General features: G+C 43.0%; 2 protein-coding genes and 3 long non-coding RNA genes across 7 annotated transcripts in view; 4 read left to right on the top strand and 1 right to left on the bottom strand.

Moving 5' to 3' along the window:
• The first annotated feature begins 28,414 nt into the window (after positions 1-28,414).
• On the top strand, positions 28,415-36,053 carry plek (pleckstrin). 2 transcript variants are annotated; one of them, XM_060072930.1, is made up of 9 exons: positions 28,415-28,573; positions 29,243-29,398; positions 29,697-29,878; positions 30,609-30,700; positions 34,482-34,666; positions 34,911-35,015; positions 35,365-35,448; positions 35,606-35,678; positions 35,789-36,053. In XM_060072930.1, exons 1-9 carry the CDS (start codon positions 28,532-28,534, stop codon positions 35,938-35,940), a joined length of 1,071 nt encoding a protein of 356 aa, XP_059928913.1. In that variant the 5' UTR covers positions 28,415-28,531; the 3' UTR covers positions 35,941-36,053. The 2 variants fall into 2 exon arrangements, with proteins under 2 accessions (XP_059928913.1, XP_059928914.1); XM_060072931.1 differs by having other exon boundaries at positions 28,416-28,573; positions 35,801-36,053.
• A 543-nt stretch (positions 36,054-36,596) lies between these two features.
• Positions 36,597-38,175, top strand: LOC132473014 (uncharacterized). Its single transcript, XR_009529239.1, has 2 exons — positions 36,597-37,462; positions 37,864-38,175. It is a non-coding gene; the product is annotated as an uncharacterized LOC132473014 (long non-coding RNA).
• Positions 38,176-43,617: 5,442 nt separating this feature from the next.
• On the top strand, positions 43,618-46,235 carry LOC132473390 (uncharacterized). Of its 2 annotated transcripts, none has more exons than XR_009529360.1 (3): positions 43,618-43,731; positions 43,935-45,542; positions 45,828-46,235. It is a non-coding gene; the product is annotated as an uncharacterized LOC132473390 (long non-coding RNA). The 2 variants fall into 2 exon arrangements; XR_009529359.1 differs by having other exon boundaries at positions 45,831-45,926.
• A 718-nt stretch (positions 46,236-46,953) lies between these two features.
• On the top strand, positions 46,954-47,938 carry LOC132473127 (uncharacterized). The gene is made up of 3 exons (XR_009529258.1): positions 46,954-47,217; positions 47,745-47,813; positions 47,893-47,938. It is a non-coding gene; the product is annotated as an uncharacterized LOC132473127 (long non-coding RNA).
• Positions 47,939-69,818: 21,880 nt separating this feature from the next.
• prokr1b (prokineticin receptor 1b) overlaps positions 69,819-72,089 on the bottom strand; it is a 4,333-nt gene continuing 2,062 nt past the window's right edge. The window contains exons 2-3 of the mRNA XM_060073587.1: positions 71,955-72,089; positions 69,819-70,554 (exon numbers count right to left, since the gene is read on the bottom strand). The exon at positions 71,955-72,089 is cut by the window's right edge and continues 609 nt beyond it. Of these exons, the coding sequence (XP_059929570.1) occupies positions 69,849-70,554; positions 71,955-72,089 (841 nt within the window). The 3' untranslated portion in view covers positions 69,819-69,848. The remainder of the gene's footprint in view (positions 70,555-71,954) is intronic.

The raw sequence follows: 72,089 nt of genomic DNA, 5'->3' as shown, positions 1-72,089 counted from the left end.
CTGTGGCCCTGAATCACCATGTCTCCCCCTGCCTCCCTGCCCTCTCCCCAGGGGAGCACCTGTTCACGTCAGGGCTCCCACGTGTAATTTAGTGACAGCCAGTATGTTTGCGCGCCTTACAGCCGTGACTCAGTTCATGGTGCCGGCTTTTTTTGTTTTACACGTCCCTTGAAGGGCTGTTATTTGGACAGATATAGCCACAAAAGAGCGAGGGCCGCAGACATGGGGAATCGGTCAATGACAATGACAGAGGGGCCCCAAGAGCCACTGAACTTTTACGGTCGGAGCCTGTTGAGTCGAAAATGTCCCTTTCAATAGAGGCCACAGGTAAATAAAAGCCACGAGGTAAGAGACTGCTGAATGACAAAGTGCTTTGTTGGGAGGGAAGGTCGAGAGGGGGGAGGGGGTGTGCTTTATTGGCCGGACGTGGAAAAATTACCCATGGGAGATTTAATTAATAAATGTGTTACAATTAACAACTTGACATTTTCAACAAATAAACTGTGCTTGACGGACATAAATGGATTTTAAACTGCTTAGGGTTGCAGAGAAATAAAGTCGAATTTTTCAAAATGAGGATAAGTTTAGTATGAACATTGTGTCATTAGCAGCAAAGAAGTTTTGACAAGTACTAAAAGCTAACATTACCTACCACAGCTCGACTTACTGTCTCCAATCCGTGTGATTTTGTTTGCAATGCCTATCAACGAAACAAAACTTGTTTTAAAGAAATGATTACCTGTTGGTCATCGAAGGTAAAGCCTCAATGTCATTGTTATTTCTACCGTACCACAACCTCCAACAAGGTGGACCAGACAATTCTTTACGAAAAACCTTAACATAAACAGAGAAACAAACAACCCCTGTAAAATATGACTCAAACCGACATTGAAGGATAAAGTGTAAGACAAATCAATCAATAAATAGATAAATATGTCTCCCATTGAACTTAAAAATAAATATAAAAGGCTTGACAAATACAGGAATAACTCATTTAAAAGATACTGAACTCTCATCTTACACTCACATTTTAAGACAAGTTTTGATGAAAGATAAATTGTGCACCAAATTACAATTGTTAAGCAATCAATCATTTCTCAGCCAAAATCAATGCTACTTAAGCGTCAGTCAATAAGTCACATAAATGAAACACTTCAATTTAAATGTCTAAAATGAAAATAATGGGCTCATTGGCTCTTCTCTAGGTGCAGACAGTTTCTTGTTGCAATGATCTTAGGTAATTGAACCACTACGTTGGTTGACTACTGTACTTGAGACTTGAGTTGTCATTGCAGTTAATTTCATGATATTGACAGAGTTGCAATTTATAGTCTCAATATTTATTCCCTTCTATTATCATATAATTGCAAACATCATTTTATAAAGTTCTTTGTAAAAAATGAAGACTCCAGTTCTTTGTGTATAATATGTGTGACTTATCTTTTTGCTTGCAAATAGCAGAGAGCATGTTAGCATGTTGTAAGATAGGCTATCCTAAAGAGCCATTAGACTGTGCTGCGAATCCGAATATTTAAATTTGCCATTACAAAAGTCAGAAAACTAGGGGCTAGAACTCTAAACTAGAGCTTAACTAAGGCTAGAAATTTTTCTAGGATTCTAGGGGCTAGAAGCCCTTTAAAAACAATGGGCATGGATAATGTCTCTATTAAAGCAATGCCTAGGAGGTATATGTAACAAATGTATTATATAAAATCATAAAATGACTATGGTAGGTCATCAGAGATTAAGGAAACATGCCGAGTTGAATTACTGGCTTCTCAGATAACAACGCGACAGCCAGTCAATGCCATTCCTGGTCGGAACATTTTTGTTTTGGCCTGTGTTATGTTTCACTATTCTCTGAGTACCCCGGGTTGCCAGATATAAAACAAATTGGCATACACAAATCCAGCACGCTGCAGCCAATGAAGCACGCAAACTAACTGCATCAACTGAGGTTGTACTAGAGTCTTCCCAACATAAAAAAAGCCTTGCCTTCTTTCGAAAAGGCTCACTGACCAGAGCCGCGCTGAAACACGTGTAATTCTTGGAGTTTAATTTTAATTATGGAGAGACGGCTTAGAGCCCAGAAGGATTTCAAGACGGATGCCAAATTAGCTGCTGCATAATTGCAATAAATAAATTGCCAAAGTATACATAGAAGATCAACTTACAGCGTAGGATTGGAGCCGATTGTCGTTATCAAAATAGAATTATTGTGCTCGTCTCAAAACACAATGTAGCCCTCGGGTCTGCTTACGCTCGTGTTTGATCAGTGTCCTCAACCTGGCCTCCCATGTAAGCTTTTGAGTCTGGGAGGAGGGGGGGACGGAGGGGAGACAAATCTCTTCAATATTGTTAATTTGGTCTGCAGTACCTCTTCTAAATGTGCAGTGTCAATGTAACATATGGTACCTTTAATCATCCACATCAGACAAAGTGCTACTGAAAGATGATTGCACCAGTGATGTGTGAAGTGGTCACATAGGGACGGACATGGGATAATACGTTGGCCAATTTGAGGCTGTCAGATCTGTGTTAAACGAATGTCAGCTTCATCGTAAGCCGTCTGTCTGTCGTATAAAAATATAACCTAACAATTAATTTGAATAATAATATCCATCAAACTAGGCATCCAATTATCATTATTGTTGTTATTATTATTATAGTTCATTTTCATATGTGAAGAGAGTACTGTATGCATTCATGTATTCATTCTGTGAATATTGGTATCATTAGCCTATATTATATACTGTTCATATATATTATAAGATATGATGCCTACATCCAAACGTAGACAGTTGCACGGGGACACATAAAAAATAAAACCCTTATTGAAGATTGGAATAATGTTTCTAAATGACATAACACACCTTTAATGCTTCAGAGGATATGCAAAGAGAATTACCGTGTCATTGAACATCGGGGCATAACAAAGTCGTTTCCATTGATTTAAACTAACGCTTTGGAATTTCTTGCAGAGAACATTCTATAATAGGTCATTGTGTGTGTTTGTGATAATGTCAGTGTCTGTGTGTGTGTCTGTATTCGTGTGTCTGTCTGTTTGTCTTGAGGTATTTACAGGGATACATCCATATCCTCCTAGTAGTACCATTACAGTCCAAGCAGTTTGGGGAAAGATCAACGCTTCCCACTGTGCCACTTGTTTCCCAGCTGAAACTGCAGCATTGCTTTCTGGGACTGAGTGACATGAGCTGCCTCAATGCGCTCCGTGCATGAATATCCTCATATCGTTACCAGGCGGAAATGGCATTCAAGCAGGCCGAGATTAAGTGTCGCGCCATGCAACAGATAGTCCATGACACCTTCTGGAGCCTCGTTATTGTACAAGATAACGGGTGGCACTTTGGATGGTAGCATGAGTACCTGTTCGATTTTTAATTGTTGTAGAAAAAATGAATAAATTGAATAAGGATTCACTTTCAAATAAAAGGCATTCAGAAATTGCATTTAATGGCCGTTTATTCAATTCTCTCACTTATGTTAGCTCACTTACAAGGACACCATCATTCCATATATTCTCTGATGGAACAACAGCTTCTACAATACATGTTTTTCCACAGCCCTTTCTTGCAGCATGACTGCAAACAGTCCCATACACACGCCTCAACGCTTTAAAAGCCGCTGATTGCTGTAGATTACATTGGGTTCACAGGGCACCGCTGTGCTCCAGCCTTTCTCATTTCTCATGGGTGTTTGTTGAGCCTTTTCAGGACAATATGCAATCACTATCACAGGGCCGCGCTGTTGCTTGCACAGTCCACAACGACATCTGTTTATGGCTCTCTCACGATATGACGAGCGCCACACCAGAAGCGTCCCTCTGCTTCTTGTCTGCAGAGGACATACATTATCCTCTTGAGGAACTATCTATTTTTCTTATTTGCCCCCAGAGGGTGATATGTTGAATGAATATGTTTGAAAGACGCAAGCAACCAAGTCCCCAAGGCTGAAAATAAGAAGATGAGCAGCCTTCTTTCAGTACTAAAGGCGAGACCTAACCTTGTAACCAGGCCGTTCCTCTCACAACAGAACACACGGATGAGGGTGATTTGAGGTTGCCTTATCAGCTGGACAGAGGGAGGGACATCCGGGCAAGCTTTGCAGGGGGCAATATCCGTTTCAGTACCACGGGTTTAGCGACAATAGGCAGGAGTTACGAAGGGACTCCTGATCAAGGGATATCCTTTTCTGTTCCATATGTAGGATAGTGCTTTACAAATTCTTGGTCAGAAAACTCTGGATCGTCCGTGTTTTTGTTATTCTTCTCCTGTTACTTCTCTTCTCGCTCCGGGACTCAACTGGCGTTCACAGCTCATGGGAAATTAGAGAATGTAAATTTGTTGCAGTACACCGGGATAACGCTACAATTCATGACCCTCTCTCTGCCTAATCAGTACTACAAGGTCGTTGCTGGCCAGAAATATTTATGTGGAGGCAGGATAATGTAGCAGAGGCTAGGGTTTTCCGACTCAAAAAGCTACCGGGTTTGATCCCCAATGTCACTAGCCTACACTGCATGAATCCTCGGGCAAGATGCCCTAACCGACTGCTCCTTACGGCCCAAAAAAGGCATCCCCCCCCCATTGACAATCAAGTGCCACCCCAAATATAAGACTGGCCCGAGCTGGCCACCACAGTAATACAATTCTGGCAACGCCCCTGTATCTGGGCTATGTGGATGAAAACATTTTCCTTCTTGGGGTGCCCTCAATATATGGAGCCACCACACTCTATGTGGTATCACATGCTATGATCGACTGTATTAGGCTCTTCTTGACTCTGAGAAGAGGGAGTTAGGAGACGAAGAGAACATCAGTGTTTCTACAGTGAACATTACTGATGTTAATCTCTCCCACTGTTCATTGCAAAGGGTCTCCAGATGACTTTGTTGTGGTGGAGCCAGGGGTAAGAGATGATTTAGATGCAGAATTCTCCTCATGGATTTAAAACTTAAGGAGATGGGTGAATGGTGTCTTCCGTCCCCTCGTTGCATGGGATGGAGGTCAGCTTCTGTCCGTCTCTACCATCTGGACAAATTGACGATTGTCTGATTGACAATTTGTCTACACATTCTAAGTTGACTCTGAGGATGACAGAGCAATAGGAATGGATGCAACAGAAGTCTGTGTGTTGATAGTCTCGAATCCAGGAGTCCTTCTATCCTTATTTGAGTGGGCGGAGTCAAGCCTTGTTCCTGTTTTGTTACGGAGACATTCTACCAAAGACGACAAATTTGCATGACTTGTTAAAGCTATGTGAAGTGTATTTCAACAGTGGCTTTTTAATAGTTTTCTTCTGTTGGCTAAGTTTGTGTTTGCCAATTAAGTGCTCACGGATAAGTATAAGAAAGTGAAACGCTCCGTTCCCCCACGTTTCAGCTTGTCTGCCATCAGACTTTAGATTTGAAACACAGTTCAGATTTGTGATACTAGTGTGGTGATAGAATCTTCATCCCTGTGATACGGGGCGCACCTTGTGACCTCACACCTGTCTGCCACCGGCTTTCAGGCCACTTCTGCTCTGCTGCCAAAGACAGTGGCTGAGCAGATGAAATAGACGGTGGTCTTCTCTCGGCTCTACCTGACTTGTTCTCAAAACCAACGTCTTAAAGGTGACATATTATACCAACAGGGGTGTGTGTGATTAGCCGTTACAAGCCATTTTGAAATCAGCCTCTTCTCACATCACAAGTGGGCGTGTCCACCTAGTTGTGTGCTGGATAGATCAGTCTACCAGCCTACCCAGTGGACTGTAGCAAACGTTGCTCATCCATCCGTCTTACATCTAGGTGGACACGCCCACTTGTGAAGTCAGAAGAGGCAGATTTCCAAACGGCTTGTAACGGCTAATCACACTCGCACCTGGTGGTTTAATATGTCACCTTGAAACCCTACCTGTAGTTGTCTTGTTTTGATTCATATTGAACGTATTGGACCGGCTATACCACTTTTGGGGGGTATACTCCAGCACTGAAACGGTTACAACCACATTGATGTTTTTTGCTCTTCTCAGGGTTTTTCTCCTGCTGTGACCAGACAGATGAGAGCATGGCCTGCAGGACAATGCTGCGGCGCGCCAGACACATCTCTGGACAGGATACACGATTCCAGCATCGTCTCTTTGATCTTCCATCTTCTCTGCCCTCTTTCATCTTAAATACGGTACTCAGCAAATTAAGTATTCCTGCTTGTCGTTCGACTTGTTGCAAAGCGAACAGCGGGTCATCTGTATCGCTTTACCCGCTGCTGACGCTGCTCGCTTGGGTTCTGATCGTACTGTTGCTTTTTGCCCACAACTTGTCTTGACTGCAAGTGCCTTGATTCAGCCTTGCTCTGGGGTCGATCGCTAAAAGAGCTTTGATAAGACACACCCTCAAAGCTGAATCAAACTAGTAATTTATTCAAATATAGATTCCCCTTGTTGCTTGGCGTCTGTGCACTCTCACGCGCACACGCACACGCACCTTAAAGTGAATTATTCATGTTTGACTAAATACGATGCTACTATTTAAATAAATGCACTAGTTGAGCTTTAAGGGGTTCACACATTCACTCAGAAAGGGGCTGACCAGGGCTGTCTGCCTCACATATTCGAGCAACACTTTGCAAATTTTGAAAAATGGGAAAAATGCAATGACATTCACAGCTGCAACGCATGCATGTCTGGTGAGGCTGGAGTTTGAAAACACAACAGTCTGTAGATAACAACCCCGTCCATCATCCACAAACTGGTCGTCCTGGGTTAATTAACAACAGGGACTCTGAATACGAGGGGACCTGTAATACACTGTGCCCGTGCTACAACAACAATAATAACTTTAACAACAAATAACAGGGGATTAACCGTCTGTAGGACCGGTGACAGGTGAAATATGACTGCGTGGCGTTGGGATTACACTGATGAATACGTCCGTTAAACTCCTGATGTATCCTAGCCGTAATAACAATACATCATCACACGGGATTCAGGCTAAGCACAAAACAGTCCGCGTTGGAGCGAGGAGACGACCGGGACGGAGAAATAAGGCAAGGCACTACGCTCAATAATTAATCGACGAAAGAGAAGCGAGAAGATGTGATTAGTACGAGTGACGCCTCCGCACAACAGCTTTTTTTTTTTTTTTCTTTTCAACTTTGCAATCTCCTCCTCTTCTTATCCCTATTAATTTTGGAACGCAGCCACCGCCGGGTGGATAGGACTTGCATGCAATCATCGTCTCTCCTTCACGCTTCACTGGAGGCCTCCAGACAGACAACCCGCCGCGACGGGCCACGCGGTACGCCGAGACACATGACCACGCGGTTGATCTGACGCCGCGTGGTGTGTACGGCGCTCCGGGCGGAGTCAAGTGACTGCCTCTTCCTGCGTTGCATTTGATTACGTCTCAAAGCCGGCTTTGAACACACAGTCTTGGAAATACTTGAGGGACGCGAGCGCCCTGGCTGGGGCCACAGGATTGTATGGTAACCCGACGGAGCCAGGCAGGAGATTGGCTCCACCCGTTCCATCTGTGCGGAGGAGTGGAAGGCAAATCGATGGACTGGAATTATGTGAGATTGCAATGGGTTTCTTGGAACATTCTTTTCTGATGCATAGTGCACACCTTGATAACCAATTATAACATAATTGAACTTAAAGACAGATTTCTGTTGTCCATCACTTTAAGTATGCTCTCTTTCCACCCTCATTCAAGTGAACAACAATGATCTATTCGCTGTGCCCGTGCTACAACAACAATAATAACTATAACAACAAATAACAGGGGATTAACCGACTGTAGGACAGGTGACAGGTGAAATATGACTACGTGGCGGTGGGATTACACTGATGAATACGTCCGTTAAACTCCTGATGTGTCCTAGCCGTAATAACAATACATCATCGATGGACTGGAATTATGTGAGATTGCAATGGGTTTCGTGGAGCATAATTTTCTGATGCATAGTGCACACCTTGATAACCAATTATAACATAATTGAAGTCAAAGATAGATTTCTCTTGTCCATCACTTTAAGTATGCTTTCTGTCCATCCTCATTCAAGTGAACAACAACCATCTCTTCCCACATAACACCATCAGGCGTAACCAAATGACCACAGGTTGCCAAGTCGGACCAGACTCCCATGGCCCCCTGTCCTCGGAGAGGACCTGATGGAGGTCAGTATCAAGTGCTGCCCTTAATGTGTCCCATGAAAGACGGGAGCGGGAGAGGCCACCGCCCGCTGTGATTATGAACCTATGAGATGCTCACCTCCCACCCAAAGAGAGGGAGTGTTTCAGGCAGAAGGGAAATTAAAGGGCAGATATTGCCCGTAATCAAAAGAAGAAAATAGTACTGCCAGCGTTTTATAGTTACTCAGAACACAATTATAGTACACCAGGCTCGAAAAACACAATAGCAATGAAAGTAGCAGTAATTAGAGTGTCAAGGCCAAAAATGTATCCCACCTACACAATGCTACTCTAAATGGATAGCTTGTAGTGTAATTCAAACTCCATCTGCCGTGACATTAAAGTCTGTAGTGTAAAGATGGGATTGTATTTGTATATTGCTGTGGTTTAGGGACTAATCCCAGGAATGATACGACTAACAATTGGCAAGGGAGCCACAAGCATCAATGACTGGCAACCTTCTGTATTTAAAAGTCTAAATGGAATTAGAACTAGGATCAGGAAAAAGTTTCCTGCTTGCATTTTAATCACAAGATAGCAATGGCAGCGGAAACTTTAAGGTTGAATCTTTGAGAGCGTTGTATCTGCTTAACGACTCTGTGAAATGGGTGAATTGGAAGTGGAGGATTGATTTGTAGAAGAACACACAGGGGTAACAAATAAGCCCAACATCCTGATTGTTATTAACTCTGCTGACACAGTCCTCAGAAGAGATGCACGCTGTACTTTGCCATGAACACAAGATGTTTAGTGGTCTCCTTTTAAATTAATCTCATCAAGTGATGAATGGCATTCAAATCATTACAGTCTAAGTATTGGTTCATTTATTAAATAGGGCCCAATTATCTTTGCCATCTTTGAAATATAATGTCTGGATGTTGCCTTTAATGATTCCTAAATGTCTGCCGATTTGGCCACAGGCTTTAGCCCGCAATGAAGAAAGCCAGGTTGATCTGGGTATATCATATTGTAAAAGGAGGCTTTCTCTTGAGCTCCATTTTGAATTGTATTATTATATTCGAATAGGCTTAACACTGAGGAGGAGAGATAAGAAAGTGGGATGAAAGTGAGAAGAAATGACACTTAGTATTATGACCACAGGAATAAAGTCATGGTTGCTACAGGTGGTAACCTAGGTGGTGGGCAAAGGGTTGAACCACTGAGTCAGACACAATTGACATTTAAACAAAAGCATCAGGGGGCCACTAAAGTTCCAGATCCACACGCTCATACAACCATGGCACCCATCTGTCGTTTAATGTGCCGTGGTTTGACTTTACATGGTGTCATTTAGCAGGTGCGCTTTTATCCAAGGCAACTTCCAGGTGAGGGAGAGTAAACAAATCAATATCAGAGCCGCAATAAAGCTGTAAGTACCGCAGGGCCAAGTAACAACCGAACAACCAAATGCTGCAGAGTAGCTGTAGGATTCAGATACGGGGAGAATTAGATGAACTACCACATACTGCTGAATGTGCTACGGGCGCAGCAATACAAATCCCAAACTTTTCTGGAACCTAATTTAAACTGACACACATTAACCTTCTTCTCTGCCACCATCTATTATATTCAAACCTCTGAATAAAATGTAAGATACCATGAGATTAATAAGACAGACTGCTGCAAATGACAGCCCTGTCTTGCTTATGTAAGTGTCATATGTTCCCATTAGATTTGAGGTAATAGTTACAAAGTCCAAAGACTGGGAGCACACACATCTACATACATCCACAGTTTGATTCTAATTGATTATGTTGTTGCAGAATTAGGAGTTGAGTCCCTGCAGAATTTGGGTCCAACTTGACTGACTGTCTTGGACCTTAAACAAGTTAATTTATCACCAGCGCTGAGGTCGCCAAGACTCATAGCACACGGGACAAATCGATTAAATAACATTGGCGGTATTTAAAAATAAATCATCCTTTATTAATTGCTTCCCAGGTGGGATGTTTGGAAAGGTATTAAAAGGTGGTTTGATCACAGCTGCTCAGCGTTCCACAGTCTAAATACCAACCAAAAGAGGACCATTAATCACATCACACTTCCAATTACCCCCAACACGGAAGCCATTGGATTCCAACTGTGGTGCCCACTTTCCCTGAGACTTGAAATCTGTGATCTTCGCCTGGAGTGGCCCTCGACTCAGGGCGATTTTAACCACGTAACTCAAAGAACACTCATTTCCTCAGAAAAGGACGAAGTACTTGAGGGTGGTCCCATCAGATAGCTGAAGCTAAACTCTGGGTAACCTCTAAAGTAAATAAAGACTGCGAAAAAATCAACTTGAAAGGATCACATCAAGTTTTGAAATTAGCTATTCACTTGACCCTGAAGCCCGTTGAAATTACGCTGCGGAATGAATGATGAGGTATACTGACGGATTTAAAGACTAGAGCACCTGTCATGATTCTCCTACACCAGACTCACAGCCATGGAAAGATAATCAAAGGATGAGCGATAATCCCTATTCCCTAGACAGCCGGATAAAGTCCAGATATATGGGAAAGCCTCTGCTTCCACTGAGGTGGAGTCGAGGTGCAGACGGACAAACAAACTTTTACTTTCACGGTTCACACTTTCGCTCAGCTGGACTTCCACAACTCGGATCTAAGTTGTCTAAGTTGTTCTTCCTCAAGGTAATCTATTCAGCCCACCACAGGGGATATCCATCACATTACACTTTCTTATTGACCTGCCTTCCCTACATCTATTAATGTTGTAATAAGGTGGGAATCTGTCAACTGCTGCTTTAGAGATCAATTTCATCAGGATGAGCCTCTTCAATTATGGTTTGCCCCTGACTTTGGGAAATGAGTCACGTCCGAAAAGCCCCCGATTTAGTCAAGATGAAGCCGTACTCAGGCATTCACGCAAGTGTTCGCTAGGTCAGGGAAAAGAAAGGTATGACAAGGATACTCCACACAATCTAAAACAACCGATGAAAACCTTATATTTGTGAACTGAACACCCAGGTGAAAACAACATAATATGAAGGATAACATTTCATCGCTTATTAGAGACAACGACCAAGGCGAGCACTTAGATCTTCAAGGACAACAAAAGATAAATAAAGAAATGGAGCCCCCTTGACCTTCAATAAATAAGTGGGAAGATTTTCACGTCGTTTTTCTTTTCCCTTTGCTTTTCTTTCAAAAACTCATCATTCAAAGCTCTTTCACACATTTCAATCACAGTAGTGTATCCTGGGGAGACAACCCAGGCCAACGGGGATAAGAACCCACACAAGCATACCAATGGCGTGAAAGACACCTCGCGCTCTCCATCCCCGTCATCACTCATTTCCCATAGTGTGTGTGTGTGTGTGTGTGTGTGTGTGTGTGTGTGTGTGTGTGTGTGTGCGTGCGTGTGTAGCCAATTCTCTGGCTCTCAAACCCACCCTGCAGTACAGAGGCTTTTAAGTATTCCCTGCCCATCTATAGGGGTTGGTGAAAGCGTATACTTTCTCAGTATAGTTTTTTCCCCGCCACAACTGGATTGGAGGTAATACACGCGAGGAAAATAGACGACAATGGGGGAGTGTAAAAATGTACCATGACGCTTCATTAGATCCTAATCGTGAAATGCATAATTGATTCACTGCCAGGGAGTAGAACAGAGTACTGGTTCATTTGATTATACCAATTAACGTATTTTTCTACGTGTACTAGTTTCCCTTTGCTCCAACCTTTGAGATCATTCTCATGTTGCTCATGATAAAACAAAATTCTTCAATATTTAGCCAATTATGTGTCTCACTCTGAAGCTGATAAAACATTGCAATGTCAAATGCAACTTTGAAACACGCTAAATGGCTTTTGGTCTTACATTATCCTTGGGATTATACTGAGATAAAATAATAATTGACTCACCCTTAATTAAGATACACTTTATACAGCAGGGAATACATTAGGCTATGATTCAGGCTGTGTGATTAACATCAACATCAACTTCCTAATCATGTGGGGATGAGCGGATGCGAACATTTAAAGTCGACTTTAAACTATTTAGTGAGATATTAAAAGGTGTAAACAGATGTTATGCATAACTTTAATCACTAAGATTAGGTGCCCCCTTAGCTGCTTAATTATAGTCACTGGAATCAGCTAATTGTTGTCGACAAACGAAACTGCCTGCATGGGATAGACTTGGAGACTTCAGACAGAAAACTTTTCATAGACCCAAACCCTTTTTAGAATAGATGAGAAACAACACATACCTCGCTGTGCGCGCGTCGCTTCCCAAGTGCGCCTAAGGTCATTGCGCAAACGTCGAGCGTCGGCGTGCAGTCAGAAATAGACCGGCTGTAGCCAATATTATTTTACCAGCTCAAAACACTACAATCAAGAGACCACACACGCTCGGAGAATTCACGACCGGTAATAAAAACGCTCTATATAAGGTCCGTCACTTCCGACCTTCCGACCGTCTCCAAAGTTGATACTCTCAATTCTGACTCAGAGTCGATCCCGCTGGGAGGGTTCACGATCATATCCCTGGACACCGTCTCCAAATATAGTCTAGTCTAGGCTTTTAGCCCTCCCCCCTGCAACTATAGCGTTATCGGTCTACTAGACGTCCGTTATCAGCTCTCTGTCGTCGGGAGCTCACTGCTTACTATTCTAGACAGGTGGCCAGCATCCCAGCCGTCCGCTGAAAGGATTCTCCTCACTTCATTTGCCTGATGCTGTGGACCGCCGATGCGCTGCATTGGCTGGACGAAGGGGGTGGTGGTGGTGGTGGTGGTGGTGGTGGGGGTAACTTCTGATCTTCCTTCCTATTTTGGAGCGCTCTAGCGCCACCAAACGACCCGAGAGGAGGTGTTCTGGTGGATTTTTTTTTAGAGAGCACCGCCCCGTTTGTGTTTCAGTACGCGTGTGTGTGTGTGTGTGTGTGTGTGTGTGTGTGTGTGTGTGTGTGTGTGTGTGTGTGTGTGTGTGTGTGTGTGTGTGTGTGTGTGTGTGTGTGTGTGTGTGTGTGTGTGTGTGTGTGTGTGTGTGTGTGTGTGTGTGTGTGTGTGTGTGTGCACAATTTGAAAGATATTTGTAACATATAGACATACTGTTTCAAGCCTTATCTTGCTTTCTTATGCAATTTTTTAAGGATTTATTTTCTTGAAATATAAACGAACCCCTTGATATTCTGATTATTGATTTTTCTTTCAACTAGGCTGCTAGAAAACACTATCTTCTTTATTTTTAAGTCAGAGGAAAGTTTGATTTGCAGTGTGGCCAAAACACTTCAAAATAAATGATACAGCCGTCTTATCAAAGAAGTGACTGATGATATTTTCTTGAAAAGTGAAATAGCTTGATATTATATCTCAAAGATATGCCCGCAGAATTCAAATAAACAAAAAATGTACGCTAGGGTAGTCCATCTATTTGAGAAGCATTTTCTGAAATGCCCTGAAATTCTAATTAGGCCTACATCTCTACAGCTATTAATAAATCGGTAACATTTTACCCAATAATTAACAAATCATCAACTTAAGTTATTGCAGTTGTAAGCAATAACTAACCGTTATTAACAGTTAATCATTCACTTATTGTGCTCATATAAGCTATAAGTATTACGTTTATCTATTACGTAGTATTACGTTTATTTTCTATTAAGTTAAACATTTCAACCCAAACTCTAACCCAATTAAAAAACGTATTAATAGGCCTACATACCTTAGTTATATGAACACATTATTAGAAAATGATCACACGTTTTCTGCTGAATCCTTAATACTGCATTAACTACCAATTAATTAATGGATAATTATTGTACACTCATTGTTAAGCACTACCAAAGAATCAAATGCTCTGACAGGAAAAAATACAATTATCGGTATTTGGGTCTGTCGCTAGACAAGCCTGTCTAATCATCTATTCCGACGCAATTTAAATGATCGGATGGCTTGGCTCTCTGTCCCCCTACCTACCGGCTTCCTGCGTGCACCTATAGAGTGGCGAAGTCACGCCCTTTCCGGTAGGGCTCATGGGACCTATGAGATCGAAAAATATGAATGGGTGTCAATGGAGAGAAAATAATTATTTTCTGGTCCCAGTCTTTATATGCCCTGGATTACACATATGTTGTTTGTGGATTTAAATGATAATTTTTCATGCAAAGAAAACTAAATCTTCGCTGCTCTCGACGCATATGATATACGTCACCACACCCGCCCTTGGAACTCGGCACAGAGATGGCGATCTCTCTGCCCCACTTCACCGCTTTTTCCAAGGGGAGGATAAAAGCATCGAAAGAGGTGAAAACCATTATAAGTCGGGGCACGTGCAGAGTTTCAGTTATGCCGATGGGAAGATTGCAGGCCCCCAGGATAGGCGCATACTTCCGCAATCCACCAGTGCTCAGAGGCCAAGCCTGGTATTGCAGCTGTTTAAGCTGGCTGTGGACGGGGGTCCGTCATTTCATGTGGCCCAGAAGTAGATATCGCCGTCCACTCCAATACAAGTGGGGAACAGGATTGTGTCTCCGCAAAAAATTTCTGGATATCAATCAAAGGCTCATAATTACCTTCATGCCATGTCCTAAAAAAATTTACGTTTTTTCTTTCCTTAACGCCACCTCAAGCGTTTTATTAGCCGTTATCTCGCTGGGGAAGAGGGGTGTGCAGCTGAAAGGAGTCGTAGTGAAGCAAATGGCATCCGAGAGGGCCTAGTTCAGTGCTCCATTTTTTGGACTGGTTCATCTGCTGCTCAATAACTCTCACGGTCCTCTGCTTGCGATCATTGTGATTCATCATGTATTGATCCATTTATTCAAAAGATCCAAAGACAAAGAAGCGGTGCATTACGGTATCAGTTCTATATTTCTGCATCCGGTACGTCACGGACTAGGTCACGTGTCTTGGCCACATAACGCAGAAGCAAATCGCTCCTGTATGATGCCCTGCGCCACTGAGCAGTTTCCATAGGAATGAATGGGCGGCCATTTTCGGTCTGTGGTCCATCCTTCAATATGTCCATGGAAGATTGTCGGTCTTCTCCACACCTGTCGCAGGTAGCGTGACGTCACATACGAGCCGTGTAGTCTTTCTCGTTGTGTTTTCTCTACAGCCTTTATCTGAACAATTGCACAATAAACGGTCGAACTCTTTGCATGAAAAATTATCCTTTAAATCCACAAACAACATATGTGTAATCCAGGGCATATAAAGACCGGGACCAGAAAATAATTATTTTCTCTCCATTGACACCCATTCATATTTTTCGATCTCATAGGTCCCATGAGCCCTACCGGAAGGGGCGTGACTTCGCCACTCTATTGCTCAAGCTAACAAGCTAGACATACTGTTTTGGGGGAGTGGCTTTGGAGGTAAGCCAGAAGGTATGGGGTTTTGTCTGTTTGATACTTTCAAGATCTAGCTTACTCTGGCTTGTTTCTCCAAATTGCTAGCTTTAATTAATGACTCTATTCTACCCTCAGTCATCAGATATAATATTATTCCATACCGATCTATCTTTACATAAAAATATGAATGCAAAAAGTGCTCTGTGATGTTATATGGAATGTCCCTGCGCAAAGCAAAGCAAAGTTCCCGTCAGGCAATATAAGTTATTGGAAGAGTTAGACAGACAGGAATTAGGCCGACCTTACAGAAACATATGCTTCCCTACACATACTAATGAGTGCTCAACACCAGTATTGACTATAATTAATCACCAAGCTGTAGGCAGAAGTACAGATGCCATTATGCAATGCGGGGCTACCTCTTGTGGAAACGCTCCTTGAGCTGTCCTCTATTGATTCCCCGATGGCTTGGGAATCATTCGCTCTTAAACACATAGCGTGTAATCATAGTAACTCAACCTGTCTGATGGCCCCGCCGCTGATGCCAATGGAGTATAGAGTATATAGTGGTTAATAGTTAAAGAATGTCTTAAAGGGTAAGTAAACGCCCCTTTTTGTAGGAACCCTTCCACCTGTGAGTAAACAAGATGCATTCTGAGCTGTCTTGGCAGTGGTGAAGGTTTAAGAAAAAACCGACCCCTTGGCTCATGTCAAACTCTCTTGAACTACAGTGAACCGCAGACTTTATGTGGCTTACGGATCATTTCCACCGTTAGAAAACGATGACCCCAGAAATGTTCACAAACTGTTTGTGAGACCAATATGTAACAGTTTTCAAATGAAAATTGCAAAACAATAACGAAATGATATGAAAGCCTTAATTCTAATAACAGGTGTGTAAGTAAAATCATCATAAACATCCTAATCCAAATGATAATTGCGAACAATGGAAAGCAAAATCAACATGATTGACAACCTGATAATCAAAAACATAACATCATCATCATAAGACAAATCTCTGCAACAAAATCAGTGTTCTGCGATGTCCTACGAATGAGGATAATGAGGTTTTGCTGTTTCACATCAAACAACAGAGACAATAGGGCTGCTTGAAAGTCTCCTCTTTAGGTCACTTCTCAAAACACGTTAAACTCATCAGCTCAACAATAGCAACTTGAATGGAATAATTTAATTGGTATTGATGAGCTACCATCCAGACGCTATACATCACTAACCCATCTTGCAATTAACACCGAGCTTTGATAACCGCTTGAACTCTCATTGATTAACGGATGTTTAATGGTTACCAATGGTTGATTAACCCTTCAACTATCCAACCAATTTGCGCACCATCCTTCCAGTTCCCTGCCTTCCACCCACAGGCTGATATATTTGGTGATGTGCTGCATGGGAAGGCTGAGATAGATCTTTGCCAATGACAGGTGGTAGCCATTTTATAACGGAGCCAACTGATTTGGCTCTCAGTTTTATATTGTTTACAAGGCCCCTGTTAGGTCCTCTGGGCTAGAGAGCCCAGCTCCGAAATGATCCCCATGTGAATCCAGGCCAATCTTTTTCCCTTTCTGCCTTTCTGTTCCACCATGGGGCCTGGGTTTGTCCGCTACTAATTTGTCACTTACACCCTTGGAAATAAGACAAGATGGACTTTCTCTCTACCTTGGTAAATTAATTCAGTAGCCCATGAATGAGACCACTGATATTTTTGGTTTAAGATGATTTAAACAACTGAGTGAGAGGACAATCCTTGGAATCTGGCAACACGTAAAATCATCATGTTGCCTTTGCATGCATAATAAATCAAAATCCTTATCGCTGCATCATGGTGAACTGACATGCATCTCACTGTTGTTCAGATGCTTGACATGCTCCCACATGTACAAATGCACAATATCCATGCACACACATAAACACACACAAACACTCAAACACACAGGATTATAACAGGAATCGAAGACAAAAAAGGGAACTTTTAATCAAACACGGTAGCATATTCCATCTTCACTTATAGCATTAAATAAATTTTTATTTAAAAAAAAGATCGAGACATTTTACTCTTCATTTAATATCACTGACAGGATGTCAGTGAAATATTAGTTTTTTGGAAGTACAGATCAGAAAAATTGCTCTAAGGTGTACTTATGAATATGAAGTAAACTTCCAGTTCATATCTCCTAATCAGAAGCCTGTGAAATGTGCTACGCTTTCAGAATTTGATAGATCTTCACAAGAAAGAAAAAAAAGTGGAATATGTTAATAATATCTGGTGGACTTCCATCAAATTCAAGAAGACACTTTTAATCAAGATAGTAGCTGGTAATAGCACAACATATTATGCACTTTGTTCAAAATGAACCCATACTTGTGAGGTTCAAGTGAAATGATAAGCAGGCCCTATTATTCCAGGAGTGTGCTATAAAAGAGATGGATTACATTTCGGATGCTATGTAGCTAGTTGGATATGCTTCCTTCCATGTAGCGAAAAAGGGTATGCTATAAAATGAAAAGCCATGGTGCCTGCTTTGACAGAGCTAATCGGCTATGCTAACATCCTTTGATCTTGTCATACACTTCTCAGGGAATTCTTATATCTTTGCTCAGCTGTCTTTCAAGATAAAGCTTTAGCAGCAAGAGGTTCACATAATAGAGTTGAGTGCTGTACCCAGGCTACACTGTTTATCCTGTTAGCATGATATTCTTTTTCAAGTAATTCATCATTTGGAGTGGAAGCCACTACTTTTTCTGACCCTATGGTTATATCTAGAGGTGGTATGATATTAAAGACAACAAACAATAATGAATGAAAAACGTCTAATTTAAAGAAATATTATTGTTTAATTTGCACAGGATAAACGTTGAATTAAAGTATGTAACAATTAGAGCCGCTGCTCCTTTACTTAGAAAGGAGTCAGCTGAGGTGGTTCGGGCATCTGGTAAGGATGCCCACTGGGTGCCTCCCTTGGGAGGTGTTTCAGGCACGTCCAGTGGGGAGGAGACCTCGGGGAAGACCCAGGACTAGGTGGAGAGATTATATCTCAACACTGGCCTGGGAACGCCTCGGGATCCCCCCGTCAGAGCTGGTCAATGTGGCCCGGGAAAGGGAAGTCTGGGGCCCCCTGCTTGAGCTGCTCCCCCCGCGACCCGACCCCGGATAAGCGGATGACGATGAGAGAACAAACACACAGTATGTATTTAATTACTACTTATTTATTGCTGGAACTATGGGGTCGACTATTTACCAGGGCTGATCCAAATTGTATAGTGCCTAAACAAATATTGCAAGGCATATGGGATATGGATGGTTCACACACCATACCCTATTGTTTTTTACACATATTGATACTTACACCTCTCTTAATCACAGTTTTTCCCACAACAAATAGACTTGCAAGAACTCTGCAACACATCACTCCTACAAGCAAATACCGCAAGCTGCTGAATAGCTTGATAGTAAAGATCAAACTAATCCCAATTAGAATTCAATAAAATACATATGCGTGATTATGTCTCTGATATGCCCCATCCTGGGCATAAAAACAAGAAAAAACAATGATGTATTTCTTCAAGTAATGCTTCAAACCACATGCTTTCTCAACAGCCGCATCACTGCCATCTGTCTTATATACTGATCCATGGTACAAGAACATAGGTTTCCTGAAAGATGGGTTGTAAAAAATAACAGCTGTCTTATTTTCCGCCTTTGGTGAAATGGGTATTTTTCCAACCCCTGGGGAAATCCATCGTTCCCGTGACCCACACTGGTCAAGTTCAAATCGATAGTCTTATAAGACTGCTTATCATTCTCGATATCCCAGCTACCTTGCAACCAATCCACTCCCCTTCACACCAGCAGCCGTAGGCACAGGGCCTCAGCACATCCTCAGGCTTCTCCTAATGAAGTGCACCCGCCATCCTCCTATGTCTTAAAAGCTCTGAGAGGGAGCATATGCATATCCTGTTGACCGGCGGTGAATACCGTGCTCCAACACTTATTTTTATACCTCTCTTTGCATTCAATTTAATGCACCTCCGGCTCGTAAGGGGAGCAAGATCATATTTAATAAGAGCATTCCTAAAAAAAAAAGCTTCATTTGGTTGTAGATATGGCTGAGTGGTCCGTTCCGTCCAAGGCTTTTATCTCAATGGATAAAAGAGTGGCCGGTAATACACAGGACACTTTAATAGTTTATACGAGTTCAAGGCTGAGGAGCGCATCGTATTTAATACTGTAATGTCGTTTCCCTTTTTACTGTTGCCCCCGTCTAGGCGCGTATTTATGCAACACAGAAAAAGTCCCATCGAGTTTTGAGGTCATTATGCTGGTGGTTGGGACGATTGGGCAAGTCCACACCAGGCACATGCCAGCAGGATGAGTGTGTGTTTGAGCCTCCCTGGCCTCCAGAGAGATTAGATTTATACCCCCCTCTCCTGCCCGCCTCCTAAGTCTGTCATTTGGCATTCTCTCTCTCTCTCTCTCTCTCTCTCTCTCTCTCTCTCTCTCTCTCTCTCTCTCTCTCTCTCTCTCTCTCTCTCTCTCTCTCTCTCTCTCTCTCTCTCTCTCTCTCTCTCTCTCTCTCTCTCTCTCTCTCTCTCTCTCTCTCTCTCTCTCTCTCTCTCTCTCTCTCTCTCTCTCTCTCTCTCTCTCTCTCTCTCTCTCTCTCGACCACTGGAGCCCAGCATTAATTACCAGCTAATCCCAGCCAATCAAATACGAGGCCAAGTCTTCTGGATACAGATTTACTACTCGATTTTCACACCTGTTATTTGGTGGAAAACACATGCACAAAATATTTACATTACAATCGCAACGAGCACGACAAACATTTTAAGAGTCATTACGATGTTCCGGGCATGTGAACAAAGATTAATTTAATTATTTTAATTCTGGTAATCAATTAATGAACTGTGAAACGAAAGTTATGGTGTTTTTTGATGAATTATCTAACAAGAGGAGCACGTCGATTCATGACCTCAGTAATAACCTTCAACATCTATAAGGATTTTATAGACTATATTTGTCAGTATATTCTTAAAACTTCATTAAAGCTTTCATCCAAATTGCCTCACAGTAGGCCTATATTAAAATATAGGTGATAAAATGTACGACTGTTTAAGAGATATGCATCCCTCTCAAGGATACATACAGGTAGACTGTAAACATTGGGTTTCAAAACCAGAACCTTTGGGCTGCCGATTTGATTAAGGACCATAGAATGATACAACAATTCCCAGACACATTTCATCGTCTTTGACATTCAAAACGTCTTTGACATCTTTCTACATGTTATTGAAAAAGTCATACAATTCCCTCAAACAAATGTGAGTTCAGGGTTTTCCTTTTATTAATGTGTCACATTTCAAAAACGTACAAGTGCTGCTACTGCTACTCTTGTCCGACTGTCATTTGGAGTAGGCTCACGAGATAAAACCAGTGTATCAACACTCCAATACATCTCACTGACTGATGAAAGGTCTGATAGGGCTTACAGAAGATAGACAAAAAGCACACCACTTGTCAAAATGATTTCTCCAGAACAAACCAAACATATCTGGGGGAGGGGTTCACGAGCAACTTTTCATAAAGGCAGGCCTAGGGCAACATCTTGATAAATCATTTAATGACCAGCTAACCTCTAATCCCTGGGGTGAGGACATGTATGCGTGTGTGTGTGTGTGTGTGTGTGTGTGTGTGTGTGTGTGTGTGTGTGTGTGTGTGTGTGTGTGAACACAATATGTTGTTGCTGCTAGCTAGAGGGCTTTCTGAGTAATTTGGACTATAGCCTGTAGAAGCAAAACCATTCCAGGATCAATATATCTTTAATAGAGCCGTAAGAGACATAACCTATTCATATCAGCATTGTTTGGCCCCAGGCTGAATGAGTAAACACAGCTTGTGTGTAAAATGGACGGATTAAAATAGTACTACAGGCTAGCAGCTTCTTGGCTCTAGGGGTTAATGAGCATAACCTTAGTACTGCCCAACACTGTTTCCTAAGTGCTAATTGTGTGCTACTAGGTGATTAAAAACATGGCGGGATGGAATGTGTGTCATTACGCCTCAGTCAACTTATGACAGTTTTATAAAAGCAAATTGGTTCACTTGCAGTTCGAAATATCCACTGCTTGCGGTCAACGTTCACATTAGTGTGTGATTTATGCATTTAAAGAAATCCTCCCTGGTTGGCCTCTAACTATCAAGGAAAATGTGATAACGTAGTTCAGTGCTAGGCCTACATAACGGCCAGGTTTAGCTGGAAGCACAGAGGGTGTGTTATGGCGATAAGGGCGCTGATCTACATAACGACCTGTACATTACACAGTCGTGACAAAAAATAAAACGCCACTTAAAATGACCTGTCTCTGTAGGAATGTAATACGTTAAAGAGGTTATGTTCAACAGCAAGTGGTGGGGCTAATGACAGGTGGACGGAGAGCCAGCTGGTGCTAATAAACAAGTGTGATGGCTCTTTGAGGCTGGAATGGGCCCTGGGCTCATATGGCAACACACAACTCATCCCGCTCCCCAATTAAACTGTTTATCAGCCCATTTGGGCCTGAGTTGGTTGGCAAACGGTGGCACCTCTCACACACACACACACATACACACACACACGTGCATACACACGCACACGTCGCATGCATGGGCAGACACACATGCTCACACACATACACACACACACACACACGGTCACATGCATGGGCAGACACACACACACACACACACACACACAGACACACACACACACACACGCACACACACACACACACACACACACACACACACACCTTTACCCCAGCATAGAGCTTCATTTGTGCTGGCACAGTGTGCCATTGAGTGGGATAGCTCCTTCATTACAATTTGTTGTTAATTAAAACACTGCATCTGATGTCTTTACTCTCGTTTCATTAAAACCCGCGGAGCTGAAGAGATCAGGTAGCCTATAGGGCTTTTGTGAAGGTGACACAAGATAACGTTTGTTCAATAACGTTCAATGTAGCCGAAGTAGCCTATGTACTGGCTTTGCATAGTATCTTGGGAGATTCATAAATGATTATTAAAAAGGGTGATTTAAATAGCTTGCACTTTTCACCATTCGTCTTGGTTTATGACCTTGTTGCGTACAATCTTATAATAAAATGTTGAAGTCTATTATAAGAGTGTACATATTGAAGTAGATTGATTGTATATAGCTATATCTTGGTCAGGACCTTCTCATGGTTCAAATAAGAAAATGTACGTTTTTATCAGGTGTAAGTAAATGGGATTTCACTATGTTGGGGTGCATTGGATCTATGTGTTAATATTATCTTATTATAGCTGCTGGAAGTTTTCCAATATAGCTATCGTCTATTGGAAAAGGTTAAATAATATACAGTTCTGTCCTATTGGTTCAGCTTAACATTGTACCGGTACTTCGATCATAGTGTGGCTTCATATATATCATATACCACTTGTTTATGGTTGAAGAAGAAGAGCATGTTTTATGAAGTAGCATCAAAGCACAGCTTCTAAGCAGAAACAGGGGAAGTATTAAACCCCAACAACCGCAAATAAAACATTGCAGTTCATACATTCATACTTGCTGAAAATACCAGCCGAGGAATAACGCCCATTCAAAATTGTAGAACTCATTTTCAGAAATTACGAATCTTGAGTAGGGATTCCAGCAATATCTTCTAGTGATCCACATGTGGTTTGCTAGAACACAGTGTGTGTGTGTGTGTGTGTGTGTGTGTGTGTGTGTGTGCGTGTGCGCGCGCGTGCGTGCGTGCATGCATGTGTGCGTGTTCCGGTGCATGTGTTTGTGTGTGACGTGCGCATGCTCCTGCTTGTGAGTATGTTGCGCAATGCGCATGTCTGTATAAAAGCTTTCCCTGTGTCAGGTTATCGGAGAAGGGGGGCGTAATGCAGTTGTTAATTTGGATCTGAGCTCTTTGGAGAACCCCATCAGGGAGCAGAGATAATCCGCTTCCTCGGCGTCTGTAATGCCTAAACTCAAACCGTTCAAAACTACAATCACTTTCAATCAGCTTCGCTACATCAAGGTATGCTTTGGAAACCGGATGCCCTGAGTTATTTAGATCCCCTTGTCCTGGATGCGTGTACTGCATTTTGTGCTCCTTCGGTTGACCTGCCGCTCACCCCCCCGGTCAACACTGATTGGTGGATGCAGAACGGCCGTTAGATCTACTACAGAACGGCTATGCCTCCCCTGAGAACTCTAGCCCCCCTGAGCCAGACATAGAAAGGTTTGTGTGTGTGTGTGTTTTTGCTTTCAAGTGTGTTTGTGTGTGTGTGTGTGTGTGTTTGCTTTTAAGTGTGTTTGTGTGTGGGGGTGGTGTGGGGGGGTGTATGTGTGTGTGTGTGTGTGTGTGTGTGTGTGTGTGTGTGTGTGTGTGTGTGTGTGTGTGTGTTTGCTTTTAAGTGTGTTTATGTCTGTCTGTCTGTCTGTCTGTCTGTCTGTCTGTCTGTCTGTCTGTCTGTCTGTCTGTCTGTCTGTCTGTCTGTGTGTTTGCTTTCAAGTGTGTTTTTGCGTGTGTGAGTGTATGTGCGTGCATGCATGCGCGCGCGCGCGTGCGTGTGTGTGTGTGTTTGCGCTTCGTGCGCCTGTGTTTGCGTGCGCGTCTGCCTGTCATGCATGGCTAACGTCATGCATGGCTAACGTCATGCATGGCTGATTCATTGCGTTCTCAGCAGTCAAAAGGGAACCGAAGGGGACGCCCTGACTGGTGTGCGGCCGTGGATAAGCCATCAACCACCCCACAACCCCACCTCGTCTTTCAGCTCAGCCCACTCCTCGGCAGAATTATTAATGGTACGGGTGACACACGGAGTGCCAGGGACAAAGACGCCTCAATCTGCAGGATTGAAAACAAGAGCCGTGGGCCTCTTTCTCCTGGCAGCCACCTTGGTTCTAGAACGCTGACTTTATCGTGGATGTGAATGCGGATAATATGTTCCATTCAGTCCTGGTGGTGATGGTGGGGGTGGTGGTGGTGATGCTGGAGATGGAGGGGTGAGTGGGGTGGAGCAGGTGGTGATGTTAGAGTTGGGGATGGTGGAGGAAGTGGTGAAGGAGTTTGACCCTGCAGCAGAAGTGATCACAATTCATGCCGTATTGGTCGGTGTATCAGTACACACACACACAACCACACCCACACACACACACACACACACACACACACACACACACACACACACGCAGGCTCGATAAATTGCAGTGGTTGTTGATATCCTTCGTTGTGTCAAAAAATGTGTGAAGTAAGGTGGGAGGACTTCCTGTTTTACAAGTTCCTTCTGGGTTACTGCGGTTTGCACGTCACCACCCATACATCAACCCTACCACTCAAACATCACCCCCCCCATTTCCGGAGCTCTGTGATGAACAGATCTTCCCTTAACTCATTATTCTCCCTACAGGGTGGCAGGGGTGTGTGTGTGGGGGGGGGGGGGGGGGGGGGGGTGGATGGATGGATGGATGGATGGATGGATGGATGGATGGATGGATGGATGGATGGATGGATGGATGGATGGATGGATGGATGGATGGATGGATGGATGGATGGATGGATAGGTTGATGAGCAGACAGACAGAATAGAAATCAGGGATTAAAAATGTATTTTCAAGTACATAATGGAGCCATACATTAATTAAGAAAGGGCAATGCATTTACATATTTCTCCATGAGTGCCGTTATTCCAGTCACAAATGAAATTGTAACAACTGTCGATTTGCTGGAGGACGGCTGTCTCTGTGGCCGATCCGTGGGGAGCCAGTGGCTCTACTAGGCTGTCCTCTGTGCTGTTCTGCAGTATTTTACAGCTTACATCGATTCCCTATTCCCAAGAGCTTTTGTTCCTGACCTCCTGACCGTAACCTTTTAATGATATCAATAATATAATCAACCGCCAACGTTTAAGATATGGCGGAAATGGATTGTGAGCCAGGTGTGAATAACAAGGCTGTCCTTTACTTTGAGTTTCGGATATGCAGCCGCACCAGAGGACGTTTCCGCGTGTTTATTGGAATGATATCATCCACATACATCTCTCAAACCGTGACCTTCTCACGGTTTGTTGTTGTGACGTGTTTTCAACGTGACCTTGTTCTATTCAACATGCTGGTGCGGTGCCACACATCCTCATGTTGAAAATATTGAATGGGCAGCTTGATTGCTTAGGCTTCTCTGGCTATTACTTTATGTTTTTTTTGTTTGTCGCCAATCAATGTCTTACATTAGGCCACTGGCCTCTGAACCTTGCACAAATGTTTTGTTGTAAAACAAAAACGTAACCTTGGCAATCGAGCAGGGTTGTTGTTCTGTGTTGTTTTTAGTGTGTTGGTGACGCCCTCTAGCGGTTACATACCATAATTACTAAGGCCGACTCCTAATAATGACAATTGTATTTGTTTTTTTACAGTGTGTAAGAAACGTATGAATGCTATATTGGTGCTTACTAAGAACTTGGTTCTCAGTAAGCTTAGTAAAAAGACATTGGTCAACGCACACGCCATGTTGTTCTTGTCACACACGCACGAAAGCAGGCACACACGCATGTACAGACACGCACACGCATGCGCAAACACACACACACACACACACACACACACACACACACACACACACACACACACACACACACACACACACACACACACACACACACACACACACACACACACACACACACACACACACACTATCACCACCCGTGAAAAACTCCTTTTATAGAATGAAGTAGTGACGATGGGAAAGGAAGTCAACTCTATTCCAATGTGTCCTATGATAACACTATCAGTATAGAGATGGAGCAGAAGAGTATTTGCGTTTGTAGCAAAATTAGGAACTTGAATCCATCCCCACAGCTGTCAGCTGCTGAAGTCATAGTCTGGCAGTCAAGAACTAGGAAGTTAGGTTTGAAGGCTAAAAACTGAATTAATCAAAATATCGCATGATACAATAAAGAAATTAAGATTCTTCTTGAATCAAGATAAAGCTCTTGGTGATTTGGGGCCATGGAACTTCAGTCACAAAGCCTTCTGAAGACCGTCTATTTCTGTTTTTAGCATGAACTGTGACCAACGTTCACATCTGCATTTAGTCATCAGTGAATAAGGTCGGACGTGGTGGCTGAAAGTGCACACATGCGATGACAGCGGTTTGAAAAAAGACAAGACCAACTCCTCCGGAGCTTAGTGAGAACGATGACCATGCAGGATATGAGTCAAATGACGGCAAAAACTGTGAACGAACATGACAGCAAGGGACTTTCGTTAGAAAAAATGACACAGAGATGGATGGGTTGCAGTGCAAGAACGAAGGCTTGAGCTGTGCAGAAACCACAACTGGTATATGGGCTGAAAATAAGGTGTTGTAAGAGTAGCATCAGTAGGTGTTGATCAACACCAGCTTCTCCGCAACCACGGCACCTCCCCCTCGTACATTACGTTCCAGTAACAACTTGGAGTGGTTTATTCCACTTAACACAGTTGATAACAACTATAAGATGTGCAGAACTTTAATGTATGCCATTATAATAAAATTATAACTATAATTATCATTGTTCCCCTTGTCGGGTAGTCGACAGGTGACTTTCAGAACTCAAAAAAAGCCCACTCTAACTAGCCATGTAAACTAGCGTATCTCTGCTAGGTGGTGTATGTGGGAGGGTTTTTGGAAGTGTTAGTTACATTTTTGTAAAACAAAGTGAGAGCTACGGGCGCACCAGCATTTTAATCAGTATAGATAAACCCTCCCAGTGACATGTCATTGAGATTCAGATTGAAATCAAAGCTTTTCAAAGCTAGCTCCGTTGACTCCCGTACAGCCTTTTCCATTGCTAAGTTCCAGGTGTGACGCTTGAGGTGGGCGTCACTTAGCCATTCTGTTAGGATCAAGTATTCAGAAATGCTGTGCTATAAACCAAGTAACAGTAGAGGCCTAGGCTGAAAGAAATCTCCACTGAAGGTTAACACAATTTCTGATCTCTTACTTCCAATGAACTATGTGAAGGTGAGTTACAGTCCCTGGAGTGATAAGATTAAGAACATGATGAAAAGAACAACCACGATGAGAAAGTAACAAAGAATCTGACATTGCAATATCCAAACATGGAACATGAAACGGATACCTATCGATCGAAAGTTACGCTCCCTCGGACCTCTCGCGCTGAACCCATGAACCCCCAAACGGCAATTGCCCCATGCAGAATTCCCTCTCTCTCTCTCTACAAGCACATTAGAACCACAGTGTTCCACACGTTCCGTGGTGAGATTACAGCAGATGACAGCCTAACACCAGGGAACAGGATCAGTCCAGGGGCCGAGGCTGAACCTGTTGTGAGGGGGATCTGGTGGCTCTGTTATGCTAGGTATTCTCCTGGGAGGGCTCTGTTAACTTTAACACATACTCATGTGTTAAAGTTAATAACACGAGTATGTGGGTTACTTCAGAACCACTCTATCCTATAATGTAACAATGGGTGTAGACCCTCTTCTAGGGAACCAGATGACATGGTTTCCCTCCATAGTGGTCACTGGATGTTTTAAAAGTTTTCAGTATGGCAATGATTGTATTGTAATCATATGCAGATAGCCTCCGGGGTCCCCTCATCTCATACCTGATTGATAATTTTTTTAAGTATACATATAAGATTACAGCTGTACATTTTAAGTGAAAAATGAAATGAAACTATTCATTGTGGATAGCCTTCTTTGAGCATAGTTATTTCAGGTTGAGAAAGGGGGAAGTACACATCATCATTGTGACATGAACATAACAGCACTTCCTCTGTCAGAGTCTGTGTGTGTGTGTGTGTGTGTGTGTGTGTGTGTGTGTGTGTGTGTGTGTGTGTGTGTGTGTGTGTGTGTGTGTGTGTGTGTGTGTGTGTGCATGAGATTGAGTCTGTGGGTGGGTATGGGTGTTACCGATAGAGACGGCAGCATTAGGCTGAACCATAAGAGTTTCTAAACCTTGCGGTATACGTGCACAAAGTTCACAAGTGGCGAGTGTCGTGATGGAGCCACAACAGGTCAAAGAGGGATACTTGGTGAAAAGGGTAAAGTTCACTCAAACTATAACCATACTATTCTTGAAGTTTTTATAAGATAATAATGCAGTTTTTAAATACATAGCCTCGCTTATGCTGTTCCTCTTTCTAAAATCGTTCAATTCCGTACACCAAGATGCTTTTCAAGCAACAATTTCAACACATATTAATCCTTGACTAATATATCTAACTAATACTATTGGAGTGAACTCCAACTGATGGTTCTCTGAGATCATTAGCATCATAGAGTCAGTAGTGTTTAACTCTATTTATACCTCCTTATTTAATTACCAGAAAGCCTGAGGCAAGAAGGAAGCTAAATTAGAATTTGCTGCTGCTCTGGGGAGAAATAAAGAAAATTAAAAGTTGATTAATGCTGAAATACAAAAGAAAATGCTAAGGGCGTAATATCATAATTCAAATGTGAGTACTAGCTGTGGTAATTTTGTAGGCTACTTATCATAGTAGTATTGCTATCAAGCATATTATCCTATTCATTACTTTGCATTATCCATCTTAGTATCTCAAATCCGACAGTACAACATTAATTGTAACATGCTCAACAGCCCTCAAATCTCTTTCCATTTCTTTCTCACTCTCAACCTCTCAATCCGTCTGCATGTCTGTGTATTTCTCCCTCTAACCCTCTCTCTCTGTATCTCTGTCTCTCTCTCTCAGGGCACGGTGCTGTGCTCCTGGAAGGCTGTGTGGGTGGTACTGTCTGACGATGCGGTAGAATTCTACAAGAGGAAGACAGACAGCTCGCCCAAGGCTATGATCCCCCTGAAGGGATCTACACTCACCAGCCCCTGCCAGGACTTCGGGAAGAGAACTGTAAGGAAAAAAACATTTGTGTGTGCATGTGAATGTCTGTTTGTTTTTAAATATGTTTAAGTGTTCCTATTAGTCTGGGACTTTAATGTCCAAAAGTTGCAACCCCAAAAAAGTTTTGGCAACATTTCTCTTAAATAAGTGACTTCCATGACATGTCACCGATGACCAAACTCTTTAAGAAAGCAAAAACCAAATGTCCCCAAAACACGTGACTGAGAGAGGAAGATGAGGAATTTCTTCGGGACATACATGTAAATAAAACACCTCTTCCATGGACCGGCTGTACCTCCTTCCTCAGATGGTGTTCAAGATCAGCACAGAGAAGAAGCAGGACCACTTCTTCCAGGCTTCCCACAGCGGGGAGCGCGAGGCCTGGGTAAAGGACATCAGGAGGGCCATCAGCTGCCTGGAGGCTGGGAAGAGGTTTGCCCGCAAGTCCACCCGACGCTCCATCCGTCTTCCTGAAACGGTCAACTTGAAGTGAGTTCTCAAAACATGATTCCTAATGATCTGGTGGGCCCGGTTTTCCGAAACCTTCTTAAAGCCTGGTGGTTTGCTTTAACCTAGGCGTCACTGGAAGGAGGGATCCCCCACTCTGTGGTTCTTCTCAAGGCTTCTTCCTTGATAATGATGAGTTTTTCCTTGCGCTTTTGGGGTTTGGGTAAGGGGGTGTCATAAATAGATGAAGCCCCTGAGGCTAACTCTGATTAAGGGCGATTGTGGATGAGTAATGACGGCGGGCAGAGTGCCTGCAGGTAGCTCTGCTCCTAGATCAAGGGTTCCGGGTTCCATCCCCGTTGCGTTCATCCTACCTGTAGGCACCCTTGAGGAAGATGGACCTAGCCCCTACCGGCTCTTCAATTACATGTTTTCAATTCATTGTAAGTTGATTTAGTTGAAGCTATATGGTTGTATGAGCCTCAGATGTTAATTTTACTCCTGTGGAACCCTCAGAGTAAATAGCTCCAACAGAAAAGGTACATAGTGCACATTTAAGTGCCTGAACATGGATTGATCTTGCATTTTTGACAGCTACCCTACCCAGCACTCTTTTAAGTCATTTTTTAATTGTGAGTACAGAACTTGTGTTGTATGTTCATAGTTAGCAACCCAGATTTCAATGAAAGGCCTTCTTTGTTCTCAGCCTCACTCTTTGATTAATAATTTAATGTCATATCGTTTTTGTGGTTTTGTATGTTTATCTCTCCAGTGAGCTGTACATGTTAATAAGGGACCAGGACAACGGAGTGAAGGAGTTGAAGCTGGAGATTGAGAACAAAACCTACAACCACTGCTTCACCGGTATGTTCACGCTTGATGCTCAAATCCATTACAACCTGGTTTGTTTTTGTTCTTCTATTTAGTCTGATTATATTTCCGTGTAACTCCTTCTTAATCCTCAAGCTTTGCGTCTCGCTAGTCAATAGTTTGTTTGGGGATTTTGGTTTGTTTTTCCCGTACCGTGTTAGCCTGTGGGGTATTCCACAAAGCCGGTTTTATCACATAACCGGGTAAATTAACCCAGGGTTTGCGGTAACCCTAGGTTTTCCGTTCCAAAATGAACACGGTATGTTATTTACTATAGAAACATATGCTCTGAATCAAACCTGGTCGGAGCAGGTTTTGCGCAGGTTAAGTTTGGAACATAACCCGGTTTTGGGTATTTAAACCCGCGTTCCCCGCAGATTTCATGTGTTCAATGCAATCCACCGGGAGCGATTAATAAGACCACAGCTCGACATCTTGGCATATCCAGATGACTTTTTGCTGGAGAGATATAGATTCTCGCGGAAATCATTAATATATTTAAATAGCCTTCTCCAGCCTTACATAGCCAACACTACCAATCGAGGACATGGCCTCAGTTCACTCCAGACTATTTGCGTAGCCCTCCGTTTTTTGCAAATTGTAGTTTTATCTATAATGTTGGAGATGCTGAGCACATCTCAGTCCTTTCAGATGACCCATCCACGTCCGGACCAAGATTTTCATCGGCCTCCTATCGTACAAAGAGCAATTTGGCTGAGTAGGCCTACTATGCCGAAAGGCGCTTACAACAGAAAGTATAAAATAGTCCTAACGGACTTACATCCACTGGAGAATGTTCGATCATAGCCGGCGGCTCCAATACAAGCACTAATCCATCTTGATCTGTGAAGTTGATGAATTGTCACTTTTAGGTTTTCTATCCAGTTACCAAAAAAAAACATTTGGAACATTTGCGCTGTGGCACACACACGGTTTGCATGTGTTACTTCGAAGACAAACAAAATCTAAAATACAAGAAAACAGAAAAACCTACATTCAACCAGTGGGGTACCCTCACATGGCCCCTGACTCTCTGAGGAGGTACCTCCAGGTACCCCCTCCATGCCAGGGCGCCCTGAATTTATTTCTATTGCCAGCTCCTCCACCGAGGTCAAGACAATTTGAGGGCCAGATCCAGTCTGCCGACTGTCGGCGGTTTTACGATTGGCTTAGGAGCTCATTTAAATGCAGGAGTGACAAATATGGTATGACAATTTAAATGCTGGACTGACAAAATATACCAATACGATGGTGGGAAAATACCAGTTTGTATGTTTATATACTTAATTTTTACTTGATCCGCTGACCGCTTGGGAGCCATCGGAGTACATATTTTTTTAGAAGAAAAGGGTTATGGGGTAGGAACGTTAAGAATGCTTAACTGGGATATTAATAGATTCATGGCTCAAATATTAAGGATCATGCTTTTGACATGTAACGCATTTACGCGGTCAGCGATCCGCTGCCAGGCTTTGGTTCTCTGGGTTACAGAGGCTTTAGCGCTCCCCTTTCTTGGAAAGGAACCTGGAGTTCCATTTCATAGAAATAAGCGTCCCGTTTCGCCATTTCGATCAGGGTTTCCATGATCTATACATCACGTCTTTATAGGTTTGGCGTGGACTCGCACAACCCTGAGTTAACCAACCCCGTGTTGATTGAACTAATGCATAACCCGTGCGGTGGAACCGACAGCTCTGGTTTAGTTGGCACAGGGTCAATCAACCTAGAGTTCAGCGTTAACTCTGTGTTTGTGAAACCTCCGTTCGTGGAATACCCCACTGGTCCTACCAGACTCTTGTACTTCATTTCATTTGCACAGAGAGTCTGGGCCCCGTTTCCCGATATCGATGGATCTTTGCTCGTAAGATCATTCTCCCGATGGATCTTTCGAACCATCGATAATTTCTTTGGAGCGTTTCCCGAAACTCCTCTTAACGTAAACGCGCATTCGCTGCACTCACGACGATCGTCGGATTGTACCTGTCCACTGACATGGTGCTGAAACGGGCTATGACGCAGGGGGAGACGCAGGAATGTCGGAGGAAAATGGGGTTAAAAAGGGTTAAAATATCTCCCCATCAAGGCCAACCGCAGAGTAGCCTACGAAAAGAATAGATTGCAATAATATGAATGCTAAAGATATTAAAACACAATTGATTAAGCCTAGGCCGACATATATATCAGTCCTAATCCTGAGCGCACGATCGGGAGGTGGAAGTTGCGCTTTAGATGCCTTCACAAGTCCAGCGGAGGGCTCCAGTTTTCGCCGGCCAAGTCATGCGCTGTGATATGTGTGACAGCTATGTTGCACAACATTGCAGCTAAGGCTGGGGTAGCTTTGGTTGAACCGGAGGACATTGAGGACGATGACGACGAGGAAGATCGGTGTGAGGACGGCCTCCCTCATAACTACGCGGCTGGTTTTCATGCACGTCGAAGAGTGATTGAGACTTTTTTTTAACCCCCTCCACCCTCCCACATGTCACTAAACATTCCCGTCAACGTGACCAATCCCCACCATATCCCAGCCTTTTGCCTGCTCCTTTGCATTTTTTTATTAATATTTTTATTTATTTTTTAATTTTTATTTTTTTACATTATTTTAGGCTACGTTTTATGAGTAGCCTATGTCAGTCTGCACAAATCCCCCCACTTTCTCTCACACATTTTAAGTGCCCTGCCTGCTCAAACATTTCCTGGACTGTCTCTCTCAAACTAAGAACATAATGGCCCACATTAGGCTCAGACGCACGTGATACACCATTACCAATGTGTTATAATAAAACGCATCCAAAGAATAGGCCTACTAGGAATGTCCGCTGGTTACGCCACTGAGGCTATAGTAGGCTAACGAGGCTCTTAGCGTCCTACGAGTACCCTGGAGCACTCGTAGCTACGAGCGTTTTCAAGACGTTCGTTACCAAAGATGCTTTCGGGAAACGGTGTGAAAACTGTACGATGCTCGTACGTACGACCCACTCTGCGATCCACTTAGGCTAAAGATGCTTTCGGGAAACGGGGCCCTGGACCTACTCAATTCACAAACAATAACTCACGTGAAGCTGGGTGTCTGTTGAAGTTTAAAACTACTGGATCTGCCCAGTGCCACTCTTCATCTGCCATAACCAATTGCTAACGTTTGGCCGGGAATCACGTTGTGCACAGGCTGTAAACAAACCAAACACCGTGTGTGAAGATGTCCGTCAATGAGAGCTGACTTTAACGTCATTGTTCTTAGCCACTCCCTCTGTTCGCTGATTGGACGCAATTTTTGGAAGGAGAAAACCAACTAATATAGCGCAGACCCAGACCTAAGTACTGAAGGGAAATCAAAATTGAGTGGAAGTAGGCGGGTGGAGCCAGGCTAGTAGGCCTACCGTGGGCTTGATGCCTGTCAACTTTGAAAGACAATGTTTTTGTTTAAATACAACATTGCAGCCTTTCATTTTATTCATACTCAATCCTTAAGGATTTGTTTTCAATAACTGCTTTATTTCTCAAGTGGAGACGTTGTGTTTCACCTTTCACCTTTTCACCCTTCACCTTTGTTTTGTTGTAATTTGTAGTAATTTATTCTGATGGATCGTTGGATCTGTCAACCAGGTGATGGACTTGCTGATTTCGACAAAGAACGTTGTGTTTCAAAACCATTAGAACCATGCTTCTTTGTAGTCATCTATCTTAATTGTTTATATTTCCAAGAGACTCCTTCTTTAGCCCATGTTCATACCTTGAATACCATGTTTCGGCCTCTGGTTTGCTCTGTGTACCGTAGGTGTGACGGTGGTGGATTGGTTGATCTCAAAGGAGAAAGCGAGGAACCGAGCCGAGAGCGTGATGCTGGCGACGGGGCTGATGAACGAGGGATACCTCCAGCCCGCCGGAGACCTGTCCAAGACCGGGGCGTCCGGAGGCACCGAGTCTGTCTTCCTGGACGAATCTGATGCCCTTTACTTCTTTGTAAGTATAGAAAAAATATCAAAGACAGAGAGTGAGAGAGCGAGAGAGTTAATTTTGTTACTTTACATTGAAGATTAGATTAAGTCACAGAATTTTAGCGTGCGGAAAAAGAGGGAGGCTTTTGGGACAAAAATGAACCTAGGGGGACCTATTTCTGTGGTGAGTGGGTCTCAACCTTTTTGGCCTTTACCCCCATGTGTTTTGATGGAGAATGGTGTGGTTGAATAATGTATGTGTGTCACAGGCAGACAGCGGCTTCTTCTGTGAAGGATACTCCAGTGATGAAGATGATATTGTGAAGGAGGAATTCAGAGGAAACATAATAAAACAGGGATGCCTGCTCAAACAGGTAAGGGTGGAAAGGAAGGAAGTTGAATCAACGGAAAGTGAGAAACTTTTGATCAAAAGCCAAATAATCATGACAGAAGTAATGTAAGAAATGTAATGATGAATATAAACAACATGTCTACACAGTATTCTTCAAAACATGGCATTTTAGTTTATTTTATAAAGTGATAGATGTTATGTTTGCTTTTCAAGGAAGCTTTTCCTTAAAGGAGTTTTTTTGTGTGCGTATAAATTACATTTTTACTGCCCGAGGTCAACTTAATGGAACTTATAAGTAGGCTTACACAGAGGTTTAGAAGTTTGGCGCAGTGAAATATATAATGGCAATCGTAAAAACTACTCTAAAAAAGGGACATCGACGGAAAAACTGGAAGGTGAGAAAGTTCACGCTGAGAGATGACCCTGCCTACATCCACTACCACGACCCTGCCAAGGTAAACAAACGCAATATAAACTGTAAGAAAAAACGCTAACGCAAAATAAATAAATGGAAACATTTGCACCTAAACGATACAATATTGGCATATGGACCTTTTTTTGGACTTTTGTTTGCCAAACGCTACATACATTTGCTTTATATTTGACTACTAGGGGGACGAGGAGCCCCTCGGGGCAATTCACCTCCGCGGCAGTGTTGTGACGGCGGTGGAGTTTGTGCCTGACGGTGAGTGTGTGTCCTGTCACCATGGGACGAACGAATGACCCTACCTCCTTTTGTTTCGTTCCTCTTCGTATCTTTCTTTGGATTACACGATACTATTTATGGACTCGCAGTTCTGTTTACAGCCAAGCGCTACGACGTGGAAGGAAACCTCTTCGAGATCATCACCTCGGACGAGACGCACTACTTTCTGCAGGCTGCGACGGCGGATGAGAAGAAAGAGTGGATCCAAGCCATCCAGGCTGTGTCAAAGAGTGGAAAATAACACTCACAAAATGAACACGATATGACTTATGATGAAAAGAATGGGTGTGAAAAAACATTTATTAAATTAAAGTTTATTTAATTTAATTTAAATGAGCGATTAGTATCATCTCACCTGGCTGTTGTGGTTTCTGTGATAGGCCTATTACTCAAAAAAATAAAGATGTTTGAAAATCACTAGGAAACAGTTAGGCCCTAGGCCTACATAACAAAATTAAGTGTGGAAAATCACACTTCAACACCACAACCCACCCGTTTTCCAAAGCGACCTACAGTACTTAATGGTGCCAAGTCCAATGATGGCTTATTTTCTTCATAAAAATTAAATAAACTTCCTGCCACTCATGGACCCCTGGGCATGGGTTATAACAATACAAAACAGATGTGAAAATGATTCGGTTTCCCAATTTGTCAATACCTCAAATGTAACTCACCGTTTGAACACTAGGGGGTGGTATAAAACAATGTATGCAGGTACAGTACCTTCCGCCTCTATGAACCAAATAACCACTGGTTGCGTGTGACACGTAACATCTGGTACTTTTTAACCCTGGACTATAAAGTACACATATTTCCCTCTGGACGGCTGAAGCACAAAATGATCTAGGTCCCTGACCCCACCTCAATCTACACAACAGTGACAATGGGTGCTATGTGCAGGGTGCGATTTGTGAAAAAACCAGAGGGGGGGATAATTTTGAGAAACATTTTATTCAGGAAAAATAACCACACAACAGTGTGAAAACTTATGAAAACAGTTGATTTTGTGACCTTGTGTATCTAAACCTTACACTTAGGCTTCATAATAACGTAGGCGGTAGGCCTATTTTGAACGTGAATTTAACCACTGCATTTGCAGAAATATTTTCTCATAGCTAATATTGTTTTTAAATGTGCCAAATATAAAAATATATATATTTTTTCCCCGATATCAGTTCAACAGAAAATATGAAATACCACAATGTGCTGTCAAGACGTTTTTTTTTTTTTTTATGGGTTAATCGGGTAGACTATAGGTCAGACTACGAAAACAGTCCGCTCTGATGACGCACTTCAGCCTCTTTTTTTTGCTCTCCTGTTGGCGGATCGATAGCAGCGTGGTGACCCTGCTTCAACCACATCTCTGCAAATCTGAGGGCCGGGAAGGAGGCAACATCTGGTGCATTTACAGAGATGAAAAGCAGATTGTGCAGTGTGGACACATTCATTCTGTTTCTGCCATCTGTAAGAATGTGGTTTATGGCGCTGAAACCTCTATCACACTCGGCTGTGGACACTGGGAGCGTGGAGACAGCGGTGAGAACTTTGCGCATGCTCTCTCCTGTGACACCGTGACATTTAAACTCATGGAACTCCTTCAGGAGTATGGGACTGGTTGCGGCCACAACAGCAAGAGTTTTGTGTATGGCGAGAAGTTTTTCATCGCCGTAGAGGATGCGCTCGTCTTCATCAGATGGCCAGTTTGATGGATTTAGAACGGCGGCGGCAGAGATTATCCCGTTGTCATCCAGCCTGCGCTCAATGTTGTCAGCCAGGGAGACGAAAAATCGATCGCGAAACACCTCTGCCTTGCGACGGCCCCCATCACCTGGCTGAGACACACTGACCCCTTTGAATGTGGAAGATTTTTCAAATTCCTCCCTCATGCATTTTGTGTTCACACCGTCGGCTTTCCTCATTGATCTCAGTGCGCTCAGTGCCACGCCCACCTCAGTGTTGGCACGGACAGCTGTTGCGTCTCTCCTCTGAAGGAAAAGTGACAGGGCCTGTAGAATCTCCAGCGCATCTTTAATCAGTGCCATCTCCACCAAAAAAAGCCACTCTGTCATTTTAGTGTGTATACCCTGACATCTTGCCCTCTCCTTGGTGGATCGGGATGGGTTTTTGGCCAGTTGGTTTTCAAAATAAAACTGCTTTCTGCGAGCGCGACGCCTCTGACTCGCTCCCGGTAGATCAAAATCACATCACAATCAAAATGAAGACGGACCCTGTGTATTTTGGTTGTTAATTATTACGATGTAATGGTGAAAATACTTTGGGTGGGGGGGATTTTTATCCCCACCGAGGATAAAAATAATTCAGCAGAGGGTAGGACGTGTAAACCAGAGGGGGGGATAATCCCCACCATCCAAAACCGGCAAATCGCACCCTGGCTATGTGTCAGGCTTCAGGATTTAGGAGATAGTATTAACCTAAGGGGTTTATATATATTCAAGAAATAAATCAAGTGTGTGTGTGTGTGTGTGTGTGTGTGTGTGTGTGTGTGTGTGTGTGTGTGTGTGTGTGTGTGTGTGTGTGTGTGTGTGTGTGTGTGTGTGTGTGTGTGTGTGTGTGTGTGTGTGTGTGTGTGTGTGTGACACACCCTGCAGTAAAGAGACATAATGCCTCTGCTCCAGAGGAGACACTTAATTCACGTGAATGTAATTACATTTCGTCTATGAATAAATTAGTTTGCTCACAGAAAATAATTACTTACTCAGTGTTGGGGGTAACGCGTTACAGCAACGATATTACTTTTATGGGTAACGAAGTAAAGTAATACATTACATTTTAAATATCGGTAACTACACTACTTTACTTGACTATAGTAACGCGCTTTCCTGCCGTGTTTGCCGGTGTGTAAAGTTATGGTCTGTTTAAGTCTGTGCGTTTAAATGCAGAGACAGGTAAATAGCCGGTGGCTCTACTACCAGTTGTTGAAAGGGCAACAGCGCCACTTAGCGTAGCGGTCGGAGTCAGCCATGCTCCGGCAACAGAGTACTAACGTGTGACGTCACGTTTCCATAGAAACCGATTTTCGGTTCCACACACACCAAATTAACAAGGGGAAATCCTATGCCACACAAACCTTTTATAGGTTTGTGTGGCATAGGATTATAGAAAGAGAAAGAGGGGATGAAAATGGAGACAGAGACGGAGACAGGGTGTTTCGGCCAGTGGCGATATTCTCACTTCTTTCAATTTATAGCTCGGAAGGACAAACATTCAAGTGAAATGTCCTCTATGCCCAGGCGCAAGGTTTCTTTCAACTTCTGCCAAGTCAATGAGCAACCTGTCCAAGCATTTGTCAGCCCAGCATGGCAACACAAAACTTGTGGCGAAAGATCATGCTCTCCGGTCATCTGAAGGAGTCGATCAGCAGCCGACCCCGCCTCAACTATTGAATCGCCCAGATTTAGAATGATACTTGATAAAATACCCGCTACTCGAAAGCCATCATCCGACAGGAAAACTTTCGAGTACCTGGATCATTTCCACCACCGCGGACATTTGGTCCGCCAACAACAAAAGCTACCTGGGAATGAGGGTGACTGCGGTCAAGTGAGCCGCCATTCGTTCATCCGCGGTTAAACCAGCCGTCACACAAAATCTTCGTGCGCCTTTACTCTAAACAGCCTTTGGGTGGTATCTCGCAACGTTTTCCAAATAAAACCCTTCACCTACGTGTGTAGACATATAGAACACTAGCTGTCTTACGGCGGCGTCTAGAATGTCAGCACTTGGGGACATCTTGCCAGTCAGCTGCTCAGTGCTCACCCATAACATTGTGTTGGTAGTGGTACTGTATGTACTTTATAAATAACCATAACTTGCTACATTTTCAACCGTTTTCCCAACGGTTTGGTTTCTTACAAACCTTATTAACGTGGTTATAATATTGTACCTATTTTAGAACATTTCAATTTTTTTAGAATCTAACATAATTATTCATCAGTATCATGTATGCAGTGCCGTAACTACATCTCTGACGTTTATAACAAAACAAACCGTTTGAAAATGTAGCAAGGTGGTTAAGGTTATTTAAAAAGTACATGTAGGCCTACCACTACCAAGTCAACACAGTGTTATGGGTGAACAGCTGACTGTGGCAAGTTGGCCGCCAGTGCGGACCTTCGACTCCATTGGCCAGCAGAATATGCATGTGTACATTTTTCAAATGACATTTTCTCAAAATCTATACAGTAAAATCAAATGGTTCCTTGTGGTCAAGTAGTCAGTACAACAGTTAGTATGTTCATATCAGTCAGTGCCTGAACTTATGTGACATTCGGTCTATAGCCCACTTCAAATTGCTGACATAATGCAAATTTGCAAAGGCGAGAATATGTACGTTTTTCAAATGACATTTTCTCAAAATCTATACGGTAAAATCGAATGGTTCCTTGTGGTCAAGTAGTCAGTACAACAGTTAGTATGTTCATATCAGTCAGTGCCTGAACTTATGTGACATTCGGTCTATAGCCCACTTCAAATTGCTGACATAATGCAAATTTGCAAAGGCGAGAATATGCATGTGTACGTTTTTCAAATGACATTTTCTCCAAATCTATACAGTAAAATCACATGGTTCCTTGTGTACAAGTAGTCAGTACAACAGTTAGTATGGCAATATCAGTCAGTGCCTGAACTTATGTGAAATTCGGTCTATAGCTCACCTCAAAGTGCTGACATAATGCAATTTGCTAAGGTGAGAATATGCATGTGTACGTTTTTCCAGGGCCGTCGATAAGGGGTGAAAGGTGATGACGATTCAGGGGGCCCACAGCCCAGGGGGGGCCCACAAAAAAAAAAAAAAAAAAAATAAATTTAAATTATTATTTTATCACCAGCCCATAGTACTACCATAGTACCCCCCCCCCCCCCCCCACCCCCCCCCCCCCCGTCAACAATTGTTCTCCCCGGTCAACAATTGCTCCTTCCACCCCCCCCTCTAAATCTATACTGTAAAATCACATGGTCCCTTGTGTACAAGTAGTGGGTACAACAGTTAGTATGTTCATATCAGTCAGTGCCTGAACTTATGTGAAGTTCGGTCTATAGCCCACTTCAAAGTGCTGGCATAATGCAAATTTGCAAAGGCGAGAATATGCATGTGTACGTTTTACAAATGACATTTTCTCTAAATCTATACAGTAAAATCAAATGGTCCCTTGTGTACAAGTAGTCAGTACAACAGTTACACCGGGATCCCACCGGACGCGTACGCGCCGCGGAACGGCTGCGTCCTCTGCCCTGCGTCCATTCCTACCGGGCGCGTAACGGCAGCGTAGAGGCCTCCACACACCGGCGCCGCAGCGCAGCGTCGCGTATTTTACGCGCGTCAAAAGCACGCCCCTAGCACCAACAGGAGGCGGCGCGACGGCCGCGCTGCAGTCTAAAATCAGGAAGTCACCTGTCAATCAACCGCAGCAAAGAGACGAAACGCAATGGGTGAGTAGCCTATTGTAGCTTAGTTTATTTATTTTCCATCTTTTTGGCTGAATAATTTGAAAAATGTATAATCTGCGAAGTGAAAGTATGTTTTCAAGCATCAGATCAACTTAGTTTGTCGTTTTATTTACTGTCATTTCTTATTTATTTTATATTTTGCCATTATTCATCTACTGCATCAACAATCTCAATAACTGCAGGACCTTCTATTAAGCCTTTTTAGTATATAGTGCAGTCACCTTTTAAGCCCAATTGTTATTGTGTGTATTTATTGTATTGAGCTCCTGGATGGCTTTATTGATCCCCATTGGGACCAATACAGTATCTATCTATCCATCTATATAGCCTTAACATAGCCACACATTTACATGTATGCAGCCAGTAGTTATCCATTTTAATTGAGCAAGCTCTTTTACATTTTATTGAGTTTTTTTTATTTCAACAGAATAAATAACTGTTGCCAGACAGAGGGGGGCTGCCCTTCTTCTCCTGCGCTGTAGGCGGGCAAGGAGAAGACGAAGGGTTTGGGTGCACCCCATCAATGAACAGAGACAAGAACAGGGGGTATGCCACAATCTGGTCCAGGAGCTCCGTGCAGATCCTGAGAGGCACGCCAATATTTCAATTCGCCACTAAGTGTGCAATGGCAGAACCATATGGTGCAGCCTATATGATGACCTATAATCTAGTTATTATCCCTCTCTGGTATACTCTTTTGCATATATATATATATACTTTTTTTTTTATCCCTCGGGATAAATACAGTGATGTTATTGCTGTGCTGGATTCAGTAGCCAGTGTATTTTATTTGAGTGCTCGAGACACTTAATGTTATTTTTCCTTAAATCCAGAGAGACAGTTAATACATGATCTGATACCAGAGAGACAGTTAATACATGACAATGCATTTTTGAGCTTTGCCTGTGTTTTCTTTTACTTCTCTATTTTATTGTATGAGAATGTTTCGATGTGAAGCACTTTGAGTCTGCTTCATGTATTAAAAGTGCTATATGAATGAAGTTGCCTTGCCTTAAATAAAAATATATATATTACAAGTAATCTGGTTTCTACCTACATGGTGTGATTATATGTGACTTGATTTCGTCTATTTCCCATTATGGTCAATGGTTTGGGTACTTAGTCCACCATTGTTGATTTCTCACCTGAAGATCCAATCTCCAGAGCTATGGCTCGCCAGGCAATGACCTTTTTGGAGTTGTCTTTGTAATGACGGGTACTTTGGTCATGCAATTCGACATATTTTTCCACCTCGACGACGTCTCTCATCGTCCATTCTCGTAATTGTTTCTCACAAACGAAAGAGGGCGACATCCAGTGGTGAGGGGTAGATATGGAGGTGCCTACGGGACCCGGGATGTACAAACCAGCTTTTACAAAGCGCTTTTTCAGGGGCGGCGACGCTCGGGAATAGAACATTGGCTCGAAGAGTAGTTGGGCGGCGCGGCGCGGAACGCTGCCGCGCAGCTAGTCGGCGCCGGTGTGGGCTAGTACACCCGGAATAATGGGTGCAGACTTTTTTACGCGCCGCTGCAGCGCCGGTGTGTGGAGGCCTTAGCGCTGCCTTGCGAGCCAGCCGTATTCACGCGAGATCACGCGATAATCCTAAACCTAATGTAGGCTACTCACCTTCCACTCCCAAAACTATTGCAATTAAATGCCACGCTTTGTCCTTTCTGACATTTTCCTTATAAAAAGGATGATTTGGTACATAAATTACTTCATGTTGCTGAACTTCGACAATGAGTCTCTCGTCGTCCATGTTGCCGACCCTCTGCGACCCACCGGTCATGACGTAATAATGTTGATGTGAAGTTACATGAGCTGAGTATTGCGTTTTATTTTGAAAATTGACCGGATGCTCTATGGCTTTTACTTTTCACTTCCTGCCCGGCTTGACCTGCTCTGTCGACGCGGTTTAGCAGCGGCTCGCGGCAAAAATAGAATTGGACGGAAAGATAGCGCCGCGGCGCGGCACGCCGCTCCTGGGACGCTGCTGAAACGTTCCGCGGCGCGCCCGGTGGAAATGGTCTCATTGATTATAGTGGAAGCGATCAGCAGCGGTGACCGCGGCGCAGCCGTCCCGCGGCGCGTACGCCTCCGGTGGAATCGAGCCTTTAGTATGGTCATATCAGTCAGTGCCAACTTATGTGAAATTCGGTCTATAGCCCACTTCAAAGGGCTGACATAATGCAATTTTGCAAAGGCGAGAATATGCATGTGTACGTTTTTCAAATGACATTTTCTCTAAATCTATACAGTAAAATCGAATGGTTCCTTGTGTACAAGTAGTCAGCACACCGGTTGATATGGTCATATCAGTCAGTGCCTAACCAATACGCAGGCCTTTGCCGTCTCTCGTCTCGAGCTTCTCGCTCACAACCAATCACGTTCTTCTGGAGGCCACTAGTTCTTAATTGATTTCAGCTGCGTCTCCCCCGCCTCTCCAAAGCGCCCACACCGTGACGGTTGTTAATCGTTTATTTTGCGTTGGATTGCGTGGGCTGAACAATCCGGACATCGTGGCCACCGACGTGGACCCCCCGCCACCGGGACCCACGCAGTGAGTAACGCGGGTACTTTTCCTTCATGAGCACTGCATTATGTTACACTCTCCCCATCTCCTCCTGTCGTCTGTTCTCGCCCCTCTATTGTACATGTTTTACCGCTGGAGGTTAATGTGGATTTGCTGATGGAAGTGGTAGTTTGTGTTGAGTGGTTTATCTATGGGATCGACTGACTAACTAACGCTGCGGACCGCTACAGCACCGACCACCACACTGGGAAGTGTCCTCTGCTCACTGTGGAAGCAGCATGGAAGAAGTGCAGCAACTCTGATGGAAACGAGGTTTGAACACAAACTGTTCTAGGCCTACTACAAACCGAGGCGGTCCCACTCGGTTAAAGATCTCGTGGTCAATGCGGCAGACCGCTGGACCTGGACGTCACCTTCTGCAGATACTTCACTGCCCTCAGGAATCCACGGATAACTTGAAACATGTCAGACTCCACATGTCTGAAAAATCCAGGATGGAAACTTGTGGAAGGAAGAAAGGGGTCTGTTTTTGCTCAACCCATAACCCCACTGAGCCCTTCTGTGGAAACCTGTCTGACTGACCCTACTGACTGGGGGCCTGTTGATGTGTGGTTGGACTCTGGTAGAAGGTTTGCTGCTTGTGATCTGCAAGGTGGTCCTGGGTTAGATGCGGTGTCTGACTTGCACACCACTCTCCCAATTCTATTCTGCTCTTTACTACTTTTCTACTTTCAATACACTTGCTGCTGCTGCTGTTGACCGCTGGTGGTGCAATGTGGTTTTTATTCGCGTATGTTCTGTGGACTTTGCATTTGTATTTTAATGAACATGTTTACTGCCTGTTAGACCTCGGATTGGCAAACCTAAACTCCTTCACTGGCAAAATGTAGATGCAAATTAAATGCCAAAATTAACATTTCAATATTCGTTTTGCGTATTTCACCAATAGCTTCGGAACTAGACGGACCTCGTATATAATTTGCTCTTCAAATATGCGGTCAGGCGCCCCTCCGTTATGTAACGTTTTCTGCCCGGTACGAAATAGACCGACCAATAGCAACCCTTTAGGCTATCTAATGTGAGGTTGGATATACGCAACATGTAGAGGTGTTTCAACAACAAAGATGGAAGTTAGTGAACGAAAGACTGTATATGCTCACTAAAAGAACGAACGACTACTACTCAAAGATTTTGAGGAATATGTATTTCTGCATCACCCGTTCCAATGCTATGATTAGTCGAGGCCTATCCAATAGCAAAGCATCGACCCATTTTAGATCGCGCCCTTTAGACACGCCCCTTGGAAATTTAACAACACACTTCAACGCAGAGGATCCAGAAGGATTTCACAACGAGTCCATTGGAAGATATCGAGGAACATGAACATCACCAATGAAGGAGAGTAACGTTTCCACTTGCTATAGGAATTTAGTGAAGCACTAAATAGTTAATAATAATAATGATAAAATGTAGTCACCATTTATTGACTTTTTGGGTAAGACTTGCTTTACTAATATAACCACGTTAAAACCGCATTCATTTACTTTTCTTGTGTAGTTTCCCACTATTCATTAAATGTTTTATAGAAGTAAAAAAGTAATCAATAGAACTATACACATTTGTACAACAATTAATCATTATACAGGATTTGAACATTTTCTATTCAAGCTCATGCTTCATAATATTTCCAAGGATTGCAGAGTACCAAATGATTTATGAACAGTTGTTTTTGTTCAGGAGCGGATTGTACACCCAGAGGCTTCAACAGAGCGGGTCTGGAGCTGGGAGCTGCAGGTGGATGGTGGCCAGGAGCCGTTCAGTCCTACAGGAACAGACGGGTGAGCCGTGGAACTGCACATCCTATAAACTCCTCCTTGGCGTGGTCAAACGGTTCAGAATAAAACTGGAATTCAGTCATTGGTTGTGATTGGCTTGTTAGCCAAGCGTTCTCAGCCACTAGGACTAGTGTCCTTATGAAGATTAGATGTGTGGCTGGGTTTGGGAGTTTATAGGAAATGATACTTCTCAAGAACGCACAGAATGGGAGAAGATAAGCTATTGACATCTGAGTGAGCGAGGAGAAAAAAATCTCCAGTGTTTAAATGGATTTTGTCTTGTTTCAGTAGAGGTGATGGAGGCGGTCGTCTGGAGGTGCTCGTCTGGAGGTCCGTGGTGGTCGTCTGGAGGTGCTCGCCGTGAGGTCCATGGCGGTCGTCTGGAGGCACTCGCTGCAGGTGGAGGGAAGGCCGGGAACCGTGCAGCCCAACGGATGCAGAACGGTGAGACACGGAACTGCACAGCTGCACATTTTTTCTAGGCTTGGTGAATTGTTTAGAATTAAAACTTTGACATGCAGCCACAGCAACTCTGAGGTGTTCTGAAAAATGTCAGATGCATTCTCAGCCACTAGGACCAGCTCCAGGATGTAGGCTAGGTGTGTGTGGCTGGCTGTTGGGTTAAATAATACCTCACTCAAGGCTGCACAGTAGGGCATCAGGGAGATCTGTGGGAGCTAAAGCAGAGGAGGAGTTCATTATGTACGGGGAGAAATGTGCAGTGTGCAAATGGAACGTGTCATTCGCCTTTCAGAAGGACTGAGGCGGATGTCCTGGAGGCAGAGGCCAGCCTGGAGGCGGCGGTGGCCTGGAGGTCCTGGAGGCGTCCAACCTGGAAGGGGCGGCATGGAGGGCCAGGTGGCGGCTCCTCATCCAGTAAAGTTAAACTCATCTTCAGTGCATCCATGATGAAAGGGGAGAAATGTTCCAGTGTGCAACTGGAACTTGTGTCTCACATTTCAGAAGGGCCTGGAGGCGGCCAAACTGGAAGGCCTGGAGACGGCCAAGGTCCTGGAGGCAACGGCGGTCCTGGAGGCAACGGCGGGCCTGGAGGTGGAGGCCAACCTGGAGGTCCTGGAGTCGGAGGGCCTGGAGTCGGAGGGCCTGGAGGCGGCGGTTGGGTCCAACCTGGAGGGCCTGGAGGCGGTGGTTGGGACCAACCTGGAGGGCCTGGAGGCGGTGGTTGGGACCAACCTGGAGGGCCTGGAGGCGGTGGTTGGGACCAACCTGGAGGTCCCGGCGGTGGCGTCCACCTGGCGGCGGTCAGCCTGGAGGGCCCGGCGGCGGTCGTCCTGGAGGGCCCGGCGGCGGCGGCGGTCGTCCTGGAGGGCCCGGCGGCGGCGGCGGTCGTCCTGGAGGGCGCGGCGGCGGCGGTCGTCCTGGAGGGCCCGGCGGCGGCAGCGGCGGTCGTCCTGGAGGGCCCGGCGGCGGCGGCTCCTCATCCAGTAAAGCTAAACTCTTCTCCAGTGCATCATGAACGGGGAGGAATGTCCGGGCTGCAAATAGAACGTGTGTCACATTTCAGAAGAAATGAGGCGACGTTGCGGAGGTCCGGGCGGTTGGCCCGGTGGAGGTCCTGGAGGAGACGGTCCCGGCGTTGGAGGACAGCTGGGGGATCCGGCGGTGGAGGTCCGAAGGCGCCTCGTGATTAGACCAACCAGCTCCTCATCCATGGAAGGTAAGCTCTTTCTCCAGGTCAATCTGATCAACGAGAAAATCAAAGAGCGCAGCCATGAACTGGTGGTATCGCCATGTGGGGACTAAACTCTAATGTTTAACTCAAGTAACTGCAGTGTTTCCGCCATCACTGTATGGTTAAGGCCGTCTTAACAGTAGGGCCCCGCCTTGACTACCAATGTAGAAAAATGATATATAAAAAATAAATATGCAATAACAAAGTGCAAAACTCGTAGGGAAAGAAAACATACTTTCCTCAAGTACAAAAAATATAGATAAATAATTTGTCGGTAATACTGTATACTGTTCAAAACAATAGTCGTGCCATAAAGCATTTTGAATGCACTTGAAAAGGCGGTTGTATGTATTATTGCGAACTGAAACCCTCACCGAAGACCCCCCCCCCCCCCCCCCACCTTGACTAAGACATTGTCTGGGGGAAACACTGAACCGGGTTGTATCTTAGTAGTGAGTACACTCGGGTAGCTGGGTCATCTCCAAATGGTAACTGAGTGTTTGCTCCAGCAGGATTGAAGGAGTCACTGGGGATGAAGATCACTGCTCGGGGGCTGACGACCACTCATCTTTCCGGAGAAGGTACATAAATCTACAGCTGATGTGATTAAAGTTCTGCAGTTCAGATCCGCTGATAAATGGTCCCATACCGTATCCACAGCGTCCTCATGGTGCAGGCGGTCAAACCTCCACCTCTTTGAAGAGACTGTAATCAAGCTGGATGGCTATTTTGCTCCTTCTACTGACAAAATCAAGTCTGCCACCTGGTGGCTGATGAGGGCGTAGCAACTCGGGGTACATAGGAAACATGATAAGAAGAGCCTGTTTTTGATGGTTGGATCGTACACCTAAATGTTTTTACATCAAAATATCGCCGACCCCCATGTTGGACAATGCTTGTTTTCATCCTTTCTATGTTTAGCTTTGATTTATCCTTACCTTTTCTTGTGACCCATTCCCCTTAGGTTCAATTAACACAGTGCACACTCTATAGAGCTTGTAAGTCCGCCCCTTGCGGCGGGACCTCGTGAGATCGTAAGATATGACTGGGTTTCAATGGAGAGAAAGTAATTATTTTCTCCATTTTATGTTGCACCACATTTTGGGGGAAGAATGTTTGAATCAATCTTTGTCATTTATTTCTGTACTCCGTATCTGTAATCCCAGCTGTTGTATTTTAACACGGTAGCTGGGAACCCTCTTTATAAAGGAGCGACTAGAGGGACGAGGCTGGAAGCAAACCTGAGCCTGGATCTTAACCTTCTTTCTAAACCTAATGCCGCAATTTAATCGCAAATAAAGTGAGGCCTAAAGTAACTTGACTCTCTTACCTAAACTTGCTTGCCTAAACTCGCTTGTCTAAACTCGCTTGCATAAAACCTAAACTCGCTTGCATAAAACCTGAACTTGCTTGGCTAAACTCGCGTCGCTTGCCTAATACCTGAACTTGCTTGCCTAAACTCGCTTGCCTAATACCTGAACTCGCTTGCCTGAACTCGCTTGCCTAAACTCGCTTGCCTAAACTCGCTTGCCTAAACTCGCTTGCCTAAACTCGCTTGCCTAAACTCGCTTGCCTAAACTCGCTTGCCTAAACTCGCTTGCCTAAACTCGCTTGCCTAAACTCGCTTGCCTAATACCTAAACTCGCTTAGCTTGACTCGCTTGCCTGTACTCGCTTGGCTAAACTCGCTTGCATAAAACCTAAACTCGCTTGCATAAAACCTAAACTCGCTTAGCTTGACTCGCTTGCCTGTACTCGCTTGGCTAAACTCGCTTGCCTAATACCTGAAGTCGCTTGCCTAATACCTGAAGTTGCTTGCCTGAAGTCGCATGCCTAAAACCTAAACTTGCTTGTCCAAACATGTTACACAAAGTTAACCATCCATAATCTTTAACCCAAACCAGACTTGTCCCTGGGTCGCTCCACTTTAATTTAGACGTTTCTTCTTTTACCTCATCTGCGTTTTGAGTTTCATTCTTTGAGGGCTTGAAGTGCTTTGGAGGATATTTGAACCTTTGTGTGCCGCATCAATAAACATGCTTTATCTTTACCCATTTTGTTTTGGATTGCATTTCTATGTGTAATCCGGCCAAATGTTCAGTGTCCTTACATGTAATGTCTATGGTCTGACGATAATCGGACCTCTTCATGAAGCAGAATGTGTGTGAATGTTGTCCCGTGAGCTCCAGGCTCTCTAGGGGCCTGTCAACGTCTCTTTAGCAAAAGGTTGGAGAGTGAAATTCATTTTTGGGCCATTTTCATGTGTTCCTGAGTATTTCAGACCTGTGGTGTTTCACATGAGACCTTAATGGGAACTTTTCTTTTTCTGCCTGCATACGTAATGCCTACATTAGTAGGGTGTTCACTGTTGATCCCAATATTGATCATTAACCACCTCATTCTTTGGGATTACAAATCATGTAATTTATGAGCATATTTGCAAATGCCTCCAAGTATCGGATTGTGTAAAAACGAATGAAATGTAACCTGCTTGATTTAAAGAAAATAAAACATCCAAATATTATAAACCTGTTTTGTGTTGCTCTCTTACCATGTGGAAATGAGCAGATAGATATGTTTAGCTCTGATTTGCTGCCTCCTTTTGGTGTGGTGCTGGGATTTGTTTAATATACTATTATCATTTCCAGGATAAGTTAATAACCTAGTATAGCCTACCCGGAAAAGAAGGGATATGATGGCCAGGGCAGGCTGTTTCGGTGTAAGTGAAATCCGCGAGCTGCTGATCATGTGAGAGAAGGTTATGTAGTCACATTAAAAAATACCTTGAAAGATGGTAGGCCTACGATCTACGAGAGACGCAGAGGAACTTTCCTTATGAGGCTTTTGTCGGGATAAAAAACAAGTGCTCAGCAAAATGAACAATAAGTTGAAGTTTTTGCACTTGTAAATAGTTAATTTCGTTTGTAGCCTTTACTCAGACGTGAGCTCATTCTTGCATGCGCGTGTCCGGCTTGGCAGTGTAAAAAGGGCTATACATTATCCTGCCCAACAATATGGGCAGGATCTAGACCAAGCTCTCCTAATCGGGTCAGCAATAGCCGGGTTTCAATGCCCAGAATCTGAGTTTGAATGCTACTGAATTAATGGAATGTTGCATTTTTTGTTTTACATCATAGATTCTAAATTGCGCGCCAATCAATGAAACCTTATGCGGAATCAGATAGTCGGCTCTTTGCTGCACATTAAGGTAAATGTAGTTGTCACACAAGCTATTTTTGTAATTATTTCAGGGGGGAAAATGCCTTAGCCTAGGCCTAATCAATTGTGTTTTAATATCTTTAGCATTTGGTGCCTTTCTTTCACTGTTTTATTCTTGAGCTCTTGGTTTCGATTCTTTTTTTCCATTTGCCTGACACACACACACATAAACACACACACATAAACACACACACACACACAATCTCTCTCACATACACAAACAATCTCACACACACACACACCCACACCAGGAGAGAGGACAGAAGGATACACAGAAAGGGTCACAAAACACAATTGCACACGACCGTGAGTCATAACAGTTACATAATAAAAGGTAGACTGTGGAGTTTAATTTGCACTTGGTCGCTCACTGTGAACGATATGTGTGGCTGATTGGTGTCAGGCCATTAGTTAAAAAATCTAATCAGGGGTATAAAATGTGAACAGATTTGAAGAAAGCAAGTTAAGCGGTTTGTCAGATAATGTTGATCCTATTTCATAGACTAAATAATCAACTCTACTGCTCAGCATAGCAATCACTTTCATAGACAGTCCCCTTCATAGAAAGTCCCCTACAAAAACCGCCCCCTACATAGACAATCCCCTACAAAGACAGTCCCCTAAATAGACAGTTACCTACATAGACAGTCACCTTAATAAACAGTCCCCTACAAAGACAGTCCCCTTCATTTTTATCCCCTACATAGAGTCCCCCTCATAGTGATCCTCTCAATAAATATATTTCCCTTCATAGACAACCCCTACATTGACAGGACCATTCGAAGCGATCCCCTTCATAATCGTCTTCTACTTCCCTTTCATTTAAAGTTCCCTAATAAGAAAGTCCCGTACAAAAAGAGTCCCCTTCTTTAGACATTATTCTTAACTGTCTGATAAGCCACTTGAGACGCATGAATGGAGTTGTTGATGGATGATGTCTAAGACCAAGACCAGATTGTTTCCAGTTAACAATCTGCAACCTGTTTTTGTTTTATTTTTATGTGCAGCAGAGTTAAAAATTCACAAACATGAATATTTTTTGAAGATTAGGGTCTTTATAAAGTACAGATGTCAAAGCTGATATAATACTAACTCATCATCAGAGGATTTCCCTTTCGAGTTTAAGATTGAGTTTGTGTATTTTCCTTCTGTGGACAATTGGGACTGTTGGATTTTGGGGTTTCTTGTGAATGCTGTTAAATACATGATTATGATGTTTCTTGTGAAAGTTTTCCATCACATGATTATGGTTGCCTTTGACTACTAGATTATGGTGTTTTTGTGAAAGTCTTTAAATATATACTTTAAATATATTTTAAGCTATGGTTTTTTTGTTTGTGCTCTGGCGGGGTTAAGTGTGGCTATTCAATAGACCTCAACGCTGACCACCCCCTTTTTGAACAACTCAGAAACTCATCCTATAAACCATTGCTAATCATAATAATCATAACGATAATTTAGCACACTTCTTGAATTTAACCTTGAAATTATAATATTATTATAGTGTTTATAAGCCGAAACTCCCTGTTTCGTTTTCAAAAAATGTGTTTATGGCTGAGAGTTCTAGAAAGGAGTTATCCCCATGGCTACCACCCATGTGCAATACACTCTTAGTACCCTTGTTGTGTAGGAGCCTTATAATGAGACAACATGGTGTCTTGCTTCAAGTGTCCACAAAACTTCAAGTCAGTGTCTCACGGATGCTGACATCAAAGTAAACCACTGGCCACCCGGAGCCGTTGTGTATGTGTGTGTTTAGCTGTATAGTGTTTCATATAGTTTATAGCATAATGTTGTATTGTCCACAAGATGGTTCAATTCCTTCTAATCCACCTCCAGGACGTGTTGGACCTTTTATTACCTTGGCCTGGGCTTCTCTTGTCTCTTCAGCTCAACTCCAAAGTAGATCTACGTTCTTTGTCAAAGAGCCATACTTAACCTGCACCACATAGCTGACTTTTCTACTGCAGATATTTACTCTGTTAAAAAAATTCTGAACTTGAATGTTTCTCAAGAATAAAGGGTGCCCATGCAGAAGTCAATCTACCCTGGGAATGTTTCTCTATAAATATATATATACTTTTTTAATTTAGGATATTTACTTTTGCTCTCTAGGGTCTGAAAAACATATATGTAGCTATAACTGTAGCTACATGTCAAGCCACTAGAGGCGGGAATTGTGAAATCACACATGTTGCAGGTTTAAGCCCCGAAACGAGTGGTGAAAGACAATTTGAATAAACTGGATAGCCGTCTCTCAATTTCTTAGGACAGCAACACTGTGAGAAGATAATAAGGATTCATTTGTGAATCCATACCATATACTGAACACTTTGTGTTACCCTTCATTTGACAAAATCACTTATTTCCATTACTTTCAGTTCTGAAGAGGAAGATCTGAAGATATGATCATAACTTCTTGAATGGTTTTGATTTACAGCAAGGAACATCAGTTATGTTACATAAATCCTGGCCATGCGTGTTTTATGAAGCCGGGTGGATTCCTTATGCATAACACATAACTTTCTTTCAGTTATATTCTTTTAACACTTGTTTTATTTGATCCCGTTTAGATTTGTGAGGCCCATCGTTTCTTGGATTGAAAGATGCTTTTTACAGCCCATTTAAACCTGCTACTTTGTAGCTACAGGTCTGCCATTAGAGCACAGAAAAAAGCCAGTAATAATCGGGACATAATGGATGGATGACTGATGACAGAGAAATGGTTGTGCAAGAGACACTCCTGGTGTGTGTGTGTGTGTGTGTGTGTGTGTGTGTGTGTGTGTGTGTGTGTGTGTGTGTGTGTGTGTGTGTGTGTGTGTGTGTGTGTGTGTGTGTGTTTGTGTTTCTGAATCCTGCTTAAGTGTATTGAATTGATTTGTATGAACGAAGAAAAGCGGAGAACCAAGTCCTGAGATCCCAAGCGGCATTCATTTTTATTTTTATTTCTTTAGATCAATACATGACAAAGAATCTGCCTTTTGGGTCACAAATGCATTAAATGTCTTGGCACATAAGAGTACAACGAAAGAGAATAAAGCTTAGTGTGTGTGTGTGTGTGTGTGCGTGTGCGTGCGCGTGCGCAAGGATTAATTGGAGGATTAAATCCTCAATTTTACCGCAATTTACAATTATTAACTTTTTCAGTAGTTTCGCGATGAAGGTGAGCCCCAGTGTATAAAATGTATGTGTGTCCGCAATACATTATTAGGGAACTTTAAATGAAAATGTATGTGTATGACGGTGTCCGCAGGCACCTGGTCGCCTGCAGAATGAGTCGCCCGCAGGTCATGTTCTAAAAATAACACACACACAAAAAATATCTATCAATAACACTTGCATTGATGTCCATTTTATCATTGAATTAAAAAAGGTTGGTGAACCCTGTGTCAGACAGTTCAACTCTGTGGCCCTCTGTCACACAATGAAAGAAATAAAAGTTCACTTGCCCTGCAGAAGAGGAATTCCTAATCGCTCTTCAAGATAACACGTTTGAAGGTCACAACTTAAGCTTTTTAATCACATGAAGGTATGTGGGAACCTTGATGGATCAAATTGACAGAAACATCCCCGCGGACACAATTTAAGTACCCAAAAATGCCTCTGAGATTATTTCTCTATACGGTGCAGAGAAACTTGAATACCTACTGACACACTTCTCGTGTAATGCAAGTGCAGAAGAAAATCAGTCAGAGTTTGCAATGCTGAAGCAACTCTTGGTCTCCAGCGACTCCTACATTCATTCATTATCCTTTCAAAAGTTTGCGGAGACTGAACATATTGGTGTATTCACTGAAATGGATAAACTCATCAAGAAAGCCGTGATCAACACAAAAGTAAGACTACACTGATGCTGCTGAAAGAGATTAGAGAGGAGGAGAAAGAGACAGAGTTAGTGAAGAGCAACGACCTGCAATCTGAGGTAAGAATAGGACAAGGAGTTATGCTAACAAGTAGTATGTGAAGCATTTAAAGGGGGTATTCTCCCCCATTAAAAAAAAAAGAATTACAGGCACTGATATAAATGTATATGTTAAAAAATACATGTTTATAGATCATTTATTTGTACATATTTTTATTGAATTGCATTATTACATTAATAAAATAATTATATAATAAGTATTATATAGATTTGATCTGTATTTTTACGCCCAGTATATGTTAAATATATCCCAGTAGAGATACCAAACTCTTTAATCTGAAAAGTCTGCAAAGTCACACTGTGAACCCAGAGAATATCAAATTCAAACCCCCTTAGCCTCACCCTAACCCCATCTATACATTTCCGCTAATAACTTGATCAGATAAAAAGATATGCCATATGTCCTTTATGTGCAGCATGTTCTGGTCTCTCTATGGGGTCTTTCAAAGCAAGTCTGGATGCTTCTGCTGGAGAGGACGCTGTAAAAGCACTGCAACCTGGAATTGCCTGCATTCATTCAACTCTCGTCACATAAACAGGAGGCCTGATGACCTGTTTGTTTTACTTTGTACCATGCTGATATAAGTAACATAACCCTTGGTAAATGCATTTGCTTCCACTACATTTAAGGGTGAGGGCTTGTTTTCAATTGGTTCAGTTAAAACTCTTTTTTGTGTTAACTGCTTTCTGTGGCAACATCAGATTGATCTAAATAACTGTTGGGCCTATTTTCAAGAAGCTCTTTTTTCCCTCTGCCCAGATGAGCTGTCAGGCTTTAATGGTTGATGTTTCCCCTGAGGTCTGAGGCTATTAAATAAAGATAAAACATGGTAGAATAATGTGCTGTCACACTGTGCAGTGTGTTCATCCCTCCAGTATCTGCCGCTGAATTAGCTGATAGCCGCGTGACTGTGAATACGCCCAGTCGCCCACGCATCAATGTGGCTGTCGCTTCCACACGCAGGGTTGAGCACAAGCTAGGAGGCCGGCCATATAGGAATCCAACGGGTGCTGCCAGGTACCAAAACAACAGTTTGAGGAAGATATATTGTACAGGAAATGTGCAGCAAGACAAATGTGTACTTTCAGCAAGACAAATGTGTCACGCAACCAACCACTGAACTCTTAAGCAGTCAAGTCCATTTTTGATGTACAGCCCATGATCACAGTAACAGTCTCAAAGGGCTTTACAGGGAATATATGTTTTTATAACCCTGCCTAACCCTGGCCCCCCTTCATAACAAAGAAGAAATCTTGAAAAGGAACAAAGAGTGTCAGATCCCTCCTTCCAGGGAGGGGAATGAGTGCAATGGGGGATATAATTTACCTAAGTATAACAAATACATCTTTAAAAAAAATAAAGGCATAAATCAGGATAGTGTGGTGAACATTACCTCACAGTTTCTTTCATGAGGCTTCAGACGTTGTTGTTTTCTTATAGTCAGCTAAACCAGGAGAATCATAGATTATTTTCATGATGGTGTCATGTCCTCGCAAACAGCCACACTCGCACACACACAAACACAGAATAGAGGAACAAGACCCCTCCCTAAATTACATCAAAGAGCGGCTGCTGTGTGTACAGTGCGGGTGCGTGTACTGTGCACAGCCTGTGCGTGTGAGGCATCGTGACCAGAAGAGAGAAGAACAGGCACACTGCCATGTCATTTTAATGGTTTTGTATTTACTCGGAGCAGCGGTCTTGTCACAGCTCTGCCAGGCGAAGGTTAGCTCTAATAACACTCAGCCCCCGGGAAGAGGCAATGAAGCGAGGCGGCCTGACGACCTGGAAGCGTTTAATTTAAGCAACAGCGGACCCTGTGGAGAGTACAAGCGACAGGAAAGGGCTAATATATGGCCCCATCTATAAAACACTGGGGCCTCAGGTGCAGAGATGAAACTCCTACCTTTGACAAATGTCGTGCGGCGGGGAATCCTGGCGAAAAGGGCGAGGCCGGTTCTTGAGTGCGCTACACCTTTTGAATTAACGTCACACCCTGCATGGCTCGAGTAGTACCAAGAAGGTGCACGTGTGCAGTATTTTCAAGGCTTGGGGGGGGGGGGGGGGGGGGGTTACTAGAGTCGTGGCCTTCGATGAAATCATTACACATACAAACAAATACCACCATGTTGACTAATCCACACAGCTGATGTAACACCCTGAAAAGGGGAGATGTAAATAATCACGCTCGACACGGTGCTCTCTCTGTCGTGCCTTCGACAAGAATGTATTAGGCCTACTATTTCAAAAGTATTTACATGTGCAATTTTCTTCAAAATAAAAGCAATAAAGGCAGAAAATATATAATTTCTTCACATTATAATATTAACTTCACAGGTTGTCTGGTTGTCTTCTTAACTTTAAAATTTTCATTCCACTCATGTTTTTTTCCCTCAGTCTAACCCAGTCTTCCCTTGGCCCAGCTTTCCTGATCTAATTTTCTCCCGAGATGACGTCAAATGACGCGTTTGATGTCATCTTGGGAGAACTTTTGCTGCGCTTTATTATCCATCCGTCTCGGAGGTCCGAGGACGTTGCCTAGCGACACGCACGAACACGCCCCTTTTCCTCGGACGGCGAACTCGCCATCTCAGTTGAACTCAGTGGTGACCGAGCAAAATTCCGAGACAGAATTCAAGATGGCTGCTCCCGGTGTGACTTGAAGTATGAACTGTTTTCATTGTGCTTGGACCGCTTTGGAAGTTTAAATGGCAATTTCAATCACTCGTATTACTGCAATACCTTACTGCGTCCGTATGGCTGCCTATGGCCTATAGCCTACCTATTTTGGAGCGCCTGGTACTCTGCCAATGCTACCGCGACAACAGCTTTCCGGATGGCGTCCATGTTTTACTCCAACGACTGAGCGAAACATAATAAAACGCTTGAAGTGTGGGTGTGGCGTCAGATCCGAGATCCGAGTCGGTTTGCAGAGAAAGAAAACTAAAACGCACCATTTGCTTGCCTGCTAGAAGGGCCGAGGACTACAAACCACTGGTTCCGCAAATTTCTGAGCCCACCAATAAGGAATGAGGGGGGGCGGGAGCTCGCGTACGAGATGTAAACACAATGTCTGCCATGTTTCCTCACCGCTTAGCTAGAGAACAAATTTGCAATGTGAAACAGCCGAAGTTGATTTTGAAAATCTATTGTTGGATTCGGACATTCATTTTTTGAGTCCCGGGGAACGTGACAATGTAGTTATCCGAAAGTAGCCAATTTTATCAGCAGAGCGTAGGCTACGTTACGTTAGCTTGAAGTCTGTGTAATGCTGTATAGGCTACCCAAGGCATAATTTATCTTGCTTTGCTGATGTTGTTCTCTTTCTTTCTTGGACAGTATCTGCTTCCTGTGTTGTCCAGGCCATCAGAGCTAATTACCCAGCACAAGATGGGCAGTACCTTGTCTACCAGGAGACAGTAGATGCTCAAGATGAGCTGTGACTATTTTGACTCTAGCAAACGCACCCTACACATTTTATTTTTAGTTTAGTTGTTGTGAATTGTTTACTAACCCCAAGTGCTGTTATACTAAAGTAGGCCTACTGTATAAGATAAACACTTCAGTTGAGTACAATACTTGATATGCTGAGCTACTGTAATTAGCAAATGTTTTTATGCTGTACAGTAATATACAAATGATGCGTTTGAAAAAACGAGGGCAGAAGTCTAAACTAGTCAACGTATCACGGGGATATGTTTACACAAAGTTTGCGCTACCACTCGCGCTAGGACCATGGGGCCTTCCCCCTCCAAACGGAAACAGGCGACGGTGCAGCGGGCGCAATGCACTGTGGTAGTTGGAGGATGTCTTACGTTTAAGCCAGAGAGACACTTTCTGCCTTTTCACAGGCTAGGAAGAACCGATTTCAATTTGCATATTTGCCTATATTTGCATATTTATAATACATAGAATTACTTACTTCATATAACCTTCATATCTCCACTGGTGAAGTATCCCTTTAAAGAGTTACATCGTGAATCAAACAAACCCATACTCAGGCCTAAATCCACACTTTAACAATAGCTTACAACCTTAAGTATGCGCAATGTGTTATGCTTTAACTAAACTCAAACATGTGCTGTGTCTGAAATTGCGCACTTACATAAGTGCACTTCAGTATCCCTACAGTACACTTACTTATAGGCGCAGTGCTCTCATTTCTACAGTGCACTATCAAAACAGCCTTCGCTTACCTACCTGAAATGAGTTTGCAGTTTGACGGATCTTCTTCAATGGTATTTTTTTCTGCTTGATCACTTCCATAATTCGCCCCTCATTTTAATAGCTATCAATTTCAATTACCATCAATCAATTTCTAGCGATTTTATCTGTATTTATTTTAGCGCTGTATAGTACTAATCAACTCAAACTGTAAATATTTTGATTTTTTTTTTTTTCAACTGTTACAATGTCCTCCATTTTTAGATCTGAAATTCCTGCCCCCTCCGCTACGTAGGTTCTCAAAGTTTTGACAGCTGAGGGCCAATTTAGGAACCCAAAATTTGACTGAGGGTCGGCAAACATAACAGCGTTTTAACTTACATCTATGTCATTGCGGCCGGCAGGAATGTTTCTGCGGGCCACCATTGGCCCGCGGGCCGCACTTTGAGAACCAATGACGTCGTAGACAGATGGCGGCAGTTGTGGGTGGAAAAAGTGTCTTTCGGTCCAAACTCAAGTTTTGGATCGTTTTGAGTGCGCCACCGAGGTATTTCCAGTGCACAGCGTTTTGGCACACTCTCCGTTTTTGCGCAAAGTGCACTCAAAAAAGTAAGTGTAAGTATAGAAGTGCGCGATTTCAGACACAGCAATGGTCTCATGCATGTCTCATTGCGCACTCTACTGGACATGGCGGAACAGCAGTTTAACTGAATTCACACTAATTAATACAGCAACTTCTCAAAAAGCTTCTAACAATGCTTTTGACCTCTAAATTCTGTCATAATGTTAACAAAACACAATCGAAACACGTTAGCAAACATATTCTAAAAGTTAAGACCATTAATACTCATCTTCATACCTGAAAAGGGGAGAAGTAAATAATCACGCTCGACACGGTGCTCTCTCGGTCGTGCCTTCGACAAGAATGTAGTATCGTGGCCGAGAGCTTCCCCTCCCGGACTAGGTAGGCATAGCTAACCAATCAATGGTACTCAAAATGGAATAACGAGTCGATCACAGATCTAATCTTTTCTGGCAGGTAAGAATCTCAAATACTTTTTAAACACATTTTTTTACTTTTTCATAACATTTTTACCTCTCTTAAAGGACACTTTTTAAAGGACTTTCTAACCATTATAGCTATGAAAAATGTATGAGTAAATTCTCTTTTTAATGCTTTTTTAACCGTTTTAATTGCTTATTGTGCTTACAATATTACAATAATAGATTTTTTATAAAAATCAATAAAAATCGATCTATTACACTGACACATATTTGACTAACGAGACAGAGGTAAGACAAGGGACAGTCTGTTTCCGTGAAATGCTATGTGAACCTGGGATTCAGCATTGTGCCTTGATTCTGCGTTGTCCTACTTTTGTGCTGTCGCATAGGAATAAAATGGTATGGTATGGTAATTTTTTATTATATGAAAGCTTATTTACCATATTACCATAAGAGCGAACAGTGTTAACCAAATTGCTACGAAGCATGTAACCGGTGTTCCTGGAAGCATAAAGTGGCCCTTAGCTACAGGGACTATCATGCAATAAACTGTCCCCGATAAATACAGAAAAACGACCACACATAGACCATACTACTACACTACAAAGCTATAAAACACGACAACAAACACAACACCACCAATCCATTTTACAACACAATGAGCCACTTTGAATGGACAGGCTTTCCTGCATTATCTTGACAGAGCAATGGATTTATTGATTGCTGTCGACATGTAAGAGCATTTCAACAGATATGACAAATGTTTATAAAATAAATTGCACACCCATTAATCCACTTAATAGCCCTATTGACATATATCTCCCTATGTTCACACAAAATGATTGCTAATTAATGAGCAAAGCGTTGAGCATTTAGTTAATCTTCATTCGACTTAATTTGGAAGCCAACTGCTCATGCTTCTTCACAGAAAATGTGCAACATCCGTGTGTCTATCTTTCTTAGCTAACAGACCGTTCACCTGACGAGTGCTTATTGTCCTTTTGTTTTTCATTAATTATGTTTAAAAAAAGAAGATTTTCCAGTTGAACATATAGTCCTTCTTATTGCATCATGGTACTTAACTTATCATTTGTAATTAAAGCTTTGTTCTACTTCGACAGGAACTCAAGGGACTTGATTAATAAGGTAATTCTGTTGGAAACACAGTTTTCCCCGAAGTAGGCCTACCAGGTGTTTTTGGTGGAAGAGTTCAAAAGGCTTAATGAGAAATCATTAAAGCATTGGCCTACCTAGGATGTAATTGAACTTCCCAGGCAAATATATATTATACCTCGAAAAAGACTGAATGATTTCCCATATGTTTAATTGTATGTCCTCCATAAGCTAACCAGTTGGCCTTGCCTCTGGTGTTGCTGTAACATGTATATTTCTCTTTACACTTGTTTATTAATTGACATTGGATATTTTCAATTCCATAGAATCAATCTAAAAGATTCACTGTTATGGTAAATTGGAACAAACTGAGCGAGCAGATTTGCTGGACTCATATCTACATGTATATCCTGGATACCACTTCTGAATCAATGCAAAACATGTACTACATCCCATTACCCTGTACCAACGGTTGGAATCATTTCTCCTTGGTTGTTAATTATTGAGTGTTATGACTAGAACAACTACACAGGGTAGAGTGGCTTTACCAATAAATAACAATGTGATGCCTGCCTGACTCAACCTTTTTCCCTCTTGGAAAATAAAATATTTATTTTATTTACAAAAGTCGTTGTATTACTGAGTCTCTTAATAATTGAAATTGCACAAGTCAAATTATAGCTTGTCACTTCCGCAGAAAAATATTAGAAAAACATACGCTCATTACAGTGAGAGTATTTGTATTTTCCTACCCAAAGTGAACATTTTATGTGGTTCACTATGGAGGTAGATTTGTGTCTTTATTATGCAATCAAAAATAATAGGTTTGAGAGCAAAACTTTCCACACTGCAATCAAAAAATAGGTTTGAGAGCAAAACTTTCCACACTGCAATCAAAAAATAGATTTGAGAGCAAAACTTTCCACACTGCAATCAAAAAATAGATTTGAGAGCAAAACTATCGACACTGCAATCAAAAAATGTTTTGATTGCAGTGTGGAAAGTTTTGCTCTCAAACCTATTTTTTGATTGCAGTGTGGAAAGTTTTCCTCTCAAACCTATTATTTTTGATTGCATAATAAAGACACAAATCTACCTCCATATTTCACATGTTGAAAAAATAAGTTAACAAGATACTGTTGGAGAGATGGTATTGTTCCCAGGATTTGTTTCGTGATCCATTCGGCTAAAATATAAATGGTAAAGCGATATCAAAGCAATATAAACAACCTAAGGAGTCAGGAGGTAAGGGAAACACTAGATTGATTCAAGGCATTCTAGTACAATATATGCTGTGCTATACTATAAAGTATAAAGTATCCATCCTTTATATGGTATATCTGAGGGTTTTGTTCGATCATAACAATTAGAGACTGTTGAATTTTCATAGTGATTTGTTTTTCATACTGATTTGTTTTTAATACTGCATTCTGAGATTATATACATCATTTATTAGGCCTATACCAGTTTAAAACACATGAATAACATTAGCATTTTCACTCATGAAAACACCTTATATCCACAAAGATCTCCTTCCACCTCCAGATTCCTATATTTCTATCTTTTCAAGGCAAACGAGCAGTTCCTGGTCGAAATGGCTAAAATAAAGAGACGCATGATTTGAAGTCGAGGCTAAATTAGCATGAAATCCTCGCCATTATTCATGAGCAGTGACCAATTATTCGGCCAGCAGCGCACACACGCACAAAACAAACAAAAACTGGCACACAGACACAATTTCACACCCACAAACACACAGGCTCAAACACACAGCTCTTGGCCATGTGAGAGTTGATTGGTCCTGTTTACATCAGGGCTTCTCCCATCGCCAGGGATCATGCTGTTGTTTTTATGTTTGCTTAGTTTTACTCAGAGCTCTGGAGTTGATTTTGATTTGGGATGACTTGGGGGGGCCCAGTGGAAATGGATTAGACTTTTATTCAATAACTTGCAGGCTGAGTCCATTCCAAAACACAGCAGCCTTTCTCCTATAACCTGGTGTGCCATTAGGATATGAACTGTTCAGTAACCTAGAAAGAACAGGTCCATTATTTACATTTAGGGTATTTAGCAGGCGTTTTTATCCAAAGCGAGTTGCAATAAGTACATTTTTCAGAAGAAAGAGAAACAACAATTTATCGCCGTCTGTACATTACGTACATGTACTGTACATGTAGGTGAACCCATTCCCCATATGCAACACAATGCAAACAAGTGCAATTTTTATGTACAAACATACAGTACAATCAGTGTGTACATTAAGTGTCAGGACATACAAACATATAATAAGTGCATAAGAGGGGTGTTTTTAGGTGAGTAAAGCTTACAGCTGAGGTAGTGTAGGAGAGTGCTCGAGCTGGGGTGTGCACTGTGCAGTCTGACTAAAGCTTGGAAGTAGGTAGGGGGCACTTCCGTTGACCACCTTGAAGGCCACTACCATTGTATTGAATCTGATACGTGCTACTACAGGGAGATATAGGGAGAACAGAAGGGGTCCCAGTAATGAGCCTTGAGGGACACCGATGTCAACAGCACAGGGTTTGGACAAAGAGCCATTCCATGTGAGCTGAGGATGTGAACCAGTGGCCTGTACTACGAACCTCGATTTGTGGCTTAGCGAGGTATGTTGCGCTCAAAGCCTGGGTTAGCTGTGACACAAAAGTCTATCTCTTTAGCGTCGCTGTATCACCTTGGTGACTTATGCTCTCAACTAAAATGGTCGGGAGCAGGTTTTCAGCTAAGTTTATCGGGGTAGATCGGCGTGCGCAGCTTCCTAGACACTCCTTCGACAATGGCGTCACCATTTGTGGGTGTTCCCGTGGACCTTGGAGCCCGTTTCGTACACGGGTCTCTCCGACAGAGACTCTTTCGGGACCGATCCCTAAGTATTGCCTGAGAATATTCTTTATGAGAGACACAGGTTCTCATCAGAGGGTATTCGCTATTTGATTGTCCTTGTTGGACCTTATGTAGACAATGCTTTCCGTTGCGCATTGTGTCTCCATGAGAGAGTGGTAGAGTGGAGAAAGCGTGTCAGTCTTGAATTTCTGCGTGCAGGGTTCGTCTCCCAAGTGACGTGCATTTATGTGAAGCTTAAAATGTCCCAATTCTCATGCATATGAAATACTTTTTCACTGAATGTTATGTAAGGGATAATGTATAGAACGCCGGTCATTATCAAGAAAATAAGCCCCGACAGGGCGAACAGGACACCGACGCGCAGCGGAGGTGTCTTGCTTCGCCATGAAGGGGCTTATTTTTCGATAATGACCGGCGATGTTCCATACATTATCCCGCTTATTACACGGCTACTTCCCAAAACGAAACAATTTATTTACAATGTATTTGTTACCAGCATTCATAGTGTTGATCAGCAGAGAAATAGTCCGCCCAAGACGTTGACGTCGTCGCTTAGCAACCGACAGCGCTTGGGTTGATACATATCCCACTTATTACATTGACAAGTTACCGGACTACGTGCGGAGTGATACCAAAGGCAAAAAGTCCTTTTGTTTACCTTGACAGCGGTCATTATTCATCCGTTGGCAATGAATTATCCAAAAATAATTGACCGCCGGAAGTTGTGAAGTGCCCATGCAAGTGAACGGAACGTTGAAAAGACCTGTGTAATAAGGAATTATATTTTTATGCTTATTTCAACTTGAAGCCATATTCTCAAGGCCGTGCTGGCACCACATCTATGGGGGTAAAAGGCATGGTGCTAGACCTGCGAGATTTGAACCCCGGTCGCTGGCATTCGGGTCTTATACTAATCCACTGCGCCATCGCGCTACCTTTCAGTGGATGAAAACATATGCAATACATTTCTTACATAGGGTGTATTTAAAGTGAATTCCCTAAATTATAGAATAAGGCAGGTTGGACGTTGCTTATGCATTTTGAAATCATCACTCTATTGGGATTAATGGTAAACAATTCTGAATTTGGCATAGTTATTTTATAAACAATATGCAGAATCTTTTCACTTATACGAATTTACACTATCGGCTGTTTTTTGCCTGCACGCCTCCCTAGCCTTATTATAACTGTTTTGCCCCTAGTTGTTATCTGATTTTTGAACGCCTCATAGGAGTTCATTATGACTATATGTTCCTCTTGAGTGAAATAGACTGCTCTTGATCTATCCAGTTTGTAAAGGTGAGTAAAATGACGAGATAAACGCCCCTTTCACGTGAACGTGCATTGAACCTAAAGCTGAAAACCTCGCGCGACTAATCAAATCCTAAGTGAGCGTCGTAGTACCATTTAACTCTGATCGCGAGTTGCGTCTCTGTCGATCCAGGCTTACCCAAGAAAGCCTGGGTATGTTCAGTGAGGTTTGTAGTATACCCCACAGGACAGCGCAGAGTTAGCAAGGCGGAGCTCAGCGAGAGTGGCAAGGTTCATCTAGTGGTTCACGATGTTGAATGCCGTGGAAAGGTTGAGGAGAATAAGAACCGATGAGAGGCATGAGGCTCCGGCGACATGGAGCGACTCTGTCCCTGCGAGGAGGGCCGCCTCAGTGGAGTGTGCAATCTTGAAGCCTGACTGATGGGGTTCATGCGGGTTGCTTTGTCAGAGAAAGGACGACAGTTGGTTAGAGATTGCATGTTCCAGAGTTTTAGAAAGGAATGAACGAAGAGATAGCGGTCTGTAGTTCCGGATGTCAACAGCGTCAAGGTTCACTTTCTAACGGAGCTGTTGGGGTTCGATAGCTGCTGGACTCAAGAGCAGAACACTGAGACAGGACTGGAGTTGCAGAGTTGCAGGGTTCAGTGGGAGCCGACCAGGGGTGAGGCATGGGGCAGGTAGGAGAGTTGGGAGCTTCAGGCTGGAGTGAGTGAAGCAGGCAGGCTGGAGGTGTTGATCCATAGAACACTGAAGTTCAAAGAATGATCTGGTGAGGACTGCAGGGAAATTGGGTGTATTTGAAGGGGAGCTGATGAGCTGATGCAGGCCAGGTGTGAACAGTTTAGGTGTTTCAGGCACAGCACAGAGACAGACAGGGGGTGTGGCAGACACAGGGGGAGAACATAAAGCAAACGGCTGTGGCTATGGCAGGAGCGGCATGATTCTATGATTTTCTTTAAGGACTCTGGAACAAGGGCTGACATGAGGGAGGCGTTGAAGTGGGTGGTGTTGAATGGCAGGTGTTTTTAGATTGATTCAAGGCCGGGTACAATATATGCTGTGCTGTGAACCAGATGTACATCTTAAAAAGTATTCATCCTGTATGGTTTATCTGTGTTTTTTTTTCTATCATAACAAGAGGCTGCTGAAGTGTCGTACTGATTAATAATTCTGAGTTTATATGAATATCTTTAATGTTTAATACTATAGGCCTATACCTATTTAAAACACATAAATTACATTGGCCTTTTCACTCAGGAAAACACCTACAATCAGCAGAGATCTCCTTCCATCTCCAAATTTCTAGATTTCCATCCTGACAAGGCAGCAAGAACCAGCAGTTCCTGGGAGAAAGGGTTGAAAGAAAGTGTTAAATCACAGATTGATTTGATTGCTCCAAAGTCGGGCCTAAATGAGCCTGACATCCTCCCCATTATTCATGACCAGCGATCGATTCTTCGCAAACAAACACACACACACACAAGCACACACACACAATTTCGCACCCAAAAATACACAGCAGACACACAGGCTAAAACACACAGCTCTGGGCCACTTGAGAGTGAGAGGGTGAGGATTTGTCACAAGGTTGACCTTAACATCCCTGTTGTTGCCTACCGTGTCTATGTCCTCAGAGCTGCTCTGCCTGGAGATATAATTACCCAGGTGTTGATCTGTGGCACTGAGCACCATGTCAGCTTCTCAGAGTTCATGTTTACAGCGGGGCATCTCTCATAACCGGGGATGATGCTTTCGTGTTTATGTTTGCTTAGTTTTATTCAGAGCTCGGGAGTTGGTATGGATTTTTGGGATAACTTCGGGGGCCAAGGCGAAATGTAAAGACATATGTTACATAGACTTTTATTGAATAACTAGAGGGGCTGAGTCCATTCCATATGCATGTACAGCAGAACTTCTCCTCTGGGTTGCCATTAGGATATGACCCGCCCGTTTACCCAGAAAGAAACAGGTCCATTATGTGATTGCAGCTTTACAAATCCTGGCATTGTATGCATCATGTTTTCTGTACACTTTAGTGCTTTGCTGTATTTTCTTGACAAAGTATATTATTAATTTATTGTCACAATGAATTCCTAACTATCCATCAACCGCATAGGCGATAATCTATTCAATTAGCTGGTGCATTCATCACACACACACACACACACACACACACACACACACACACACACACAAAGTGAATTAATGGGACACAGAGGAAGAGAGAAAGGAGGGAAAGAGATGTTAGATGTTAAGAGCGATATAGAGGGAAGGAGGCAGGCATAAAGAGGGCTGGGAGAGAGGTTGGCAGGTTTCAGGCTAGAGTAGAAATCCCTATCTATCACAATTTTCCAATATTAAAGGTCCCCTGGCAGGAAAATCTTACTTTATGAGGTTTTCTAAATGAATAAGTGTTCCCTTGGCCTGCCTATCGTCCCCCAGTGGCTACAACTTGCGTTTGGTGTAAAACAAAAACTAGGTATCCTGCTCGCCTTTGAAAAAATGGAAGCTCAGGCGCGCTGATTTGGTATGTGGTTACGTCCCCTTTCTCTGCCTTGCCCGCCCACAGAATGTGTGTGTGTGTGTGTGATTACATACACTGTAACACAAGTGTTGTAAACTTCTTTGTTATTTGGATAACCGTTCTGCTGTTGGTGTTATGGCGCATAACACATCGGTTCATTGACGTCTCTGGTATTTCCACGACAAGACTGTAGTTGGGGTTATCTCAGCCATGGTTGAGAAGGAAGCGGGCAGCAGGCAGCCTCGTAGTGGCTGTACTTCTGCACCACGGCTGAATTTCGGGAACGTCTTCAAGTACTGTGTTAGGGGCCCACTAATATCTATATTAAAGCATCCATAAAGTAGCATGCCATTGGACCTTTAACATTCATAAAGACTGTTGTTCAATTGTGGGAGCATGGCTTTAGCTGTGTGCTACTGGTTCAATTCACATGGGGCTTCCCATGCTAAGAAAATATATACTGACTGTATGGTCAGATTGTAGGACTGTAAGAACAACCTTTCCATTAAATGGCATACATTATCATTATTTGTATCACTACTATAACTATTACAATTAAATAAGGACTTAACTACTATTATTACAAAAAAATAATTTTAAGAGGAAAAAGAAAAAAGGAAAGACAAAGCTACAAAGAAAATATCTGATTTCTAGAAGAACCTGTTGGACCATTTTATTATATTGTCTTGGATCAATGAATACAATCGGCCACAGATCCCTCTGCTTGTAACAATAACAAATACAAGAAAGATACTACATAAAATTTGCATTGTGAATAGTAGCCTAAAAGGCACGAGCGCTCAAATACCATAGGTCTCCAAATACCATTGATTAAATAAACAATATTGTGAACTCAACAGTTACTATCAGGCAGTATAGTTAACCCTTCAACTCTCAACTCCGGGTTCCAAGGGTCATTACATCATAATGACCACCACCAGCACCACAGCCAAGAGATGAATAGCATTTCATTGTGCCCCGAGCTAGGCGATAATTCTACCGTAGTGTCATGAAACAGTCTGATGCGCCGAAGCCACCATGAGACGGACGAGGGATGAGGTCAGTGCCCACTTCACAGTGTGTTCTAAATCAAAGCTCCCTTCTCTTTCTTTGCTGCCTTGTTCTATGTGATACCATCGCTCCGTATCTTCAATGCTGCGGTGTGTTTGGTACACTGTTGAAACTGTCTAAACAGAGATAACTGTAAAGCCAGATGTTTTATGTGAGATATGGAGTGATAGTACCATAGAAATAGGAACACGATGGGTTACGCACTCATTTATTACACACAGAATTTATCCACAATTGAATAAACATGCGTTTAATAGTGGGGCTGGTTTAAAGTACATAACATACAAACAGCAAAATACTAATTTGATAAATAGAATATTCTGTTTTTATTTGTAATTACCACAAACACATACAGAAATATCCACCAGAAAACTATATGACTAGTGTCGTTAATATACATTCATCCACTCTACCCTGGTTTGATGTTGTATTAAGTTCACGTAACTTAGTAGTACTCATGTTCCTTGAGTCAAATGAATTATCTAAATAAAGTAAAAACATTAGTTTGTACATAGTTCAAGATATAGTTGTTTATTTTGTATTATCCTGCCATCTCTCAGTAACGTTGTCTTGAGTTGCTTTACCATCACTGTACACAGAAATAACTCCCCAAGGAGTAGCATACCATATCACTTCTTATCAAAAGACTGTGGTAAATCATAAAAATACACTCAAGGTGGTGTCATCACAGGTTTGTTGACGGTGTATATGGCTTTTATTGTCAATTTGACTGGCAAGTATGCAGTAAAGACGAAACTGGCAACATCATCAAATGATTTCAAATGATTATCAAATGATTTACATATGCCAATATCATATTTGATGTTGCCAGTGGGAATCTCGTCAAGTGGAGAAAATCCCTTGAGTTTGGTTTTGGACGAGAGGCTGTGGATCTTATGGAATGTACTTTAGTGTTGGTGGAAGAATACACTACATCAAAGTGTTATCATAACCTGTAAACATACAACTGCAACTGCATCATCTGCCATCAAAAAAGGTAATTAGTTAGACAGAATGTATTTCATCAAAGCCTTTCAAACATACCCTACTACTTACAAGGTTTACTGAACTGCATGAAGCAAAATAAAAATAAATTCTTCACAGCTCTTTGAAAATACAACTCTTAATGCCATCACATTTACAAACTTCATATAGAACATTCAAAGATTGCTCAACAATAACTTACAATCATATGTGCATCACAAATTCGGTTGTGGTCGTATTCAACACAATGTCCATGGAATGAGTGTTTTATACAGACGGATCGACCTTTCTCACCCTGCCTTAAGCACCTTCTGCGACAGTTTAATGGCCATACAAAACGCCGGTCTCGATGTCATTAGCGCTATCCCCTGTGCAATATGTTTCTTAACAGCCACCCTTGTGACTGCCCACCATTGCATCAAAAAAAGCTCTCCCCCCAACCCCTTTCCCCGTTCTCTCTCCCGCCCCCCTTGTCCTTTCATCCTACTTAAGCCGGATGCACTCTTCCTCCTCTGTGACAGGCATGGAGCAAGTCCGTAGATCGGTTTCTTCCGCGGCCTTGCTGGGTGCGTAGGTGGACCTCCAGCGCAGCAGCACGATCTTCTTCAGGTACTTGACCGTGTTGTTCTTGACGCTGACAAAGCAGAAGGTGTTGATCATGCTGTTGCTCATGGCGATGCACTCGATGACGTAGAAGGCCACCAGCGAGTGGCGCTGGCGCGTGATGACCGTGGGGTGGAAGTCCCGCAGGATGGTGTAGGCGTAGTACGGCGCCCAGCACAGGACGTACGCCGCGAGGATCCCGATCAGCACCATGACCGTCTTGCGGCGGCACCGCAGCCGCTTCTTGATCTGCTCCGTCTGGAAGCCCGGCACGCTCTTGAACCACAGCTCGCGGGAGATGCGCACGTAGCACACCACCATGACCATCACCGGCACCGCGAACTCGACGGCGAAGATGAAGAGGAAGTAGGTGCGGTAGTAGGCCTGCTGGTCCACCGGCCAGATCTGGGCGCAGAACACCTTGTGGGTGGCGCGGCTGCCGCCGCTGCTGTGCGGGTACAGGGTCTGTGAGTAGTAGGCCGAGGGGATGGAGATGATGACGGGGACGATCCAGACCCCCAGGGTCAGGCAGTAGGCCGTCTGGTGCTTCATGCGAGGACGCAGAGGGTGGACAATAGCCATGTACCTGAGAAAGAGGAGATGAGAAGAGGTTCTATTTATCCCCATAGAAATTTGTATTCCGCTGTCAAAGCAGCGATAGAAATAAAGAAAAGAAGAAGAAAGGTGGTCATTCTTCCATAACTTATCCAAGCTATTTCCCAAAGGAGTTTGAGCTTCAGGAGTATATTCTGCTTAATAATGCTGGTAGACATATTGGAAGTGGGGAGCTGCGTCATAAATCCATAACTTAATTAATGCATGGATGGATAGATGGACAGATGAATGGATGAATGGATTCAACAGATAAATAGATACATGGTTAGATTGATGGATCGATTTAAGGCTGGTTCGATGTTTGGTTGAATCGATGGGTTAATAATGGATGGATGGACTTGATTGTGGATGAAATATTTGCATGTGTTATGTGTGTGCATTAACATGCACACACTTTCTTATTTTCTTTTAATAGAATTTGTCATTGCCATATTACAAATGTGTCAACTAACTTCAAAGGGCATTACATAGTTAGTTGGTTTTGATCAGCTTAACTAGGAGAGTATCTAGCAACCATCGATGATTTTTTAAACCTGGGAGTGAGTTAACGCTGCACTCCCTGATATAAAGGGAATAAAAAAAACGGAGAACACAATGACAGTAATATCAGAGGCGATGCATTCGAAGAATAAAAATAACGTGAACATGAGGTGGTTAGGTTTTCTTTACAGAGCCACACAAATCACAACCCCCATCTGGTCCTGCCATTAAATCGTTGACGGCCCTGGCCAAAGCTCCACTCAATCATAACTCGACAGAAAAGCAATACTAACAGATGGACAAGGAGATGAGGACGCCTTGTCTCGGTGACTCAGCGACCCGTTTCAAAAGGTGCACGTCTGGGTATTTTTACGTGCACACTGTGATCATGTGTGACCGCAGCCTCTGCCCGCCAGTGTGTTGCGGGGGAATCAAAGTAGCAGCCCTCTTCCAACATAATGAAAGGAAAACGAACATTAAGGGAATTGATAAGACAGATGTCGGTCCTTCCCTCTCTTTAAAGCTAATCTCAAGAACTTTCTGTTCCAAAAATACTTCTCTTCCACCACTGCATAAACCCTCTGTATGTATTATTAATTTCTTATTTTTATTTGTGATGTTGAACTTCTTGTTGTGCTTTCTTGCTCTGTGTGTGCTCATGAATCTGTAAAGCGACCTTGAATGTGAGAAAGGCGCTATATAAAATAAACATATTAACTTCATTATTATTATGACAGCAACAGCCAGGATAGAGGTCATAGGGTTGTTAAGGCATGGATTCAAGTAATGACAGAAGGATACATTGTATAACGTTGTCTTTGGCCTCGCAGGGAGAAAACACCCTGCCACCCCTAACACAAAGCTCGAACCCTGGCATTGGCAATGACCTACCTGTCAACGGCGATGGCGAGCAGCGCGTTGGTGGACACGTACAGCGACACTGTCCTCAGGTAGTTGACGGAGGCGCACAGCACGGGTCCGTGGCTCCAGGACAGCTGCTTCATCACGTAGTAGTCGAGGAGGAAG

This window comes from Gadus macrocephalus, chromosome 15 (assembly GCF_031168955.1).
Source record: "Gadus macrocephalus chromosome 15, ASM3116895v1".
NCBI classification, from domain to species: domain Eukaryota; kingdom Metazoa; phylum Chordata; class Actinopteri; order Gadiformes; family Gadidae; genus Gadus; species Gadus macrocephalus.
This window is presented reverse-complemented; position numbering and strand designations above follow the sequence as displayed.

Excerpts from the sequence above, each read along its gene's own strand:
- plek (XM_060072930.1), top strand. The coding sequence starts at position 28,532 with ATGGAGCCACAACAGGTCAAAGAGGGATACTTGGTGAAAAGG. Across the intron at positions 29,399-29,696 it reads AGGACTTCGGGAAGAGAACT|ATGGTGTTCAAGATCAGCAC; the intron begins GTAAGGAAAAAA and ends CTCCTTCCTCAG. Across the intron at positions 35,016-35,364 it reads AGGGATGCCTGCTCAAACAG|GGACATCGACGGAAAAACTG; the intron begins GTAAGGGTGGAA and ends ACTCTAAAAAAG.